Raw genomic sequence first — 72,089 nt, 5'->3', positions numbered from 1 at the left:
CTTTGAGAGTTGTGAAAAGCACTTATAAACTCATCAAGGTGAATAATTTAGATATCTTGAATACATAAGGTGAAGAATAACTTTGGAGCTCTGCAAACTGTTTAAGATGAACTAGTTTTGTTTTTCACAATTTGAAGATGTAAAATTCAAGGACAGCACATTTGAAGTGTATAACAAGTTAGACTACCCATTTGACTAAAACAAAAAAAAAAAATCAGTAAATGTGCACATATTTACAGTCAAAGTATATTGACACAAACGTTGCACAGCCAGATGGATGCTCAGAATATCTGTAAGTTCATAAACGCACAAGAATCCATCTTGGCGCCCGCTGGTGGGATACGGCCGGACAGGTGGTGGGAGGTTTATGAGGAAGCCAAAGCACGAAGCGCGCAAATCAATCAAAACAAACATGTGTACATACTTCAGGCTATTTTAGCATCAATACAGACTGTTTTGTTAGTGAAAAATGTGGAGAAGTTAAGAGCTTTGTTAATTTGTGAAGGAAGATGTCTGTGCTTTACTCTCAACTGGATCTAACTAAAGTTTGATTTTGCGCCTTTTTCCGCCATTGTGCCTCTTTGACCAATTGGATTCTAATAGTCGTCATGGGTTTCTGTGTTTTCTGATCGTTCAGTGAGAGCCATCCCAATTCAGAGTGACACCCAGATCATTACAAGGATAGGGTGACCAGGTTTTCAAAATAAAAAACTGAGACACGTCTGATTTGTGGTGACTGGTAATAATAAAATGGTGAAACTAGTGCGTAATTAAGGAAAATCTATGAATCATTTGTTCCTTCATTTTTCAAAATAAAGCCAAAAATAAGAAACAAAAAAAAAACTATTTTCTTCATTATTTGTCTCCAAAATCAAAATAAAAAATAAAAAAAAAAAACAGATAACGATTCATTTTTTCAGTTCTCCATTTTGTGTTTAAATGAATAATGGAAAAAACAGATAACGGCAGTTTCCCGTTTTCGTGACTTGGAAGTGAGACGTTTACCTAAGTAAAGCAGAAAGTGCCATAGACATATATGTATATGCCTATGGAAAGCACAAGATGGAAACCCACATGGAAACTTTGTGTCCTTTTTCGTGGAAATAAGAGAGTAACCCTAAGACATGACAACAGAAAAAATCTGTGTCATATTCCAGGTATGTTCTTTTTATTTAAAACAAAGTGATAAGACAGACTATAGACTATAGATAGAATAGACTGGATGCAAATATATATATTTTTGCCTTCTACCTGATCTGTGGTCGCACATCTCAACTTTAAACATAATAATGTTAATGCACTCAACCAAAACAGAAATTATTGCTAACATTATTCTTATGAATGGATGAATGAATGAATTAGGTGCTCCGTTGAGCACATGTTACAAAAATCATGGAGGTATTATATATTACTGGAGAGAGGTCCATGTCCCGCCCTCCATACATGTCAATGGCTGCGGTTCGGCGAGTAAATTCAGCCAATTCGTCATAAACAGGCCTTTATCCATTTTTTCCATTATTCATTTAAACCCAAAATCAAAAACTGAAAAAATGAATCATTATCCATTTTTTCATTTTGGTGACAAATAATGAAGATTTTTTTAAAAAAAAAATTATTATTATGTTTGGTTTTATTTGTGAAAAACCAATGAACAAATGATATACAGTTTTAACTTCTTGGGTTCTTTTTAAAGACAATAAAAGATAGTATATTGTCCTCCTATAGTATACACCTGCGACACGCTCCTCCAGAGGACACCAGGCAACAGGAGGCGGGGTCAGTCTGAGTGACCTGCCAGGTCCATCAGGCTGACCACGCCTACAGGAAGTAAGAAGAGCCGATGTACGACATGTCACCACCAACACCGGTGACAGTTCTGACGGCTTGCAGCAGCAGCCGAAACATGTCAACAAGGTAAACACTGTAATTACTGTATTGTCTGTAAAAAGAACCTAAGAAGTTCAAGTACATAAGAAGACAAAATGAACATCTTTGGCTGAATGATACACGGATTGAGGAAAATAGTAATGCAATCAGCCCATAACATGGTCACATATATATAGTCACATTTTGTTGGTGCTTTGGTCATTTTAAGCAGCTTTTCTTTATTTTGCCTTAACAAGTGACAATTTATGCCTCTCTTCACTGTTGGCAGGGATCAAATTGGTCAAAAATACAGACATCTGGGACATTTTGTATAAATCTGCTGGGACAGGGGACACAGGGCTCAAAACTGGGACTCCATCCATCCATCCATTTTCTTTCGCTTGTCCGGGTCACGGGGGCAGCAGTCTAAGCAGGGACTCCCAGACTTCCTTCACCCCAGACACTCCAGCTTCCTTCGGGGGGACCCCAAAGGCGTTCACAGGCCAGCCGAGAGACATAGTCCCTCCAGCGTGTCCTGGGTCTTCCCCGTGGCCTCTTTCCTGTAGGACATGCCCGGAACACCTCCCGAGGGAGGCGCCCAGGAATCATCCAGAACAGATGCCTGAGCCACCTCAGTTGGCTCCTTTCGATGTGGAGGATCAGTGGCTCTACTCTGAGCTCCTCCCATGTGACTGAGCTCCTCACCCTACTATCTCTAAGGGAGCGCCCAGCCACCCTGCGGAGGAAACTCATTTCAACCGCTTGTATCCGCGATCTCGTCCTTTCGGTCATTGCCCAGAGCTCATGACCATAGGTGAGAGTAGGAACATAGACTGTGAATCGAGAGCTTTGCCTTTTGGCTCAGCTCTTTTCATCCTCTTCACCACAACCGTCCGGTACAGTGACCGCATCACTGCCGACAGTGCACCGATCCGCCTGTTAATCTCACGCTGGTCCTGTCCCGGGTAAATAGGAACGTCTGGTCACCCTAATATAGGTTGAGGCAGGTTAACAAGCCACAGCCTCTATCCATAAAGCACTGTGATCCCAATCTGTGGGCTCGGAAAATTCTCTATAGGGGGAATAGTCTTAATCAATTAGCTCTTTTTAAGCCCCTGTAATGCTCATGTTTATGAATGGACTTTAATAATCCTAACTCATCTGTCACTCCACGGTTTAGCTAATGCCTTATATATCTCTTGGCACCATCCCAAAGCCTGACATTCATCATTACTCCCACAACCCTTTCACAAAAACATGAATGGAACAGAAGGCGTTTCCTAACATCATGAGGACGCTAATCCAGACTTAAGACAGCAGCCTACACGTGACATGTGAGGGGGAAAAACATGAATGTGAGGCGAGCTGGTTGCTGCGGTTGCTGTGAGCGCAGTATGGTTGGGATAGCTCGCTCAAATGCTTATCCCTGGACCAGAACGGCACATGTGTGGGTAGCTGGGAGGCACGCGTGTACAGAAACAGGATGTAGGGGAGATTACACAAGACAGAAATTGTGAATGGCTTTTATTTAGCGCCAATTTTCGTCAGGGGGCGGGTAATTTTTAATGGTGGTGCATATTGAGGAGAACGATAAAAAATATATTGGCTGGGAGGGATGTGCTCTCTCAGAAGTACAGAATAGAAAAGATTAGCCTGCTTCTATTTTTATACTAATCAATGGTTCCTTATTGTTAAAGGGCCTGTTACACTATTTTATAATCTATGTTATAATATTGTTTTCTTATTAAAACCATATCTGGAGTTGTGTTTTGTTTCATTTACACACATTTAACACACAAATCCAGCAAATTTAAGCTGAGTTCATCCCTCCAACAGAAAACACTCTGTTCAGCCTTGTGATGTTATGCGGTAATACAGGAAGTGCTCCACTGTGTTTTAAAACTCCATACACCTTCACTAGAATCATTTGTGTAATTTCAGACCAGGAATTGCCAATCTCTACTGAACAAAAGGTGAACTTGAAAACTGCCACTTGATTACATCACAAGATGTAACAGATGTAGACATCTCCAGTGTACCTCGGAGATGTAGACAGATTTGTTTTTTGTTTCGAGTTTGTGCCAAGAGAGAAACAATAATCATACACATACTACATATGCATTATAAACGACAGACAGGCACATTTCTCGAAAAGCCGTATAGTATTAAATGGACCACTGAGCACACCTGAATATTAGTCGCATCAACTGAATTTTAACAAAACTTAAAAATTGTACATATATAGATCGCACCTGAATATAAGCTGCAGGTGTCCACGTCTTCAAGAACGTCATTAAGTTCGGGCCATTTGCTTTTATTGTCTCTGAAAGCATTTGTCGTCTTTTTGCATTGAGTCAGTTCGTCACACTGCCATCGCCAAAATCTCACCATCGACTCATTGATGTCGAGCTCATGTGCAGCAGCTCTGTTTCCTTCTTCCACAGCCACATCAGTCACCGTTAACTTTAAAGTTGCATCATCTACATTTCTTTGTGTGTTTTTCATGAGTAGGGTGTATGTATTAAGTATAAAATAACTGTTCAAAACACAATCAAACAAGCATCTTCCTCGGCACATCATCCCCGTCTCTCCCCCCGTGCTCTACTGCGCATGTCTCCTGCAGAAAGAGCCTCTGTCCTGTCTGTATCATGTCAGTGTCTTGGAGGATTTCAGCAGATTTCAGACTCTCTCAGAGGCGGGGCTAGTTCTATCAATCAAGTATGAGTGGAAGTTTGAGACGTTTCTTCTCGTTATTTACACATACGGGTAAGACATATCCCCCTCACTAAAGTTCATTAGCATCATAACTTATTTTATCACACGGCGATAAACTATTAGAGTGCACTGACAGTATCGTGAGCTAGTGTAGCAACTTCATGTTAATCCTAGATCCAGGTGTTACCGCACAGACAGTGGTGTTTTCTGCACTCAGGCTGCATTGCCAAACCATAGACCATATATATGAATGGACAATGTGCCAAACAAAAAATCCGTCCATATATTTGCCGCATTGTTTTATTAGCCGCAGGGTTCAAAGTGTGAGATAAAAGTAGCAACTTATAGTCCGGAAATTAGAGCATATTAACCCAGCCCTGTTCACATAGTTTAGCATGACATAATTTCAAAAACGATGTAGTTTCTTATGCATTGATCACATAACATTACAAATATTTACATATAGTAAAAGAAATTTCATACTATGGTCATACAAACTCACAATAATGATAAAGAAGGCACAGAAGTGTATTTGTTTATATACTGAATATGTCTGAATGAAACAAAACACAACTCTCAAAGCTCACAGGAGTCCATTTTGCATAATATAGCACCTGTAAAGATTGTCCATACATGTTTTGGTCAGTTCTCCATTGTTGTCAGTAGAGGGTGACAAACCTCAAATCTAAGTATTCTGTTTGCGCTTACTTATAAATAACAATTTTCCTTATATTTCCACTTTTAGAATTTGTACTATAACCTGATATAGCCTAAACATGACATGGACTTGTTCTTCCATCATGTTTACAACAGAAAATCTATGGGTTTATAAGGGATTAAACATATGCATCATAGGATTACTTTATCTTTCCTTTTTTTCTCAGCCCATCATCACAAAAGGTCAGTGCAGTTTGGCAGAGATTTAAAGGTCCTATATGGCACAAAATTGCTTCCCGTGAGCTTTAGGTCGTGTTAGAATGCTGTTACCTCATCAAGAACATACCAGGAGTTGTGTTTTCTTTTGCTCACACATGCACTATCAAGCTGTCTGCATACCCAAAGCTCTGAAACTCCAACTTGTGATGTCACGAAGCAGCAGTTTTTAAGTTAACAGCTATATTTTACCTTTAGTTCAGTTTAGATTGGCAATTCCAGGGCTGAAATCATCCAAATGATTCTCGTGAAGGTGTATGGAGTTTAAAAACGCAGTGGATAACTTCTTGTATTACCATATGATATCACAAGGTGGAAAAGAATGTTTTTTTCTGTTGAGAGAAAAACTCAGCCTAATTATTCAGGGTTTGCGTGTTCATGTGTAAATGAAACAAAAGGCATGAATAGTAGTAAAATGTTCAATCATGCATTAGGTGTTTTATTGGTAAAATGAACATCTCCACAGGCACAAGCAGTTGCCGGGTCCTTCACCAAAAAGGTTACACAGAGCACTTTTAAAGGTCATTCAAAAAACACTGGTCTCTTTTTGATTAGAAATGAGGCCCTGTTTTACATGAGAACACTTGCAGGAAAAAATGACAAAATATTTGATCGGAAGTGCTGTTTATTTAGACCAGGGGTGCTCAAACTTTTTCAGCATGTGAGCTACTTACAAAATGACCAAGTCAAAATGATCTACCTAATACAAAGCCAAACAAACTGCACTGAAACACTCTGTGCCCCTTTTTTGGACCCTCAACCACAGATTGAGAACCCCTTCTTTAAGAGAACTTCCTCTGGCACTTTACACAAAACTGTGAAAAAAGTGAAGGAAGATTTTTAAACCTGTTTTTTAAAGTTCCAAAATGGAGTTGCATTCTTTTCTGGTTTTGCAGTGATATTTACCAGCCTCTGCACGTTTACCAAACCAAACGCACATTGTGACAAACACAGATGCATTTGTGCACTTTTGTTAGACAAACTTCAGCCAAATGTGGCAGTAGGTCTGTTCTGTAGATCTGCTCTATGCTGTAGACCTGCTTTGTGCCAACACTGGTAACACTAATTTAGACTCGTTTTTGCTTCACGTTTGGTCTTGCTCTTCTAATCAGCCGCACTGTGGAAGGGGCTTGTTTTCGCTGTACGCAGGAAGGAGCGAGAGCGTGAAAAGGCGAGGGGCGGCGTGCTGACGTGAGGCAGATGGACAGGTAGGATGTTTAGGAAGTTGAACCTGCCCTGTGATGCACGCTGGTACACGAGGGCACACGCTGTTGCAGACGAGCCGTGCATAGGGAGCGTGTGTGTTTGTGATGTGCCGTAGAGTCTCTGCGGGTTTCAAATGAGCGCACAGGCTGCACTGAGACTGCCCCACACGCTCCTGCACCCCGCTACAAGTTTATTGCCAACAGCAGCGGCCGTAATGAAATATGATCGCACTTGTCGAGTGTCAGTTGAGTGACAGACAAGACAGAGTCCAAACGCGAGTCCGAGAGGAGACACGGCGATCTACCCACACGACCTTGGCGATCGACTGGTAGATCGTGATCGACGTATTGAGCACTCCTGATTTAGACGGTGACAGCGTTTGTGGGGCTTAAAAATGCAAAAATCTGAAACCATCCTTCAGAGTGGAAAAGTTGAATATGTTCCGCTGTAACGTTTCAGTCTACACTGCCCAAGACGCAAAACTCTAGTCAGAACTGCTCACGTCGTGTACGTGTTTACATCACATACATCACCACCTAGCGTAGGGTGACCATATTTCCGTTTGTGAAAACCCGGACACCTTACCGGGGGTGGCGGGTGAGGCCTCGACAATGAGCTACTCTCACCTCCCAGCCTGTGCACATGGCCTCTCACTTGGAAAATGGAGAATTTCTTGTACAAGTCATCGTTAAATGTGCATTTGCGCTTCGGCATGTTGCAGATTGACCGACTGTTTGTGTCTGCTTGCTCCTTCTGAGTGCACAGAGAGCTACGAGAGATGCTCAATTTAATGGCCCCAATGAACAGTATTGAAAGCCCATACATTTACATCACTTAAAAAAAAAAAAAAACTCGGACGCCCAGGACAGGACCCAAAAAACAGACATGTCCGGGGAAAAACGGACGTTTGGTCACCCTAACCTAGCGTCACCACCTGGTCGCCTAGCATACATACCCAATTGAATCCCACACACTTTTGCTTCACCATATGCACGCAGATTTCCTCCCGAAAACGCTCATCTAAACGTGAAAGTCAGACCGTCATCATATAAACGTAGCCTAAGTAAACCCAATCACAATGACTTTTGTTTTTCCTCGTCCTGTCTTCTCTTGTTTATAAAAATACTCTGTTCCAGGCTTCTCCTTAAACTACTTAAACCTCAGCAGCAGAACCATCCGCCACCTCAGCCACGCCGTCTCTTCCTCTTCACCACCATCACCACCGCCGCCGACCAAAGTTAGTCTATTCAATAATGAAAGTCCCCTGATTTAATTATACCTGCTGTCCACTGGGTGTATATGGCACACTTAGAAGAAAAGGAAGGTCTATAAATAGGACTTATAATGGGGTATGGAGGACAATGATTTTTAAAACGCTGGATCGTGTCTAGACAGTGGCAGAAGAGTACAAAAGGTCAGTGAGGATCAAAAGTCCTAAATAATCTGTTTGGGACAAAAGAAGAGAGCAGCGTCGTTCAGAGGATTTGAGGGAGTGGACAGAGAAAAGAACCAAAGCTCAAGTTAATCTGTTTCTCTTCATATCAGTGCCACGTGATCCATCCTCTCTAAGCGCTCTGTACGGTTAGAGTAAAGGCCTGAGATACCATGTAACATATTGAGGACTTTTCCCCCATTCTAACGGTGTAGTATTTCTTTTTAAATTGTTAATCGCTGGAGCAATGATCATTTTTCATCATGCTGAAGCCCATGGATAGGAGGCTTCCAAGCAATCATGTTCTATCCCATCTGTCCAAAACATGAACAATAGGTTAAAATCCAGCCAAGGTAATAATAACCAAGCTCAGGATCTGAAGATGGGTTCTCACTGCTCCTGATGAATGGAGCAAATACAGAAGACAAATGAAACATGATTCTGTGGATATAAGGTAAACTACGATTGCAGCCACAGTTCCTCTGGGGCAGTGCTTACCAAACTTTTTTCTGGGGACCCGTATTTTAAAAGTCACAAACCTTCTCGACCCAAGTCAACAGACATAATTTGTAAATCACAAAATAAAGGTGGATTTGACCATTGTTGAACATTAATGAGGATATTTTATTGTTGACTGAGTGATCGTGTCTCTCTGAACATTTTAAGTATTACTCAAGTTTTAAACAATGAAAAACAGAAAACGAACTAGCAGTAAAAGGATCCATAAATCACCTATTTGAACATTAAATGTAGCCCATTTCTTTTTCTTTTCAACATTCAATTGAACCAGCAATATTTGAACAAAATAGTCAATGACATAATTACAAAAAGATTAGAAATTATACTAAACATGTCTTAACATTTCAACATGTGTCAGAACTATATATTGCAGATCTACATGCAAGACAACCCCCCAAAAAACCCAAAGAATCTCTGGCGACCCACCTGAGGATCACGACCCAGTCTTTGGGAACCAATGCTTTGGGGTATGGACTCATAGCCACATTTCCTGATCCCATCAGATCTCAGAAGCTAAACAGGGCTGGGCAGGGTCAGTACTTGGATGGGAGGACACTGGGAATTCCAGGTGCCACAGTGGGGCACCAGTGACAAACACTGTTGTTGTGTCTTGCCTTGTATGAATGCAGTGTGTGAGTGAGTGGTTTATCATCATAAAGTATGGAATGAATGAATAATGTTCTGTAAGTATTTGAGAGTCCAAAAACCACTATATAAACCCAATTTTTACGATTACTACAAGTTTATACTAAATGCCGGGTGTAGTTCAGGGACGTGTAGTGTTCAGGACTGTAGATTAAAATCATTGCCGCCTAGTGCCTCCACTCAATTTCATTTTCTATCCAGCGACTAGGTCAGGAATCGGAATACACTAGACAGTTTGCAAAAACCCCATAAGTTATAGACCGCGCACCTGCCAATCAGTGAAAAGCTGTGAAGCCATGACGTCAAACTCAAGCACCTGTCTGTGTCCCTTTTGTGGTACAGCACAACAGTAAACAAAGCTCTCGACATGGATGTAGACAGAGCCATACATTCTGTGTTGGCAATGATTCCCGAGATTGAGGATTTAAAGCCGGAATAAAGAGAATGTTTGGTGAATTTTATCAAGGGGAAAGACGTCATTGCCCTTCTTCCTACTGGATTTGGTGCATTACATACATCATGACCAAATAGCAGAGATTGGTTAAATAAAAAAGTACCCACCTACTGTCAAGCGAACAAATCCTAATGTTATGAGGTCAGACGGTTTCCATGAAGTTAAACCGGCTGATGTATCAGGCTAATTGCATGAAGCATGTGAACTATAATCTGAACTCATTCTGAGTGTATTCACCACAGCAAAACAGGGCTTCCAGTCAGCACCACTGGTCTCTCCAGCAGCCACCATGTGCTCATGACAGATGTACAATGAATGCAAGTGTGATGTGATGCAGTGAGACACAACCAAGGTGCATAGTGTCTTGCCTAAGGACACAAGAGTATGCACAGGTCCAAGCTGATTGCATTCCATTTGCATTTCTCACTTTCTTGTGTTTTTTTTTTTTTTTTTTTTAATATCTCAAATCATTTTGTCTGGATTTTGAAATTTGTTCAACAATATTTTCTATATGGTGCTTCATAATTCCAGAATGCTTCACACAGCTCAGCTCATAGCCACGTTTTATTCCCACGGACCAAGTTTTCAAACTGAACTGACCAAGACACCAACACAGCCTAAATAAATAATCTGCCGGAATCCTAACAGGCCTTAAAGCTCTCCTAATCTCATGAGCGCTCAACATGTAGAGCCCAGATTATGCCGAGTGCTTCATCCATAGAATCAAAAACATGTTATTTTGATTTAAACCCCACCAGCTTTACACTGTTACGTAACGCGTCCTCGGGGGGAGTGAGCCGCCTGGGACACATATAGAAAATGGGATGGTTCACCTCGATGATGTAAGATTGCGATGGTGCTATTAACAGCAGCAGAAGCAAGCCCACAATTCAGTAATGGCACCAGGGACCGTCCCGTGGTGGCTGAGTCAGCAGAATGGAAGGGGAGGGGGAAGGGTCATGTGATAGCAGCCGAGCATCATGGGAGCTGAGCTGGTCCCAGTTCGACGAGGTTTGATCCTAAATGGGAAACAGATGCGTGAGAGACAACAAAAGGGGAAGGAAACTGCGGTGAGGTGATGCATAAAGGCGTGAGCTTTTGAAATCAGGTCAGGAAAAAAATAGATACAGAAACAACAAAAAAAACTCCACCATATGTTGTAAATTAATGTATTACAATCATGAAAAGAGTGCATATGAAATTCTTTTTGGTTTGAAGTTAAAAAGTTGCTTCCCTCTCAACTCATTTGGTTCCACTGCATGACATGATCAGGCTGTGATTCAAAAAGTGCTCCTCCGTGTTTTTAAAGGTCATACCTCTTCACAGGATTTTTATTGGTCATAGCATCTGATTTTCTATACTACTACTGAACTTTGAAATGAGCAAGTACTACAAGTGTTACGACCCAGCTCTGCAAGGGATAGGGAAGTAACAAAAATATTTAATTTATATTTAATTTAATTAAGAGGGGTGTAAAAGGTAAATTAACAAAAGACTAAAATTTACAGAAAATAACTTAAACTAAGAAACAGAACAACAGAATAAACTGAGTTTTGTCCCACAAAAGGGGTCACGCAGGCTTACACAAAACGAGTGGTTAACAAAGGGACACACACTAAACTAAAACACAAATTCCCCAAATTAAACCACATAAGCCCACAAACAGTATTGAGTGACCAAATCAAAAAAGGCACAAAACAGAACGAAACACACAAACACAAAATGGCAGACTGGTCCCCAAGGCCAGCAGCCCTGAACAGGTGCTGGTCATCTTCTTAAGTAGGGGGCGGTGGCTGCAGGTGAGGTGGGCGTAGACATGCCCCACCAATCACGGACCAGGGCTCCTGCAGCAGGAATCAGGAGAGCTCAGCAAAATCACACAAAACAAATTAGAACTAAAGGCCTGGGGCCGTAACAACAAGTATGTCGGTAAATGTTCATATTTACTATGTTTTTCTGAGAGTGGGAGAGAAAGGTTAAGTGTCTTGCCCAAGGACACAACAACAGTATTTTATGTCTGGAGCAGGATTCAAATTGCCGTTCTCTGGATCAGCGGATGAACACCAACTGAGCTGCTGCTTATGACTCTCATTAATCAAAATGTATTTGAGGTAATATCTGAAGTTCATCAATGTCAGTTTCATTTCTGCTTTTACAGTACACTGGGTCACAGTATTTCTCCGAACTTGAAGCAATAAGGTTCAAGCTCTTAAGTCTGTTAAACTGTGTAGTTACACTTTCAGTTTTGTGACTTTTTCTATGTGAGTTTTAAATCTTTGAAAAATTACTGCAAATATTGTAAAGCCTCTACAGTTTCATAATAAGCAGTGGTGGAATGTAACAAAGTAAAAGTAGTTAAGTACTCTATTTAAGTATGCATTTTAGATATCTGTACTTTTTGTACTTGGATACTTTTTATTTTTACTTTACTACATTTGAGAGCAGGTATTTGTATTTTCTACTCCACTAAATCTTTGAACAGGACTGAAACGTATTATAGTGTGAGACCCAGTGGTGGAGACTTGCACGTTGTGACTTGGACTTGAGTCAGATTTGAGTCACTATTTTTTGGACTTGAGACTTGACTTGATAAAATGGACTAAGACTTGGGACACGACTTTGACTTGAAGGTCAATGAGCCTTGTGACTTGAGAAGACTTGATGCTTAAACTAGTTGACAAATGAACTGTTATTAAGCACTCTTAAGTCTGAACTCTTTCTGTTCTGAGAGTAATAATTTGCACTTTTGTCAAAACATTTAAAATGGAAATTCAGGCCTTTCTAAAACTCTTATATAAATACTCATATACCATGACATTTTAACTACAATTTAGTTTAAAATTCATATAAATTGCAAAAATCATAGCTATATTTAGTACTTTGGTTTAAAGACTTGAAATGACTTGAAGCTCAAAACAGACGACTTGGACTTGACTTGGATTTATGGGCCAGTGACTCGAGACTCGACTTGGATTTGCATGTATTTGACTTGGGACTTGACTCGGACATGAGGTCAAAGACTTAAGCCAACAAAAATGTACACATAAAACAACTAGGACACTAAACTTGAATAAACTAGAAAAAATATTGATTCAACTGTTTCTACTGAATAAAATTTAACAAAAATCTTTATCAAAATCAGTACATTTGAAGCTTTTTTACATCTCAAAATCTACACAAAATTCTCTTTAAGATGGATACTTTAAGACTTTTTGATTTTTTTTCATGTGACACTTTTATTTAAGGATTTTGTTTTTATTATTATTTTGCTCTGATATCTGTACTTTTACTTCAGTAACAAAATTGAGTACTTCTTCACGTATTTGTTCGTAGTGAGAGAAATTGCACATTTGCAGGCGGGCCAGTGCGATAACCAGTTTTGAGGCAAGTTCTGGGAGGTGATAAGTGATGAACATGGCATTGACCCGGTGACAGCGACCTGCAACTGGAGCAAATCAACATCTACTACAACGAAGTATTTCCCTGAACTTGAAGAAATAAGGTGCAGGCCCTTAAATCTGCCTTAGCTATAGTTATACTTTAAGTTTTGTGACTTTTTCTATGTGCGTCATATATCCTTGAAAAGTAACTGCAAATATTGTAAAGCCTCTGCACATTCGTAACAACTATCCAATAACCGAATGAAAAATACGATAAAATCCAAAGTACCTATTTCCTTTAACTACCGTGTCCTTGAATCCAGCGCTAACTTGGTGACTCTTTATTGAATCCATAAATCAGACCAGCTAAGTGCTAGTAAATCCGGGCCTAAGGAAAAAAACATTATACAAGCTATAAAGAAAACGGCCGCCACTCTCTGCCATCAGCATTAAGCTCTTTCATTACCGAGAAGCACGCGCCACTTGGGCCTCTAGATGGATATTAATAGATTTCTCAGGTATAGGTAGGAGCCCGCTAGCTACTGCCCATTTACAGGAGGGGTCGTGACCTTTCGGGCGGTTGGGACGCCCTCTGTGGGATTGGAGAGGAGAATCAATGGCGGAGTCCTCATTATATAAAGTGGTCAGCGAGAGGTCGGCGTAGGGAAAGACTCGGAGAGGGGTTTCGGTTGGGCTTTTCGGACATCGGCGAATTGATCGGAGCAGAAGAGACGGAGAGGGTCACCGGCTCTCAATGCATGGATCCAAAGAAGGTTTAAGTAGAGCAGAAAGAAGTACTTTTTCAAATACTCATTAGTCTTGTTAAGAGCGTAAAAGGGTCACGGCGTCAACAGTTGAGAAAGTAGAATTGGAGACAGAAAATGGAGAGAGAAAATGAGTATAATGAATAAAATGAATAGATTTTGGTGCACAGGTGGTTTATCATATTACGCTATTGCTGGGTGCGAAATTCAGGAAGTGTTTTGTTCCGCTTCAAAACACAGCACAATAGGTGACAGCGAGTACTCTAAAAGTTTGAATGGGCCGGCACAGACCTAGCCAGGCCTCTGCTCAGTTTCATTTCTCTCCAGCGGCTAGGACAGGAATCGGAATACACTAGACGGTTTGCAAGAACCCCGGACGTGCGTGTCCAGGCACCAGCCAATCAGCGAAGGGCCATACATTCTGTGTAGGCAACGATTCCCGAGATCGAGGATTTAAAGCTGGAACAAAGAGAATGTTTGTGAATTTTATCAAAGGGAAAGATGTTATTGCCCTTCTTCCTACGGGATTTGGGAAAAACTTAATATACCAGTTAGCCCCGTTAGTGGTGCATTACATACGTCACGACCAAATAGCAGCGACTGGTTAAATTTTTAAAAGTAGGAACGAATTCTAATGGTCCGAGGTCAAACGGTTTCCACGAAGTGAAACTGGCTGATGAAGGCTAATCAGACCTGCTATTGCGAAAAAATAAGACTAAAGATGGAGAAGTCAGATTTTGGAGAAGTTTGTCTTTCTCTGGATTAGGGCGCTTGCAGCAACCACAGACTGCACAGAATTTTTGCATTTTGGTGCAGAGTCAACGGAGATAAGCGGGGCTCTGTGCATGTTCATGTCATCTGAAACCCAGCGGCTTTCTGATCCATGTTATAATGTTGTTTCCTCATCACAAACATACCTGGAGTTTTATTTTGTTTCATTCACACTTGTTTAACACAAAAACCCTGCTTATTTAGGCTGAGTTCTTCTCTCAAACAGAAAACACACTGTTCCACCTTGTGATGTCATGTGGTAATACAGGAAGTTCTCCATTGTGTTTTTAAACTTCATACACTTCCACTAGAATCATCGGTGACTGTTTTTTTTCGACTAAAACTGTAATTAAAAGCACTGACATTTTTATATATATATAGCCGAGATATATTCATTCCATTGCTATATTTTATTTTTTATTGTAATGTTCATGTTACGACTACATCTTAGTGTTTATATTTTTCTTGCCTTGCCTCCACCCACTCAGATCCACCCACCAGCTGATCGGCCCCACATGGTCAACGGGCAATCAGCTGTGGTGGCAAAAAGCCTGGAGCCTCTACCAGACCAGAGACCAGCACAGCGATGTTAGTTGTTCATTTTTATCAGATTTTGTAAGGCAAAATGAGAAATTCAATTTGTCAACTGGACAAAAGTTTATTTGGTCAAATACATTTCGCAGCTCATTTGATCTTGTACACATTTTTCAGTAGTTTTTGTAAAATAAATATTGTTTCTTTTTGGACCTCTCACCATGCTCCCATTTTTGTTCCATGCCCGGCCTTTTTAGTTACCGTCCCATTCCCCTAGAACGTGAGAAATAGAAAATATTGTGGAGGACCAGGCTAAAATTATTGTGTAAGCTTTATGGCCAGGCCAATATGCTTGTCCGTAAGTTCTCTATGTGCTCCAGTGATGTCAAAATTGCACTTTTTAAATGTTTTTGCTCACCTTTGTATACTGCGCATCTTTGGCGTAACTATAAGAAAAAGAGTTTGCAGAGTTTGACAGTGGCGTATAACGACTCTTTGAGAATATTACTGAAAGTGCCGAGGTTCTGTAGCACCAGTGAATTGTTTGTAAATTGTGATGTGAGACCCTGTGCTGTCATAATCAGGTGTTGTATTTATTCATTTATATGTAGAGCTGTGAATCTGAGTAATCAAATCATTGAAGCTCTAGTGTGTCCTGTGAGGAGCTCTGTCAGATTCACCTCTAAGCTGTGGAGACACTGGAGCTGTTGTCTGTATACGTTATAACATGCACTGTATTTAACTTTTTTTATTCTTACTATTGTTTTTTTTTGTGTTTTTTTTATACTATGAACCAGATATCATGTGTTCTTAATAAAGATTGAATTGAATTGAATTGATTAAATTCTGCATTATATTAACTGTATTTCTTTATAAAGAAAAAGCAGTAAATAACATTGTTTTAACGAGCTGGTCAGACTGATAAGAGTTTATGTTATAACTAAGCAATGAAAAAGTGAGGCAGCCTTACAGAAATGTCATTAAAAAACACCCCTAAAATAAAAGCAATGCAGCTTTAGTTTATGCATGAGGTAAAATTATCAAATATGTTTATTTTGTAATTCCAAATGATCTTGAACAGACTGATCAGAGTCAACCAAAGGACCGTATGTGTCCTAGAAGCTGAACAATGTCCAGGTCTGCCCTTGACCCTGTGGCACGTAACAGTTCATATTAAGCCGCTCTACATGATCCTGAGATCTTTATTTCACTATTTTGTTTGTAAATGAATTGCTCATATGGAAAGTTCCAAATTTGCTCCTTTAACTGCAGCCTGATGAGCTTCATTTGACTGGAGTCACTGTAGGTGACATCACACTCCCTCAGGGCCTGTTTCCACGAGAACGCTTGTGAGTAAAAACAACTAAATATTTTATCAGAAGTGCCTTTAGTTTAGACCAGGGGTGTCAAACTCAAATTCACAGAGGCTGAAATTAAAAACTGGGAATAAGTCGTGGGCCAAACAAAATATTTATTCAAAAATTTCAACAACATCTGCATGTTTTCTGATGATATGTAATGTTAAACCTTTTTTTTTTTTTTAAATAAAAAATTAATGTTTAATAATAGTTTTGCTTAAACACTGAATCCAGAACAAGCAAAATATAAAATAATAACAACATTTTAAATAAATAATGTCTCTATAGTCTGTCTGTAGCCGGCGGGCAGCTCTAATACATATTTGATATGATCTCACAGGAAAAATATAACTATATTGCGGGTTAAATTTGGCCCCCGGGCCTGAGTTTGACATGTCTGGTTTAGACAGTGATGGCGTTTTCGGGGCTTAAAAACACAAAACTCTGAAACCACCCTCCAGAGTGGAAAAGTTAAATAAAATCTGCTCACGTCGCGTACGTGTGTACGTTACATACATCACCATCTAGCGTTACCACCTAGCCGCCAGGCTCAATCGAATTCCACACACTTTTGCATCATCGTATGCATGCATATTTCCTCCCGAAAACGCTCTTCTAAACGTCCACTTCTTTAAACAGTCTGTGAATCGGATGCACCACAAATTATGAGCACAAGCTTTTATTGCCTTGAAAATGTGTCGTATTTGGTTTTTTTATTATTATTTTGTCATGAATTGTCACATTTTAGCTCTGGGAATACTACATCACACCAGTCCAGTCTACATGAAAGGAAAATTTACAATGCACTAGAATGTTCAGTGAGTTACAGTCACAGATACAGCTCAGAATGCTGCTGGAATACTAATGAGAACCAGCGCCATGTCCTTGCCCGGTAATATAATTTAGCATAATCATTTAGTATGCATAACTAGCCTCCTTTAGCAGTTCATTATAGGCTAATAAAGAGCCCCAGGTTATGTCCAATGTTTGCAAGGTCGACATTGAGCTTTGGAATACAATGTACAGAAGAACAGGAGAACAGACACACAGACGCTGACGATGCAAATCTGTAGAATTTTTGAAACCTGGAAAAGTATTTGAGCAAAGTTGTCTTCCTCCAGCGCGGGAATACTGTGTAAACAGCTCAAAATAAGTCAAAGTCAAAATAGGTCTCCGTGTGCTGTCTGCAGTTAAATAAGAGTTTTATTGTCTGAGTTGAGAATCAGGAAGAGAGCTGTTAACATGTTAGTTGTTATGAACTCATCACTGTGAATAATTAGGATGATTCCAAGCATAAGATAAGTGAGGACTTTATTGGACCACTGCAAACCATTTAAACCAGTATTTCCCAAACTTTTTTTTTTTCTGTCACAAACCTTCTCGACCCAAGTCAACAGACATTATTCATCAATCACAAAATAAAGGTGGATTTGACCATTATGGAACTAAATAAAAAAATGAAATAAAACATGAAATTATGCTAAATGGATATGTGTAATACCAGAAAAGTTACATACACATTCAATTTTAAAACTTGAAACACGAGAGCAGAGTCCAAAAGTATTGAATCAAACCTGAATAAAGATTTATAGTTTACACTGCTTGGTACTAGGGTCATTGAATCTAGTGGTACATTTGATTCTTCCATCTTTCTTATTTCTTTGTTTACTGTTGGAGAATGGAACTCGGCAAACAATTGTAGAGTTTTATCATTTCTCTGTGGTTGCATAGAGCGGGGCCTTATCAGCGGCAGGGAGGGCAACCGGGTCAACTCCGCTGTAGAGAGAACGCTCTGTACGTCTGAATACCAACTCTCCTGAGGCCTGAGAGCTGACTAAAATACAGATCTGTAAAGTGGAATACAATTTTGAGAGAACTTCATAAGGAGTAACTGAAAATAGAAAAGTTGGAGTCACTGGGGGATTTTTTGAGGATACTTCAAAACTCAAATCCATGCATCTATAAATTAAAGAGGGGGTATTATGCAAAATATATATATAATGTTTCTTCATCAAAATATGCCTGAAGTGGCACTCAAAGCACTTTACATCAAGAAAACAAGGACATTTGGCATGACGTGGGTTAAGTATTTTGCCCAAGGACACAATTTAAATGACATTTCCAATAATTAAAGTTGCTGTATCTAAATTTTACCGTCTTAAAAAGAGCTATACAAATAACTTTTGATTAATAGGGCTGGGTATCATTCAGCAGTTGTCGATACGATACATACCTTGATACATAGACCATGATACAGTACATATCTCAATACAGTGAGCTTTCAATTCAATACGATATATTTCAAAATGATTCGATACAGTTTAAGAAAAAATAAAGGCTAAATCGTGGCTGTGATACTAAAAGTCTTTGTTAAACCACTTCTTGTGCAATGTTCATATGAAACACAAACATTTTAATCATCAAGTCACGAGTTTCCTTCCTCTGAACAAGCAATAAAACTGTAGCGCTGGAACAAAATAATTTAGTATACCAAAGAATACTCTTGGTGGGGAAAAAAAAAGAAGAAAAAGGAGGGCGAGGTGGGTTAAGTGTCTTGCCCAAGGACACAACAACAGCATTCATCTGTGGGAGCTGGAATCACACCAGCCAGTGGATCTGACTGCTCAAACCCATGACGTTTATGTCGAGAGCGGGATTCAAACCACCAATCTTCAGATTAGTGGACGAACGCTCAAACAACTGATGAATATGAACTACTGCTACTCAGTTAGTGTAACAGAGAATATGATGCTCTGTCTTAACAATATGAAGTGTAAAAGAGATGTAGTGAAATATATGTGTATGGATATTATGCATGTATGTATATATGTGCATGGGTTTGTATGTGTATATATGTATATATGTGTATGTGCATATATGTATGTGTGTGTTTGTGTGTGTGTGTACACATGCATGTGTGTATATGGGTGGGTGCATGCATGCAAGTATCCACACATGTATGTACATGGGGGGTACTGTTATGAACATATAACCTAAATGAATGTAGAGGATGGATGTGCATGTATGTATGTACTTATGTGTAAAAGGCTAAATGGACATCGAACATCTTTAATGAAATGAATAAATATATATTAAGAAAAAAATACTCTTGGTGATATATCAATACTGCAGCCCATGATATCAATACTGTATCAACACATTAAATCAGTGCTTCTCAATTATTTTCTGTCATGCCCCCCCCAGGACGAATAAAACATCTCGCGCCCCCCCCCCCCCCCGCGTGACTATAGATAGTATCATTTGTCTATAAAATTGTTATAGTTCACCTCTGCGTAACACTGCCACCTTATATGATGCCAACAACACTCGCTGGTTTACTGAAGTAGCAGTCACAAAGCGGGATGATTGTCGGCAATATTCGGCACATCAGAGTGATTGGGGTGTAATGTATTTAAGTGACGCCTTAATTTATTGGGCTTCATGCTGTCGGCTGCCAACATTTTTAGACACAGTAAGCACACCGGTCTTTCCTCGTCTCCCACCGTAGTCACAGTGAAGCCAAGCGCTACATACGCTTGTCATATTTCCTCGTCTTAGCTTTCGGGAGATTTTCGTTTGTCTCTTTATCTCCGTCTCTCTCCGTCTGTCTTCTCATCCCTGTTAAATATTTTTTCATGGTGTCACTTGAGGGTCTGCTACACTTCGTGTCTACACTTCATACTCAAACTCTGTGCTGTGTGCAAAGCGCGCATGCTCAGTGCAAACAAAACTCCTACACCACCGAGCGAATGCTCCCTGCGCACACTCTGCCAATGAGAGCGCCACTGCCCCCTAATGTAGTGGAAGTGCAATTGCACTTTATTCTAAAGGCCCGTTCAGACCAAAGCGTCAAAGCGTCCACTTTCAATGTAAAGTCGATGTGGACGCGCGACTAGAGCGTCCTGCGTTTTTGCGGCGCGTTTTCGGCGTCAGCGCGGCGCGTCTTCAGCGTTTTGGCGTCAGCGGCCAAGACGCGCGTCCGAGGCGTCAGCGTCAAGAAGTTGAAAATGCTGAACTTTTCGCGTCAGACGCGCCGCGTCAACCAATCAGGGACGAGTATCCAGAGACGCAGCGACGTTATTATCAGGAAGAAAAACCCGAGAACCAGAACGAGAACCACAAACATGAACGGAGAATAAATATATACGCCACAATCACCGAGACGATCACGAAGACTACACCAGGACCAGACCAGGACTAAACCAGGACTAGACCGAGACTAAACAAGGACTAGACCGGTATTAGACCAGGACTAGACCGGGACTAGACCGTGATTAGACCAGGACCAGACCGGTATTAGACCAGGACTAGACCGGGACTGATTCAGTATAAATATATATACGCCCCAGTCGTCGACCCGATCTCCTCCTTTGATGTTTTATGTCATAAAAACACTCTCTCAGTCTGGTCTGACATTGTTTCGGGAAAAGAGCGGGACCGGGCTCTTGTTTCCAGGGCAACGGACGCGCGTCAAGTATTTTTGTCCCGTTCGTCCACGGCGTCAAAGATGCGCGTCGGGGGCGTCTGAACTCAAATGCAAAGGCTCCAAATAGAAACGTCAAGGTGTTTTTTGACGCTTTGGTGTGAACGGCCCTTAAGACAGTAAAAAAAAAATCTAAATAAAAAAATAAAAAAGCATGTTCCCCGAGGTCAAACGCGCCCCCCTTGACGGAGCCTCACGCCCCCCCAGGGGGGCGCGCCCCCACTATTTGAGAAGCACTGCATTAAATGATACGATATGTTGATATTTCAATATTTTTGCACACTCCTAATTAATTGATTGTTTAAAGATTGATTAAAGACCTGAAGCTCATTTCAAATGATTTGCAGTGGTCCACAGGTAGTACTTACTTACCTTATGCATTCTGAGCATCATAATTATTCACTCAAAGTGTTTTTCTCAACTCTCAGAGACCAGTGTGGAGTTTCATTGCAACAGTAAAGCTAATATCAACTAGTATGCTAATTAACACTTCCTGACACTACCAGACAGTAACATCCTTCATTAGATTATTAGATGCAGCACACAGTGGATTTATTTTGACAATAAGAGCTGCTTATATCTGTATTAGAACAAGACACATTTTGCTCAAATGAAGAAATCGAATACAGAGACTTTAATAACTAATATCAAACACCGACATAAAATTGACATAAATTTACTTATTACCTCCACCAAGGAGGTTATGTTTTTGCCGGCGTTTGTCTGTTTGTCTGTTTGTTTGTCTGTTTGTCTGTTTGTTTGTCTGTTTGTCTGTTTGTTTGTCTGTTTGTTGTTTGTTTGTTTGTTTGTCTGTTAGCAACATAACTCAAAAAGTTATGGACCGATTTTGATGAAATTTTCAGGATTTGTTGGAAATGTGAAAAGGAAGAACTGATTTCATTTTGGGGGTGATCCGGAAGAAATCCTGGATTCTGGATCACTTTGAAATTTTAGTTAACATTGTGGTAAATGGGGCCAAAAATTTTGTTTCTCAATATCTTGGTTAATTATTGACCAAACCCCATGAAATTTGACTCAGGGATGGACAATGGGATCCTCTTTCATATTCCAAAGGCTGATCCGGATCTGATCCAGAAGACTGATTTTATCGCAATTTATATAAAAAATGGGGGTAGTCCTTGGCGGAGGTCTGCGCTCTCTGAGTGCTTTTCTAGTTGTTTAGAGCAAACAAACTTTAGAGTAGTTTGTAGTTCATCTCAAAAAGTACAAATTATGTTAACTAAATTAACCAGTGCAGTATTTGACCGTATAATATTTTGAGTATAATATTTTTGACAGTATAATATTTTTGACAGTATAATATTTTGAGAGTATAATATTTTGAGAGTATAATATTTTTGACAGTATAATATTTTGAGAGTATAATATTTTTGACAGTATAATATTTTGAGAGTATAATATTTTTGACAGTATAATATTTTTGACAGTATAATATTTTGAGAGTATAATATTTTGAGAGTATAATATTTGGACAGTATAACATCATAGCGGTTGTGAGTAAGGGACATGTCTCATTCCCGCGGGGCTTTGGTTTATATTTAAACTGGACCAGAGACAGACGGCTTCATGAGTGTACGCAGTCACACGCCACTGCTGCCAATGAGGATGTACAACTCAACAGGGAAGTTCCTCCGACTCAACACATCCCAAATATAAATAAATAACACAACTGTAAGTGTAATGTGAAATAAAGGGGTTCAACTTACACAGAGGTGGATAGAGTTGCCAAAAAGTTTAGTTTCATAAAAGTAATGTTACTTAAAAATAATATTGCTCAAGTAGAAGTACAAAGTAGCATTCCAAGAAATTACTCAATTTAGAATTTAAAAAGTGTTTGGGAAAACTAGTACTCAAGTAAGAGTAACTTAAAGAGTAACTGTCGGGCTGCAGTATCTGATTTATAATTAGAAGTTCATGTAATTGGAAGGATAAGACACACATTTCGTAAGGACAGGCACAAAAATGAGCAAAACTAAAACATCTAAAAGCTTTTCTCACAGTGGGAAACGAAACTTTTTTTATTTTTTTTATTTACTGGTACTTCAGTAAGAGAGAGAGCATAAGAGTATGGTGCTTGGAAAGTACTCTGAAAGTACATTTTCTCAAGTAAATAGCTGAACCTCTGTACTTACATATATTTACAGAAAACATTTCCTAAACTGGGACATGTGTATAATCCCTCAGTCGTCCAGGTAGAATCCCTGTCAAAAGAAGAAATTCAATTTGTCAGCTGGACAAAAGTTTATTTTGGTCAAACACCTTTTGCAGCTCATGCAAACTGCTTTAGAACTGAAGAAGCAGCTTGGATGAACTGCGAAATGTATTTGACTAAATAAACTTTTGTCCAGTTGACAAATTGAAGTTCTTCTTTTGCCTAAACAGGACAATTTAGATAAATTTAGTTTATTGAAATTGCTTTATATAATAATTCAAATGCAATAAAGTAAACTACATGTGAAACGTGGCTTAGAGGCATCGTGATTTTGGTCCAACAAAACAGTCACTGAGGCTGAGCTGCCTAAATTAAATTAATCTAGTAAATTAGAGAAATGTTTTATGATTTGAGTGTCAAAATGAAAATGTGCTGATAAAACTCTAAAGTTATTTGAGCCACAGCTTCTCAAAATATTTGCAAACCTATATGAAATACCCAACAATTGTTTATGAATGTACTGTAAGACGCAGACCAACTGGACACATCTCATTAAAAACTAGAGATTGACTGATATGAGTTTTGTTCATGATTGATGCTGATACTGTTTAGAATCCAGAGAAACAGATGACCGATAAGCTCTGCCGATATTTTTGGGTTAATATGTGGGTCCGATTTGGGAAATTTTCCGCAAATGATCAAATCAGAACTTTGAACAAACTCACCCATGACCTTGTTTTAGTACAAACTACTAAGAAGTATAGTTACATTTATGCAGTAACTTCTTTGGATTAAAGTATTTAAATAAAGCTCAATGTGAATATTCGTAGGCACATTTCAGCAGCTGGTTGGAGGCAAACTAAATATTGGGCTGTGTTAGAGATTTAAGGCCGACAGCTGATACACAAAAAGGAGCAAATATCGGTCCGACAGTTGTCTGTTTCTAGTCAAAACTGTCGAAATGATAGGAATTTGCAGCTACTTTAAACTAAATTTACTGGGAGAAGACCCTATATTTAACATATTTAATATTTATTGTGATTTTAGTCAAGCGTAATGGATGAATTTAACTAATTGTTTATGGAACAAACCATTCTGCACTGGAGCACTGTAACACTTTATTTTGTAATTGTGTTTTTTGCACATAATGTGTATGAATGAAATGTGAAATGTGGAACCTGCCTCTCAAATCTGCAAAGCAAATTTACCTACGGATATGAATAAAGCAACCTAACGTAACCTAACCCTTACACCCCCATTACAATCTGTACATTTTCATAATAGACCACTGTCCTTGTTAAAAAGAAGAACTCACCCACTGAATATATCATTTAAATCCTTTGACAAAAATACAGTAAACATAAAACCACTAACTTCTAATCATTTCCCTTACAGAATGGACCTCTAATATTACAGGTTACAAACATATCCCTTGATTTATGAGTCCGTTAATTAGACAATGTGATGTTTACGGCTCTTCTTCTTGCTTCACGTTACTGTAAATAGTTAGATTCCTGGAGCTTCGCGGTCTCCAGGTCCATAACTCCCTCTGAGTGGCAGCCTCATCTGTCTAAATGACAGCGCTAATGCTCCAACAGATAAGGCTCCTGGTCTGGGCTCGTTTGTCTTTGTGTCATTGAGCCTCACACTTTCATTTATTACACAGGCACAAGAAAGCCCATGAATCTCCTGATGGGGTGGGCTCATTAGTAATCAGAGGAAGTAATAAATATTTGTGTGAGACAAGTAAGAAAAAAACATAAGTCATATTATGCTAAATGGACTTGGGTATCGTTCTGTTTTTATTATGTTATTTTAGATTGTGGTTTCAGGTGAATACAATAATAATAATCTATGTACGTGACCATTTTTCATATTGCAGATGTTTTTGTTGCTTAAACTATGGAGATGTCATTGCTCTGCCTGGAATGTTCCGCAGTGTGACATTAAGCATATCTACCTTACATTTATTCAATTACAAGTTGTTTTATAGCGTAAAAATACCCAGAAAACCAGATATTCTGACTGTGAGCGGGGTCGCCTCTCCACAGATCTGACCTGTAACTTGGTCTGGTTTGGTCTCCACGATGTTAGAAAGGTTTAATGCCGTACTGTGAAACATTCCAGACAAAGCAGTAACGTTTCCATGGAGACAAGCATTTGATGGACCTCCCAGAAAAGTTACACAGTGTGCCTTTAACAAATACCTTGAAAAAACACATGAACAGGCTCACTTCATCACAGATCTGACTGCAACACTTTATTTTAGGGTGCACTTATTAACATCTAACTACCTGCTAATTAGCGCAGTTGTAAATGGTTAATTTGTTATTAATTAGTTTTTTATTTAACCCTTATTAAAGTCTAATTCTCCATAAGCTTATTCTGCTATTAGATAGACATTTACAAACACTTTCCTATTAATACTTTGGTAACACTTTATAATAACTACACATTATTTTGCCTTAATAATGCATGAACAAAGACTTAATAAAGCATGAACAAAGACTTAATTAATAATGATTCACGCTTAGTAAATGCTTAATAAAGGATAATTAGTTTTCACTTTAGAAAAGCTCTCAAAAAGACTTAAAGGTTGTATGGAGGATTTTTTAGTTTTTGTTTCAAATTGTCATTGAAAGTTTAAAATACCATCACAGAGACACAGCAGATTTGTAATTATGATGACCAAAAAAAAAAAGAACGAAAATCTATCAAATCTGCACGTGTTGAGGCCAGATAAACATCAGCCAATAGAAAACAAGGCTGCCTCATTTTCTAGTTAGGTGATTAGGATTTCGCGGTTTATGCGGCGGTTCTTAGAGGCTTTTTTAAAACTGTAGCTTCTTCGTATTTCGCACAAAGTTTGTTGCGATGGCGGACGAGAATCCACGACCAGTTCGCCGCTAAAGAAAGTCCACTGTTGAGGTCGCTGAAAGAAGAAGAGAAGAGGAAAAGGAGTAAAGACAAACTGAGGTGATTCTTGGAGTGATGGTGCGACTGAAGCAGACGAAGGGTCTAAAAACTGACATGTCGGTTGCTAAATTACTCCTAGGCAGTAATTCTGAACACGCACGGCTGTAAACGAGCGTGATTTCTAGAGTAAAGAGGCGGGAGGAGGAGGTGTGGAGGAGGAAGGTGGTGTCATACATGCACAACATTTAAAAAAGGACTGTCACTGTGTTTCTTTTCCCTTAAAAAATCCTCTATACAACCTTTAACTAACAGATAACAGCTGCCTGAATTATCATTGCATTGCATTATTAGTAAATCATTCTCTCGTAGCTTACTAATGATTAATAAATGCTCAAATGGTTAGTCCATGAGTAATTAAGTATGAAATAATTATGAATAACTATTTACAGAACAGGCAAATTAAGTGTAAGTGCTAATTAAGGTAGTAATTAAGTAGTTTTAAAATTGTATTTATTTAGTTATTTATTTAATAGGGACAGTGCATATTAATGAACATCTACAACACTGCAGTGTAAATATGACAGATTACAGCAGGGATGTTCATTTCCATCTGTAGTTCCTCAGCAGGTAACACAACAAGTTTAACAAAGAAAAAACAATAACAACAAGTGACAGTTCTAGACTAAAAGTGTCCACAAGTTTGGTTTTCCTTTAGCCACTGTTTCGAGTGGGATTTAAAGGTGGCAAGTGTTGGAGTCTCTCTGATTGATAATGGCAGACTGTTTCAAAATGTAGTGCCTCTGACTGAGACACACATTGTCTGAATGTGATGCGTCTGTGTGGAGTTCACAGTTCCACCGGGCTGTGGCCCTAGTTCCCACTGATAGTTTTTACTTTAATAAAATTCTGTGACGGGAGGGGGGCAAGTCTATACAAAATTTTATAGATAAAACATCCATATTTAAAATCAACAAAATGATTAATATTAAGCAGGTTGTACTTATCTAAAATAGTGCAGTGGTGAAATATTTGTCCAGTATTTTTACAGCTTTTTTTTAAAAAAGTGATTCGATGAGTTTGAGTGTTGTGGCAGCAGCAAGTGATCATGTGGTTACGCAGTCCTCTATATGAGACAGAATCATGGAGTGTAAAAACATTTGTGCCGCATATAGAGTCATAAAAGATCTTTCTTGTCTAAAATTCACTAAGTTAAAATGAACAGTTTTTGTGTGGTGCTTAATGTGTTTCTTAAATACACTCCTTATTACTACGTATTAGTATGAGACTAGGCCATTTTTGTATATGAATTATGAGTCTAATAAGCTGGTGTTGTTAAGGACAAGTAGCAGAAGAAATTTAGTTTTTAGTTATTTGCGCAAAAAGCTTATTAGCATCATAATTCATGGACAAAAATTGTCTATTATCATATTAATAAGGAGTAATAAGAAGTTTATTAATAGGAAAGTGTTTGTAAATGTGTAACTAATAGCAGAATATGCTTATGGGGAATTAGACATTAAAAAGGGTTAAACAAATACTAATACATGACAAATTAACCATTTACAACGATGTTAATTAGTGGGTAGTTAGATGTTATTAAGTGTACCCTAAAATAAAGTGTTACTGATCTGACATATCACATGGCCTGGTGGTGAATGCTGCTTGTCTCCATGGAGATAGATAAAGTTTAATGCCTAAATATTGTGGGATTTTCTAGGCAAAGCAAAGTTAGTTAGTCTTAATGCTCACTGTTATGATTTTTTTTTTTATTTTATTATTATTTTACTTTTTTTTTTTTTTATTATTACTGTAACTGTTGTTGTCTTTCTCAGGTCCTCTCACTGGGAAGAGAGAAGTTCCATGGGTGTACAAATCAGGAAGTCCATCAAAAATAGTGCAACCTAAAAACAAAAAATGCCAAGTATGGACTTTTTGTATCTTGTTATAGTGAGGTAATGACCACACTGACCCCACTCACCACTGAGTTCTCATGTGCATTGCTTTATATATAGATATGATGCCAAGGAATCAAACATAAATCAATGCAAAACAACAAAAAAAATCCAGTTTACCTCCCGTTACCTTTTAACTTTTGCATATTCATTTTAACTCTCTACAGGATTTTTCAAGCAATTATTCACCTATTCATACACTCACGTCACGCACATAACAGATGCACTGGGCACAAGGTGGGTTAAGTGTTTTTCCCAGGGATGCAGCTTCAGTAGCCTCTGCACAAATAGGAGAGGAAATCGAATCTCCAACATGAAGATACCCTGATCTCCTAACAACATCAAAAGTCTAAGTTTATGAATATAACCATGATCTATTTGAACAAAAAAACAAAACTTAAAGGCGCATTACGTAACTTTTTTAATGTCTCCCAACTCTGTACTAGTATCAGTGGTAAGCGTATAGCAGGGGTCTCTAACCTTTTTCTTCCAGTGAGCTACTTGTATAAAAATAAAATGTCAAAGAGTTACTAACTTTAGCAGTTACAACAAACTGAGCATTGGAAACCCTTAGATTTGGAACAGTTAGATACCTACAAAACATGAACCTTTATCCATGGGTCCGGTCAAGAGGTAACGGAAAACAGATTTTTTACATCCAAATGTCTCTTATTCAGAAACTAGAGGGACTATTGAAATAAGTAAAGTATCAGAATGTAGGAAAGAGTTACACTCCAACACGGTAAAGTTAAACCTGTGATATTCTTTCAAGTTGTTGACAAAAAATTAAAAAACTCATGTCAATAACGGATGGAATGAAGTATGCAGCACTTTTTGGGCAATAAATACAAACAGTGATAACTAGCGGTTCTCACTTACATATCCTTAACAAACTGGTTTGAATATTTGCTTCATATAGTTTTCTACCATATGGTACAAGATTAGGTTGAAAAACCTCTTACTTTTTGAGTAATGAGATTTTTTATTAAGAAAGGTCATGGCAACGGAGGGAAAAGTAACGGAGGGAAAATTGTGCAAGCAAGTAAAAGGTGCAGGATTCTGCATAATTTGTCAGCGTTTTTTCTTCCGAATACTTTAATATTATTTCAAAATGAAAAGTAACTATTTCTATAAAATATGTCAGTCCTTCCAAGCTAATTTTTATCATTTTAAATACATTTTTTTTGAAAAATCATGTACTTTCATCAACAGTTCAAAGATCGAATAACACAAGATATGATGAAATACATCCATTTATTTACACGTTGTAACTTTAGAACCAAAAATGGTACAGAAAAAAGGTAAACAGTTTCATAAACTAGAGTACATTTACTATCTGTTGAATACATTTTTATATCAGATATATAAACTTGAATTTTTGGCCTTGCTGTATACTTCTGCTTGACTGGGCCCCCATGTATTAATGCACAAAGTTAGGCACCAAAAGATACATCTACAATGGTAGGTCATTCAGAAATCCGTTGGCGAGCTATTTGGAAGGGGGTGGAGAGCTACTGGGAGCCTCCAATCTACATGTTGGAAACCCCTGGCATACAGTAGTTAATAATAATGTGTTTGAACCATATGTCTTTCTAACTGCATCCAGCTAGAAAAGTCCTATATTTCGCAAAATTAGCCATGTTAAAATGTTGTTTCCTCATCAGAAACACACCCAGAGTTGTTTCATTTCATTCACACATTTGAGTAATTCTTTATTATTAGTCTGTCTACATCTCCAAAGCTCAAAATTCTCTGTTCCACCTTTTCATGTCATAAAGTAGTATTACAATTTAACGGTAGCTTTTGTTTGGTAGAGGCTGAAATGATCCAAATGATTCTAGTGAACGTGCATGGAGTTTAAAAACATAATGGAGCACTTCCTGTATTGCCACATGACATCACAAGGTGGAACAAAGTGTTTTTTGTTCCAGAGAAGACCTCTAAATATGCAGGGTTTGTGTGTTAAATGTGTGAATGAAACAAAACACAACTCCAGGTCTGTTTGTGACGAGGAAACAACATTATAACAGATCAGAAAATAGTAAAATAAGGTCCCTTTAAAACCATTTCACTCTGCTTAAACTAAATAACACTGATTATAAAGCCGTTCATGTTGGAATTCTGAACTGTTTGAACTAGAAATTCCACTGTGTTTTTTTCACTCTTGACTTTTTCCCTGCTTTGACCTAGAATTTTTTCCTTTTTTTTCCGTCCGGCTGTAGACTTCAGACAGTGTAACCTGATACTTGACATCATCTGCTTTTGGAGAACGCGCAGTTTGAGTCAAACCAGATGTAAATTCAGCCAGGGAAAAAAAAAAAAAAAAAGAAGAAGAAAAACTCCTCCCAAAACTTGTCAACTTCCCCAAATTCCATCCATATAAACCGGTAACGCGTTCGCTGACCGTCACCCACTAACCAAGCTCAACACTGGAAGTAAACTAAACCTTAAGGTAAGCTCATTTTGTGTTACGTACCTTTTTTTTGTGTGTGTGTGATCTTAACTGCGTGCCCTACTTTCCGTTAGCATTCAAACAAAGGAAAAGAAACGCTATGCAACTGAGTCAGAGCAAGCAGCTGGGAATTTGCATAGACCAAGGCAGTGCTGGCTAATTCTAGACACTGTTTTTCTCTGAGGCTTGCAGAAAATAAAGATATGCCATGTTAATGAATGTGTGGGAAGCATGAGCAGTCATCACGTTTGAAAATCAGATATTGTACAAAAGTGGAACATACAGGCTGTGCAAATAAGCCTATAGGAATTCAGAAGCAAAGTTGTCTCCTCTCATTGCGATTCATGCATTGAAGTTAAGTAAGAAGGTGCACTATGTAACTTTTCTGATGAACTTTTGCCTGAAGTGTTACACAGTATGACAATAGTAGTAGTAGTTTATTCTGTCATTTTGCAACACTACAAAACGAAACAAAACAAAACATAGACTACGGCCTCATAAATCATGACTGAAAGAGTTTAGGTTGAAGTAAAAAGTACTTCTAATGCCAAACCCTATAAAACAATGATAGAATTTCAAGAAAGAAAGCAAAGTATAAACAGCAAATTTGCTTTTACAATTTCATTTACAACTTACTGTACATAAGAGACAAAAAATGTCAATTAAAACTAACAATATTTAATGCATTTTTCATTAGGGATGTAACAATAACCAAAATATCATGATATTGTATCGTCAAAAGTCTCGCAATAATATTGTTTACCTTCACTATATATCAAATTACAAGTTTCTAAAGTTCTAGTGCAACAATATTAGCCTGATTCATCAGCCGGTTTCACTTCATGGAAACCGTCTGACCTCGCAGCATTAAGATTTGTTTGCTCGACGGTAAGCAGGTACTTTTTATTTAACCAATCACTGCTATTTGTTTTTTCTAGGTATTTTAGAGCGATAAAACCATCTGTAATTTAATAAATGTAAGGTTTAATATCATATTGTGGAACATTGCCGGCACAGCAATCACATGTCCCTAAAAAGAAGCAGGTGACGGATCGTAAACCAAAAAGTGTACTTTTAAACTTATCTATCCAGCATTTATTCAGTTCAGTCAGTTTTTAGGGATAAAACAGATAAGAAACAAGCAGTTTTCTTGTGAGCAGTGCTGCCGTGCCACAGATCTGACTTGTAATGTGGGCTGTTGGTGTTACTGTCTTGTCTTTGTGAATAAGACTCTTTAATGCACAGTTATTTGAGTTAATGAGATAATACTTTTTGCTTTTAATATGGACAAATGAATGTTGTTTTTGCTGTAAATTGTAAATGAGCTCCTGCAACAAAATAATTACCTAAAAATGATTAATAAAGTATATCTAATCTAATGGCAAGGCAAGTACACAAAGTACTTATGCTTGTCTAATTGTGGTAACAAACCACAAAACAAATCAATAACAGTTCTTTGTAAGTTTCAAAAGTATATATATTTGCTCAAGCTTAATCTAAAGTGCTTTTATGCAGCAACAGCTCAAGTGAAAAGAATGCAGTTCCATATGTAGACCAGAGGATGTTTGCCATAAAACGGTGGGGGCCTGAGGTCACACTGCAGATTCTGTTTCCACTTTCCCCAAAACACTAACATAGTTTTGCGTTTGGTCTCTGGACTTTGATGTCAAGTTGCTGACAAAGCTTTTACACTCAGTTTATTTGAAAGCCCTGAATCCTTTGTTGCAGCTGGAATAGAAATCGAGGGAACAACACAGAATATGATCCTTTGCTCCATTTCACCACAGACAGCACACAAGCTTAGTCCTAATAGTTTGAAATATAATCATCATTTCTACAATTTTACATACAATGGTAATGAACATCCTACCCATTTTTATTGCAAAAAAAACCAAAACAAACAAAACATAGATGGTAGGGGTGTAACGGTACAAAAATCACAGTTCGGTACATACCTCGGTTTTGAGGTCACGGTTCAGTTCATTTTCAGTACAGTATGGGAATAAAATCCAAAACCATTTGCTTATACCATTTGTTTATTTGTGTGTTTATTAAACCAACAATTTGTTTTAACATTATACAAACAGGAAAATAAAATAAATGCAAAGTGCTGCTTGGTAATACTAATAACTTAAATAAAATATTCTCAAATAAGTAACAAATGTATGAACTATTATAAAAAATAAATTCCTTGTAAACAGTAAACAAAACTTCCATGCCAACGAAAGGCGAAAGTGTGGACCAGGGCATGATGACCGTAGTTTTGTTAGGATTCATGTAGTTCGGAGTGTTGTAGTCAAGGAAGGGGGCAATTGTTGTCAAGGCAGCCGCCCTAACTATAAAGCGCCGCGGGAAACACTGCCCCAGTCACGGATGAGTTTCCTCATGAATATTAAAGACATGTAGTGGCAGAATGTAAACACACACAAATTGCACAAACTTACTCGGTACATGTTCACCGAACTAAACATCCTGTATCAAAATAGTTCAGCATGAAGTACATGTACTGTTACAACTGTAATAGATGGAGATCAAGGGCAATATTGTGAGACTGTGATACAATTCGATAAATAAAATAAAACATTTACAAAAGCTGAAATGTTTTTTGGGCCACAAACTAAAATATTGCATTACTGTGAAATCATGCTAATTAAAATATTATTACCACTATATAATAATTAATATACTTTATATATAATAACTTAATACAAAATGTAACAACAGAAAACATTTTAAGCTTTGTGGCAGTTTTTGTTTCATGTGTATTGGTCCTGTATATTGACCAATAAACCAGTACTAAGCACATTGTCATAACTCTTATCTTTCACCATGATGTACAGTGTGACTCAGATGCCCTCCCATACAGTCTGACAGTAACAGTATTTGTGTGTTCCAGAGTAGAAGATGTTGGGGTCTCTGTGCGCTCTGCTGCTGTTGGGGTCCAGCCTCAGTCTGCCTCTTGATCTGGGCGCTCGATGGGAGCAGTGGAAGATCACACACAACCGACGCTACGGTGGACAGGTATGTGGAGTTTTACGTTTACTTTTAACTGGGTTTGATATGAAGGAAATACGAAACGTATTGGCCTTCTTCATTAAACAACACACATTATGTAAAACTGACTTCTCCTCATCCAACACATACCTGGAGTTGTGCTTAGAGTGGCTTGTTTCATTAATCCACTAAATGCAGTCGTCTTCTCTGAGCTCTCAAAAAGTGCTCTCTTTGCATTTTGCTCAGATTGTTGCATTATAGGTAAAAATGCAGCTGTATAACAAAATTGTATGACCCTGACGATGCAGATTATATTCTTTGAAAAACCGCCACACTTTCTTTAAATATCAGACAAACTGCACGGTCCTTACACTGAACAAAAAAATAATCGGTCATCCACTGTTCTTTGAAAACTCAGCCATTTTGCTGTTGTTAACTGCACTACAGTACTCTGCTCGTGCGTTGACTGTCACTGTTTTGATCTCGAGCTTGTCAGGTGACGAAAATTCAGCGGCAAATGTAAATACGTCATAATTATTTAAATATAAGTACTTCATATAAATACAATTTCTTTATTGAAAAAAATCAACAAAATACAAGATGCAGGCATGTTATTATTTACCAAAAATGTATTTTAAAAAGTAGGCCATGACAGCTTTTGAGGATTTCCTCATGTGGCCAGTTCAAGTGGAGCGTGGAGAGCCGGAGTTGGCCCTCGGGCCTTAGTTTGATGACCACTGCCATAAACCATCACTGGACTCATTGTGCTGTCAGACTGTGTTCACGACAAAAGCGTTGCTCTATCAGCATAACATTCACAGAGAAAAGGGACTTTGATTGTTTACTTTCTAAAGGTTAATTCCCATTAGAGACAACAGAGGGAGCTCTCGAGTGCGTAAATCATACTTTTGTATTGACATAAGTAAGAAGAGTAAGTAGTTAGCCGATATATTGGGCCAATATTTACCGTTAGCATATTGTCTATTGGCCTTAAATCTCCAGCACGGGCTGATTTGTTGTTGAAGAAGAATATACGTAAAGCTTTACTTGAACTCTTAAGTGCGAAGAGATAACTCAGCAAAACATAACCATATAGCTGTCTTAAAACAAGGCTGTGGGTGAGTTTGTAATAAAGAATTGAATTTGGGGAAAACAGAACAGAATTTGCAGAAAGTAATCCAAATCATCTGGATATGTTGGCGGTATCTGTACCAACATCGGCTCTGAAAAAAAAACATCACTCGATCTCTAGGTACAAGAAGTCATTGACTATTTGAACAAACCATAATACAGTTTGTCTCTTTTACTGGTGAATGTGTGAAACAGAAATATACTTGACATACAACTAGCCTCCAGTAGTAATCTCAATCTTTACTAGTTTGTCCCTCTTTTTCATTTTCATTGTTCAGCGTAACCAGCTTGGGATCATTGATGTGCTTTCGGAGTTGCACAGGCAGATTTGTAAATGGTCTTCTCTAACAAAACAGACTAGAGCATATGCATGAGATGATGAGTGGTGCTTATGTTGTGGTTTTGGCCTGGAGTGAGGTACGCAGATGGAGCAGAGAACAGTGAAATTACAGCAGGACAAGTACAAAGAGATTTCCCCGTCTCTCCCTCTCACATCCTCTGCCAGTCACTCAATCCTCCATTCACAAACACGAAGACCCACTTTGAACAAACGCAAGCCTGACATCACTCCATCTCACAATAATGCAACAGAAAACAGCTACACTTTCCAACATAAAAAGAGATGCTATGTTGAACTGGGTAATTTCACTTAAAGGACTAGATTTTTTCATGTAATAAATTGAAATCTTTCAGGACAGATCATAGACGGACTTCAGCTCCAGTCAAATAAAGCTCATCGAGACAAGAAATAGGAATTTATTTAATTACAAAATAGTGAAATAAAAACACCAGGATCATGTAGAGCGGGTTAATACGAACATTACAAGAGCAAAAGGACAAAGCTTACAGCAGCAGTTACAGGGAGAAGAGGGGTGATGGGTTTTTTTTTTTTTTGTTTTTTGTTGTTTATTTTTCATGATTAAATTTTTATTCAGGTGTTATCATTTGCAGTTATACAGGTTCCAGTTAGCATAGCAGTTTTCTCCCTTTTAAACCCCACACCTCCCACCCTGAAACTCTCTACTGATGGACATATACAGACATGTACACACACATACATACATATAGAAAACAGACGTATCTACACACACACATACAAACGCACAAATAAATATATATTCACGCACACACACACGCACACACACACGCGCACACATACATACATACAAAACCCCTATAATTCTATGCAAAACAATTGCAAATTTCTTCAATCAAAAAAAATCAGCAGAAATTGCATTATACATACTTATTATGTATCATACATAAAAAATATACTCAGAGTATACATATTGTGTACATTCTCTGATACATATAATATATTAAAGGTCTCCAAGTAACAACTATACATTCAGATCTCAATTTGACAGTCAGTAGTTGCTGTGGTCATACCGGCTTGTCAAAGCCTAATCTGGTCAGATCTCAGAAGCTCAGCAGGGCCGGGTCTGGGTGGTACTTGGAATGGAGACCACTGGGAAAATCAGGTGCCACAGTGGGGCGCTAGTCACAAAAAACTGTGTGTGCTTGAGTGTTGGTGGTGGTTGGAGGGGCCAGCGTGTAAACATTTGAAAACAATTAATAAGATGTTATTGTTCTCGTCAGCAGATGAGTTGCAGCATTCTAGACATGTTGTAAGTGCTGCAGGAGCCCTGGTCCATCCCTACATACAAAGAATTACAATAGTCCAGGTGCAATGTTACAAATGCATGGATTGCTTTTTCGAAAATCTGCCTGTGGGAGGTACGGCTTTATTTTCACGAGGAGCCTTAACTGAAAGAAGCTGCACTTTATCACAGAGCTAATGTGCTTGTCCAGTTTGAAAAGTCCACAATCACCCCTCACTGCAGGGAGACCATTGGAGAACAGAGGACCACACTGTCATGTCCAAGCAATGGGTTAGTTTGCCCAAACACCACAATCTCAGTTTTATTTTGATTTAAGTTCAGGAAGTTTGCGCTCAGCCAAGTCTGTACATCCCTGAGACAGTCCTGCAGAGCTTTGATTGTGCTCTGGTTATCGTCTGCAGTCACTGGCAGATATATTTGAATGTAAAAAAAAACAGCAACAAAAAAAACCTTGATAGTCACTTACATGTAAAATTGTTAAGAAAGCTTGTAGTTTATATAGTCATGAGATGTAAATGTTTTTTCTCTGATTCATTTTTCAACTTTTCTCATCTCTTCTCTCATTGCTGTAAAACTGTTCTGTTAAAACAATAGTCCAAAGCCCGTTGCTCAGTGCTAGCATCTGTCTCCTTGACCCGTCCCCCGGGGCTGGAGGTCAGTGCTGCACAGCTGTTCTATAGGTGCCGCTGCAGTGGACTTTAACTCTGGTGCCCTCCCCTGAGCCCTGCGTACTTTTACATGTTGTACTTGTGCACACGCTCAGTCTGTCTTTATAGCTCTATGCGCGCCCTGGTTAGTGCTGTGAAGTAACGGAATACATATAACATAATACACAGGACAATCTAGGAAAGTTAAGATGACTTGAATTAAGGAAGTTTGATCATGATTTGAGTCAATTTCACTTGGCAAGTCAAACAATCTAGACTTTTTGTACTTAAAATATGAAAGTACATCTTGCTGCATTTATGACGAGAAAAACAACAACTCTTTGTAATTACAATAAGAAGCAAAAATGTAATGTTGTTGTCAAGTTCAATCTACTCAAATAAAGTGGAGTTTCTGCTACCTACTTGTCTTCATAGAGATGTTATTGCTTGGCCTGGAATGTTCCATGGTATAACTTTAAAAATATCCATCTTGTGTTTTTTTCCTTGATTCCTTTTGTGAATAGGTGTGACTCTCCACAGATCTGAACTGTAATGTAGCATTGTGCTGTAACCTGCTTGTTACTCGTGATAAATAGGTTTAATTTATACTGTGGAACATTCTAGACAAAGCAATAACATTTAACAATAACAACAACACCCGTTACCCGCCCTTGTCCTTGATAAATCGGGGTCAGCCCAGTAGTCCCACAGCCCAATAGTCCAGGACCACACCAGGACTACACAAGGACTAAACCAGGACTAAACCAGGACTAAACCAGGACTAAACCAGGACTACACCAGGACTAAACCAGGACTAAACCAGGACTAAACCAGGACTAACACCAGGACTAACCAGGACTACACCAGGACTAAACCAGGACTACACCAGGACTAAACCAGGACTAAACCAGGACTACACCAGGACTGAACCAGGACTAAACCAGGACTAAACCAGGACTAAACCAGGACTAAACCAGGACTAAACCAGGACTACACCAGGACTAAACCAGGACTAAACCAGGACTACACCAGGACTGAACCAGGACTAAACCAGGACTAAACCAGGACTGAACCAGGACTAAACCAGGACTAAACCAGGACTACACCAGGACTACACCAGGACTACACCAGGACTACACCAGGACTGAACCAGGACTACACAAGGACTAAACCAGGACTAAACCAGGACTGAACCAGGACTACACCAGGACTACACCAGGACTACACCAGGACTGAACCAGGACTAAACCAGGACTAATCCAGGACTGATCCCGGACTGAACCAGGACTTACTAGGACTAAACCAGGACTTAACCAGTACTAAACCAGGACTAAACCAGAACTGAACCAGGACTAAAACAGGACTAAAACAGGACTTAACAAGGACTTAACCAGGACTAAACCAGGACTGAACCCAGACTGAACCCGGACTAAACCAGGATTGAACCAGAACTAAACGAGGACTAAACCAGGACTGAACCAGGACTAAACCAGGACTAAACCAGGACTAAACCAGGACCCGACCCTGTGCAGGACTCTGGTGCACCTTGAATTTAAGCCATTTAACTGTTTTTTGCAGTATGTACTATAAAACTATATTCTGGTACAGTTACTTTTTTAATTTAGTTGTATTCAAAATAGTTGCTTTTCTAAAATCAAAGGAATACATGGCAGTACTTGATCCCACATTAAAAAAAACCTGCACAGAATCAGTGAGAAAATAAACTAAACATTCTTCTTATAGCATATGCATGTGTATTTTTACTTCTGCTATTAGTGATATGAAAAAACAAAAATGGGTTCATTCCTATGTTGCGTTTTTACACTATAATTTAAAGGTGCAGTGCGTAACTTTTCTGGTGAAGGGTCCATCAAACACTTTTCTCGATGGAGATGTTATAGTTTAGTTTGGAATGTTTCACAGTATGGCATTAAACCTAAACTAGACCCAGTTACAGGTCAGATCTGTGGAGAGGCGACCCGGCTCACAGTCAGAATGCCTGTTTTTCTAGGTTTTTCCGAGCTATAAAACCACCTGTAATTGAATAAATGTAAAGTAGAGCTGTTTTAATGTCATACTGTGGAACATTCTAGGCAGAGCAACGACATCCATAGAAACACACAGACGATGGATCTTCCACGAGAAAAGTTACACAACGCAGCTTTAAATGCATCTGAAAGCATTACAAAATACACTTGAATGCAGGTATTCAGTATTCTGTAACTAAATATTTACGTATTCTTCCCATCAGTGGCCCCAGCACCAACACTGTTTTTGCTTTTAACTCTGTATTCTGCTTCAACAGGCACACAGTTAAGTGGGTAGTGTAAAATAACATTAGCATCTTCTGGCCATTTGGAAAGAAGGCACATTATGATAATAGGTACATTACATGGCCTCCTTTATATCTGTGGGTTTCTGAGTGATGTCAAATTTGCACTGTTGCCATGGAAATTAAAAGGCCCTTATTACACTGTTCTGATCTATGTGCATTGTAGTTTTCTCATCACGAACAGTCCTGGAGTTTTTTTTAATTTAATTTAATTTTATTATTTATTTATTTTTATTAAGGACAGGATATAACATAAAAAATACAACAATCAATATTTAACAAATTACAATTACAAACAAAACACACCCACAACAAATTCAAAACAACAAAAAAGGCCTGAGATCGGGACCAGAACTGGACTGACACCGGGATCTGGTTTAGTTCTGGTTCAGTCCTGGTTTAGACCTGGTTTAGACCTGGTTCAGTCCTGGTTTAGTCCTGGAATCAGTCCTGGTTCAATCCTAGTCCTGGTTCAGGTCTCAGTCCCGGTCTCAGTCCCGGTCTCAGTCCCGGTCTCAGTCCCGGTCTCAGTCCCGGTCTCAGTCCCGGTCTGGTCTGGTTTGGTCTGGTCACAGAAATGGGAAATGCCCTTTATCCGTTTTTTCCATTATTCATTTAAAACTGAAAAAACAAATCGTTATCTGTTTTTTCCATTTTGGCTTTGGAGACAAATAATGAAGAAAATAGTTGTTTTTCATTTTCTTATTTTTGCTGTTATTTTGAAAAACAAATGAATGAATGATACACTTTTTTTTTTTTTGTTTGGTAGAGATCTGAAATTCCATGGCTGAAATTACCCAAATGATTCTAGCAAAAGTGGAGTATAAAAACAGAGTAGAGCAATTTCTATATTACCAGAAAACTCTAAAATAAACTCTTAATATGTAGGGTTTGTATATATTAAACATATGAATAAAACAAAACACAACTCCAGGTCTGTTCGAGGAAACAACATTAAAGCATAGATCAAATAATAGTGTAATATAGCCCCTTTAATATGGGACCTACCAATTCATAGGTCAGGATAGCATGGATTTGAATAAAGGAGAAATATATTACAATTTGTTTCTTCACTAATTACTTTTTTAAATACCCGACAGTTAAGATTATTAATGTGGGTAAATAGGACACCATTCCATTTTAATTAGCAAAGAAACACAGCCATATTTGTCCCAGTCCTATTTCACTAATGAGGCCATTGAAACCAGTTCACATTTACACATAATACTTGGTTTTATATCTCTGTCATACCAGTATATTGTAGTGTAATGTGAAATCCTTCTGTAGTCCTGGTTCAGTCCCCCTGTAGTCCCTCTGTAGTCCTCGTTCAGTCCCCCTGTAGTCCCTCTGTAGTCCTGGTATAGTCCCTCTGTAGTCCTCGTTTAGTCCTTCTGTAGTCCTGGTTTTAGTCCCTCTGTAGTCCTGATTTAGTCCCTCTGTAGTCCTGGTTTAGTCCCTCTGTAGTCCTGGTTTAGTCCCTCTGTAGTCCTGGTTTAGTCCCTCTGTAGTCCCTCTGTAGTCCTGGTTTAGTCCCTCTGTAGTCCTCCTGTAGTCCTGGTTTAGTCCCTCTGTAGTCCTCCTGTAGTCCTGGTTTAGTCCCTCTGTAGTCCTGGTTTAGTCCTTCTGTAGTCCTGGTTTAGTCCCTCTGTAGTCCTCCTGTAGTCCTTGTTTAGTCCCTCTGTAGTCCTGGTTTAGTCCCTCTGTAGTCCTGGTTTAGTCCCTCTGTAGTCCTGGTTTAGTCCCTCTGTAGTCCTGTAGTCCCTTGTTTATTTAGTCCCTCTGTAGTCCTGTAGTCCTGTTTAGTCCCCTGTAGTCCTGTTTAGTCCCTCCTGTAGTCTGTAGTCCCCCTGTAGTCCTGGTTTAGTCCCTCTGTAGTCCTTTAGTCCCTCTGTAGTCCTGGTTTAGTCCTCTTAGTCCTGGTTTAGTCCCTCTGTAGTCCTCTGTAGTCCTTTTAGTCCCTGTAGTCCTGGTTTAGTCCTGTTTAGTCCTGGTTTAGTCCCTCTGTAGTCCTGGTTTAGTCCATCTGTAGTCCTGGTTTAGTCCCTCTGTAGTCCTGGTTTAGTCCCTCTGTAGTCCTGGTTTAGTCCCTCTGTAGTCCTGGTTTAGTCCCTCTGTAGTCCTGGTTTAGTCCCTCTGTAGTCCTGGTTTAGTCCCTCTGTAGTCCTGGTTTAGTCCATCTGTAGTCCTGGTTTAGTCTGTAGTCCTGTTTAGTCCCTCTGTAGTCCTGGTTTAGTCCCTCTGTAGTCCTGTAGTCCTGTTTAGTCCTTGTTTAGTCCCCTCTGTAGTCCTGGTTTAGTCCCTCTGTAGTCCTGTAGTCCTTAGTCCCTGTAGTCTGTTTAGTCCCTCTGTAGTCCTGGTTTAGTCCCTCTGTAGTCCTGGTTTAGTCCCTCTGTAGTCCTGGTTTAGTCCCTCTGTAGTCCTGGTTTAGTCCCTCTGTAGTCCTGGTTTAGTCCCTCTGTAGTCCTGGTTTAGTCCTCTGTAGTCCTGGTTTAGTCCTCTGTAGTCCTGGTTTAGTTCCTCTGTAGTCCTGGTTTAGTCCCTCTGTAGTCCTGGTTTAGTCCCTCTGTAGTCCTGGTTTAGTCCCTCTGTAGTCCTGGTTTAGTCCCTCTGTAGTCCTGGTTTAGTCCATCTGTAGTCCTGGTTTAGTCCCTCTGTAGTCCTGGTTCCTGACATAACTCTTGTATCGTGACGTTGTTTCCCAGGAGGAGAATTTTAAATCCCAATATGTCATTTTAAAGAGAAATCCTTCACAAAAGAAAAACAAATACCTGAAAAATATTTACATTGGATGATTTTATGTCAGTTTAAAAACCAAAATACACAATTTGTACAAAACACTCCCAGTGTACCGATTTTTGCAACAAGGCACAGGAGTTAAGATGAGTTTAAAGCCCTTTCCACAACTTTCAGCGGCGAGAGTTTTGCAGTCAACAACAACTAGCATGGTACCAGCACACTTCCTGTTTCTTAGACAGTTATATCTACTGTTCTGTTCGGGGGAGATAGCAATAATGCAGACAGATGCTTTTTTTTTTTTTTTTAGAGAATAGAGATGTAAGCACTGAGATATAGGACTTCCTGACATGATTTGTGTATTGCCGTGTTGTTTCCAGGAGGAGGAGTCGTGGCGCAGGACCGTGTGGGAGAAGAACTACAGACAGGTGGAGGCTCACAACAGAGAGGCTGACCTGGGCCTGCACACGTACTGGCAGGGCATGAATCAGTTCAGCGACTGGGTGAGTTTACGGTTACACGGAAGTTTGAAATGAAGCACTGAATGAACAGAGTGAAAATCAGGTACCGCAAAACTCAAAACTGCATCGTTCATTCGCTCCGTGAGGCTGCCAATCTGCGTCAGCCGCCTCCAACCACCGCCATCACTCACTGTGTGTTGTAAAATCAGCTGTGAAGTGACGTTTGTGAATGAGTCGGCTCTTTTGAATGTTTCCTTAAAGGTGCAATGGTGCATGGTAGGGCTGGGTATCATTAAGAAGTTGCCAATACGATACATACCTCGATACATAGGCCACGATACAATATACACCTCGATACATAGACCACGATACAATATACACCTCGATACATAGACCACGATACAATATATACCTCGATACATAGACCACGATACAATATACACCTCGATACATAGACCACGATACAATATACACCTCGATACATAGACCACGATACAATATACACCTCGATACATAGGCCACGATACAATATACACCTCGATACATAGACCACGATACAATATACACCTCGATACATAGGCCACGATACAATATATACCTCGATACACAGGCCACGATACGATACATACCTCGATACATAGGTCACGATATAATATATACCTCGATACATAGGCCACAATACGATACATACCTCGATACATAAGCCACGATACAATATATACCTCGATACATAGGCCATGATACGATACGTACCTCGATACATAGGCCACGATACAATATATACCTTGATACATAGGACACGATACGATACGTACCTCGATACATAGGCGACGATACAATACATACCTCGATACATAGGCGACGATACAATACATACCTCGATACATAGGCAACGATACAATACATACCTCGATACATAGGCGACGATACAATACATACCTCGATACATAGGCCACGATACGATACATACCTCGATACATAGGCGACGATACAATACATACCTCGATACATAGGCGACGATACAATACATACCTCGATACATAGGCGACGATATAATACATACCTCGATACATAGGCCACGATACAATATATACCTCGATACATAGGCCACGGTATAATATACACCTCGATACATAGGTCACGATACGATACGTACCTCGATACATAGGACACGATACGATACGTACCTCGATACATAGGCCACGATACAATATATACCTCGAAACATAGGCCACGATACGATACACATATCGACATATATCGACAATATATTTCAAACTGATTCGATATGATTCAATAAAAAACAAAGTCTGTATTGATGCCTGTGATACTAAAAGTCTTTGTTAAACCACTTCTTGCACAAAGTGAATATGAAAAACACCACTTTTAATCCTCAAAACAGTGAAAATGTCAAATGCGTCGCATGAATGAGTTTTCTTCCTCTAAAGAAGCAGCAAAACTGTAGCACTTTAACAAAATAACTGAGTAAGATATACCAAACAATACTCTTGGTGATATATATCGATACAGCAGTCTGTGATATCGATACTGTATCATCACATTAGATGATACGATATAACGATATTTATAAGCACTTTGTTGCATTTTTTTTGTATGAAAAGCACACTATAAATAAAGTTTGACTGATGGATTGATTGATATTTCAGTATTTTTGCACACCCCTAGTGCATGATGTAATTTTTCTAGTGGAAGGTCTGTCAAATGCTTTTCTTCATGGACATGTTATTGCTTTGCCTGGAATGTTCCACGGTATGACTTTAAACACATCATACAGCATTTATTCATTATGGATGTTTTTATTGCTCAAAAATACAATAATTCTTTCTGTGAATAGGGGCGACTCTCCACAGATCTGAATTGTAATATAGTGTAGTGTAGTGCTGTTACCTGCTTGTCTCCTTTGTGATAAATTGGTTTAATTTATAATGTGGGACATTCTAGACCAGGGGCATCAAACAGAGGGCCAAAATTAAGAAGTGGGACTAAGCCGTGGGCCAAACTCAATATTTGTTGAAACATTTCAACATCTGCATGTTTTCTCTTCTTTTGAGATATGTAATGTTAAACCTTGTCTTATTAAAATAAATGTTTAATAATAGTTCTGCTTAAATGCTGAATCCAGAACAAGCAGAATATAAAATAATAACAAAATTTTAAATAAATAATGTCTCTGTAGTCTATCTGTAGCCGGAGGGCCAGCTCTAATACATATTTGATATGATCTCATGGGCCAAGTATAATTATATTAGGGGCCTGAGTCTGACATGTCTGTTCTAAACAAAGCAATAATATTTCCATGGAGATAAGCAAGTGGTCGACCCGCCACCAAAAAAGTTACACAGTGTAGCTTTAATTTGAACTGGTTGAACACCTCCAAAAGATCTGGATCTCATAAAGTCAAAGTCGCCAAAAGTCCCATCACTAAAAATCTAATTGTGAATCATGTTGAGACAGGAGGACACTGAAAAAGCATTTTGATGGATAAGAACCTTATGGAATAAAGTGCCAGACAGTAGTATGTCTGTCATGGTTCAACTACTCTGCCACGTTAACACATTTTGAAGAAAAGTGATATGTTCCAGAAGTAAATTTAGACAACAAAAAGCAGAATTATCCCCTAAAAACTATTAAATGTGCAGTATTATTAAAAAGTATGAACTGCAAAAAATATATAACAGAACATAACACCTAAGAAGTCAGTTTTGGTATATACTAAGTTCATAATTCAACACTCTACAGCTCAAATCTGATCGTAGGACAGAAACATAACCAAAAATGTCCCTCTAATACAAAGAAAAAGTCCCCACGATAAATGTTCACAAGCAAAAAGTATTGTTACATCATGTACTGAAGTCGATATAGTATTTATCGTAAGGCCTAGGTTCGACATTTAAATGAAAGACGGGGCTATGGAGGTGGGGCCAACAGTTAAAATTAATGCGTTTCTCAGTCATGGTTCAAAATTGGGTGCAGGCTTGTTCAAATTTAGCCTATGTTATTTCCATTTTGATACTAGACAAATCAGAGACTGGGTGAATTTACACTAAGCAATTCTAAACTTGCTATTTAGTTAGAAAGATGCAAATCCTAAAGAAGATAATAGTCTGTCCAGTTATGCAAATGCTTTTATCTAACTAATATAAAACAAAAGCGCAAAAAAAAAAAAAAAAAACGATCCTGCTTCCTTTAAAAAGCTTTGCATAATTCACTATCTTTACAAGGTTCAAATAGTGAAGTGGTTGTTGGGAGTGGGTGGATTTTTACATTTTTTCACCAGCAATAGTCCTTTCTGCATTGGTAACTATTTTCATTTCGCAGAATTTTAAAAAGTAAGTTTTAATTAGTATCAAAACCTGTGAAATTATCCATCCTATTAGTAATTTTTTTATTCCTTTGTATTAGTTTCTTAAATGTTAATGCAGGATTCAGGATTTGTTCAAAATTAAAGGAACAGTTCGGAATTTTGGACATAGGACCTCATTTCCTACTGAGCCAGAGTGTTGGAGACGTGTGGAGACACTTTGTAAAATATTCCATCCAGTCCTTGTATTTGCAGAGGTCGCTGGTGCTAGGCTAGTGCATGTCAATGGCCATAGTTAGCCTGCCACTAAAAACAGTCTTACCCACTCCACAAAACACCAGACTGTTGATGTAAATGTCTGTGCTTATAGAAGAATTGTAGAAGTAAAACCAACCTTGAATTTGAAGGATTTATGTCTGAGCAGCAGCAGCAGCGAGTTGTTCTTCCTAATAGAAAGCTTGGCGGCCGCGGACTGATATATGAGAAAATCGTCCCTCAACATACGACAATTCATGGGATGCAAGGTTAGTTTTATTTCAAACATTATTCTATCAAGTTTGGTGTAATAATAGATTTGCCTTGGGTGTTTTGTGGAGTGGGTAAGACTGTTTTTAGTGGCAGGATAACTATGGCCATTGACATGCACTAGCCTAGCACCAGCGACCTCTGCAAATACAAGGACTGGATGGAATATTTTAAAAAGTGTCTCTACACGTCTCCAACACTCTGGCTCACTAGAAAATGAGGTCCTATGTCCAAATTCTGAACCATCCCTTTAAAACAGAAAAATACTAATTCAACAGTGAACTAATGAAATGCAATGCTTTTCTGGTTGCTGGTTGATACTTTTACTAAATTCTTCATCCCTATATTCCTATTTTTATAGATTATAAGATGCCCTGTCATGATAAAAAACTTTGAAATGTGATATATTGCTGAAGAAAATAGACAATAAACAAAAAAACATATTCTAAATGTATGATAAATGGTCATGGTGACATTTTTATACAGCACTTTTCCACCTTCAAGGCACTCAAAGGAGTTTACAACAAGGAACCACGAATCCATTCTTCCACCAGTGTATGCAGACTCGAGGGGCAAAGTGGGTTAAGTGTCTTGCCCAAGGACACAATGACAACATTCATGTGTGGGAGCTGGAATCAGACCGCCACCCTGTGGGACAGTGATATTATATGTTAAGAACGGGATTCGAACTGCCAAACTTTTGAACTGGGGGCGACAAACGTTCTTACTAACGGAGCTACTGTCGCCCACATTTACAATATTGTTAAAAAGTATTTGCTAGTGGGTTTTTATAATGAGTCATAGTAGTTATATTTATTCAACCCACTACAGTTCAAAGTTTATACAAAAAAATTAAAATAAAAAACTTCTCCACTAGTACAAAGAACATAACCAGGAGACATATTGACCTTCAAAAAGTCTAGTTCCATGTGTCATTTCTTATACGACACGGTGATAGAGTAATTCTAGTGACAGGCCTGCCTCGTGGCATTAGCATATTGTGTGTAAATTCCCTGATTAATTTTACTGTGTCCCGTTCCTCTTCGGCACACGGGAGGAGAGGGAAAGCGCTGGGGTGTAACTAAGCGGCGCGGTGGTCTTTAAATCAGCCACAGACACTCAGGGGTGACAGGGGGTGACAGGGGCGACAGGGGGTGGCGGGGCGTGTGCATTAAGACGCCTGCCGTAACAAGCTCCGTCGAAACAGGAGGAAGAGGAAGTGTGAAATACTCCGTGACAGGCCTCTTTCATTACAGACATGTAAATAATATGCACTCAGGAGTCAAGGGCAACTGACAGCTGGGTTACAGGAGAAGACAAAACATCGCAAAGGTCTGTGGTGGTAAATGGAGATGTGGCAGGTTAAACTGCTGTCACAGAGATGACAGATGATGACAGGCATTGGGAAGATTCTACTAATAAGAATGAAGCAATATCATGTAATTTTTACTGTATCTCCAGTTCAGAAAAAAAAAAGGCTGGATCAGGTATAAAGTGTGTTTTTGTGCGTAGAAGTTACGTGCGTAGTTAAGTTATGTGACCAAAAGTATGTTTAAAATGGAATTAAAGCTACAAGAATGCATAAAGAGTGTGTAATTTAATGTAAAGTTTAAATATTTGGTAGTTAAAATACAAAATTTGACCTGGTTATATATGGTAAATACTAGTGTCGTAGACCGTTTTTTTTGCGGTCTTGGTCTTGAGCGCATTTGGACTCGGTCTTGTCTCAGTCTTTATGTTGCTTGGTCTCGTTCTTGTCTTGGACTTGAGGTCTGACACTTGACAAGTGCGATTATATTTCATTATGGCCGGTAAATATACAGAAGCTGCTAAATATCACTACAAACCAGTAAGAGAATATAACTGTAAATGTTATGAACTTGTAAAACCTCACTTTATTTTGATTTTATTTGTTTTTATTTGTATTTATTTTCACTTTGAAGGAGGGGTTCTCAAACTGTCGGTGAGGGTCCAAAAATGGGGCATAGAGTGTTTAAGTGCAGTACAGTTTGCTTGGCCTGTTTTAAATGAACTTTAACCTTCCTTTTGGCTTTGGCTTCTTTTGGCTTAGGTTCAAATAGTAAAGTGGTAGTTGGGAGTAGGTGGGTTTTTACATTTTTCACCAGAAACAGTTCTTTCTGCGTTGGTAAATACTTTCGTTTCCTAGAAATTAAAAAAGTACATTTGTTTCAAGACCTGTGATATTATTCATCTTATTAGTCATTTTTGTATTCATTTGTATTAGTCTCTGAAATGTGAATGCTCCAGTATTTGTTCAAAATGTGAACATAAACAACATTAACCAAATCAAATGGAAGAAGATTTATAAAAAGCATTGATATATATGTGCTAAAATAACAGTAAAATAAAATAAATGTAAAAAATGACAATGATGGTCTTGATTTGATCTCGATGGTCCATGGTCTCGGTCTTGTCTTGGTCTCGACCTTTAAAAGTCTTAGTCTTGTCTCGGTCTCTACTCTGAGAGGTCTTGGTCTTGTCCTGGTCTTAGGAACATGTGGTCTCAGACTAGTCTTGGTCTTGATAAGTGCAGCCTTGACTACAACACTAGTAAAAACTGTATCTCTATTGACACTTTGTGGCTGACGTCATCCACATTCCTCGTGCGACTACTCAAGTTAGACTTTAATCTGACATTTAATTGAATACAATGTGACCAGAAAGAGGAACAGGAGAGCTGTAGTTTTTTAGTTAGTCAAACTCCTAAACAGGACCAGGAACCCTCGTAACAAGGCTCCTGAAAATGTGCTGTTTAATTTGATTTTCCTCCGACAATCTTAAAACTTTTTTGCCAGTGTTTGCTGTGTGCATTGTGTCACCATGGTAACTGATGAACATTCCATCATAGGCATACATGTAGAACACCCCCGGCGTGATGTCACTGAAAAGTATTAATATGATACTGGGCAAAAATAATTGAGATACACATTTAAGCAGCACCAATGGTCAAAAATACCGTCAACAACTTTTGCTGTGTGGTTGGATAAATATAGCGCGAGAATGCACCTTTTCAGACATTTGTTAATTTCCTTTTGAATACTTTTTATGAAAATACAATACAATCCCCGTCTGAGTGTGTGGCGTCATTGAAAAACAGGTGGTTTGCAAAAAGAAGTTAAATGTGATGTTCAACACATTCAGTACAAGAAATGCACTCGTCAATGTATAGACAAGCTTTCCTCAAGGTGAAATAATAACTAATCATGATCTTTATGTTATTTTTTCACTCGGATAAGCCACTAATTAAGAAATATGAGAAGTCTTTATCTATATCTTCCTTCCTGATTCTCTTTCCCTGGAGTTTATCAAGTGAATAAGGCTTAGCTGTGATTAGAGTCTCAGTATATCTTGTTCTTTTCTTGTCTCTTGATTGTTAGCATATCACAAAAGCTGACTGAAGCTGGCATTCTTCAGTTCAAATCCTTTTTTTCTTCTCTATAGATTCAATTTCTAAAAATACGTTTCCATATTTGCTGGTGACGATGACAGTTTCACCTCGAATGACTTGGAACAGAAAGAAAAGTATCTCAGCAAGTAGGCAATTATGACTAAAGCGAGAACGAGAGCGAGAGAGAGATGAGAGAGACTTTATTGATCCTGAGGGAAATTCACGTTTTGCTGAAGTTTGAGGAGAGGAAGGGCCAAAAGTGTCCCTCCTCTGTGTCCTGCAGCATCACTGCAGTGTCCAGAGGAACACAACAGGAAAAGCCTCATTCTTATTCCACTCTGGAGTTTCAATTAGTGATGAAATTATTCATTCCTACAAAGTATTTCCTCTGGAAGGTTTTCTGCCACATTTGGTGTAAAAAGCTTATAGCATCTCTAATGTCTTCTTAGGTAACCTCTTGCACGATCTCCATGGATACAGGAAAAATAAACAGCTCTTTTCACAAAAACAAACAGTCACTTACTTGTGTGCTTTAAACTACACATGTTGTGCTGTTTAGTTGGTAAAAATCTCATTTTATGATGTTGAAAACTGAAATTTTAAAAAACCCTAAAAGTTTCAAAAACTGCTCAGCATGTGAGCCAGGCAGCCACTAACGCAGCCAACCACTCTGTTGCCATGGGGCTGTAAGCTCACTTGGCCCTGTTGTCCGAAAATCAGCAGGTCAGCTATTAGCTGTTGTTGCTAGTTGTTGTTAGCATTAACATGATGGTACAACACTGGTCTGACCTCTCACTGATGGGAAATGCAGCCATAAACTCATCAGGGTGAATAATCAGATGCTCTGGATGCATGATGTAAAGTGAGGAATAACTTTGGACGACTGTAAATTCTTTAAAATTAACTTGTTTCTCTGACACTGATAATCAGATACATTCCCCTTTATAACCAGACTTTATTTGCCAATGAGGAAAATGCTTTCACTAGAATCATTTGGATAATTTCAGCCCTAGAATGTCTATTCTACTAAACAAAAGGTAAAAGGAGTCATTAAAACTATCACTTTGTGACATCACAATGTGGAACAGAGCATTTTGAGTTTTGAAGATGTAGACCGACTGATAATGAAGAATATCTCAAACATGTGTGAATGAAACAAAACACAACTTTGTGGATGTTTGTGTGCAGACATCTGAGGAGTGGGCGATGTTCGTCACTGGGATCCCCCGTCAGGTGAAGAGAAACTCCAGTAACCTCATGTCTTTTCGATGAGGCCGATGTGCAGCGGCTGCCCAAGATGGTGGACTATCGCAAGAAGGGCATGGTCACCCCCATCAAGAACCAGGTCAGCTCACAACACTGCTAGGTTCACTTAGACCATAGACTGTATATAGAAATGGACATAGTTAACCTGGTTGCTGCTGCGTTCCAAATAGGAAGTGAGCATGGGGGCGCTTCTGGCTCCACTGACTCTGACTTCAACTGACTTTACATTCAAAAACTGTCACCCCTTTCTTAACTGCCGATGTGAGCCTTGTCATTTTGGTCTTAAAATGTTCGTATTAACCCGTTCTACATTATCCTGGTGTTTTGATTTCGCTATTTTGTCCTTAAACAAATTCCTATTCCTATTATGGAACTCCAAAAACTCCAGATTTGCCCCTGAAACCTCTAGCCTCATGAGTGATGGGTGATGTCACTCTCACATACTGTACACACCACATTAATCCTAGGCAATGTGGGTGAGGTGTCTTGCCTAAGGACACAATGACAGCCACTGACACCCCACTGTGTCACCTGATATTCCCAGCGGTCTCTCTCCAAGCACTAACCAGGCCCAGCGAGTCTCAGCTTCTGAAATCTGAAGCTTTGACAAGGACGTTTGATCAGCCCGTGTTCCTTGATTAAATTTTCCTTGGATTCAAACGTTCAAATTGTTTTTACTTTTCAATAAATTGTCACGGCGTAATAATCCAGAAAATGGTCCCAGTTAGAATTTCACTTAAAATGTTCCTTGTTTGTGCCTAGTCCAGAGTCTCAAAGTGTCATTTAGTGTTGAAATACAAAAGACGTACACAGCAAAAAGTGGAGTGTTTAAAATTGACTCTCACAGAATCACTTTTAACATTTTCTCCAAGTTTATCTGAGTCCAGTCTGTTCTAGAGTTAATTTAACACTTTTGGAAATGTTAATTAAGTAACACTGGACCAAAGTTCCTGTTTAACCCGAAATCAAGAGCGATATTAATATTTTGAGAGTAACACTTTGTAGAGTTATCCCGATTTAGTGAAATAACACAGAGTTGTTTTATTTTTACACTTTATTTTAGTTAATTTAAGATGAATTTATGAACAAAACTGGTTGAAACTGGTCTTCTCTCGTGGGAGTTTGAAGTGGTGGGTGGGAGGAGTCAAATGAACACTAAGGGAAGTTGAATTAACACTACGGGAAGTTGAATTAACTTAAAACCATCAACTCTGACAAATAACTCCAACTCAAAGTAAGTAAGTAAGTCTTTATTTATATAACGCTTTTCACAGACATTTTTTGTCCCCAAAGACGCTTTACAGAGCATTATTCATTCACTCTATACCTGGTGTTGGTAAGCTACTATTGTAGCCACAGCTGCCCTGGGCAGACTGACAGAAGCGTGGCTGCCATGCCAATCGGCGCCATCGGTCCCTCCGACCACCACCATCACTCGCACACACACCACTTTCATACTAGGCAATGTGGGTGAAGTGTCTTGCCTAAGGACACACAATGATTGAATTGATTGTATTTAACTGACCTTGACTATCAACTGTTCTGGAGACCTATGGAGCAAACCCCCATTTAACTTTCAAAGAGTTAAAATAACACTTTTTGTGTGAAAAACAACTTGTTGAGTATAAAGAGATAAAGAGAATTAATGGATCTTGTATAAGTCACGTCCAGTTTATGTTTTATAGAGAAGTGGTTGTCAAACTTGTTTCATGCAGTACAACATAAAAATAAAAATAAAAAATCTGGCTTTCACAGTACCACCAGATCTAAAACAAGACTAGGACTAAACCAGCTCTAAAATATTCAGTTGTTTTACATAAAAAACTAGACCAAACTGTAAATCAAACTGACCAGAAATGCACATATGACAGTTTGAGAAACACTGTTATAGAGCATTCTGATCCTAAATACTCTAAAAGCCAAATCTAGACTGTCAGCTATGTGAATATTCATAGTGCAAGACTGGGGTGCCCTCTAGTGGACTGTTTTATACTAATATATGAACCCTGTGTTGTCTTGTTATGAATTATGCAACGCTCATCTAAATTCTAAACCAAGTCTCTGTCCCTGGGCTATCCAGACGTCTCAAAAACAGCTACCTTCTTAAATATTAAAGTTGAAAATGTAAATAAACTGCACCCAAAACCACAGACTGTGTAAAGATTCAATACAATCTTTGCTCAAGGCTGATATTAGTTTATATCATGATACTTAGGCTATATTCATATCAGCCCTCATGAATTTTTTGGATGAAATTTCTTCCTTTCTTTTTGCCATAAAGTTTAATATTTAATTTTTATGTACCAAAGTGCAGTCTTTCTTTTATCAAACCCGATGAGGTAATGCCAAAGGTGAACAAAGTTGGACAAGGCTGCCCTCAAGTGGACAGAAAATATAATGCAGAAAAAAACAAAATACACTTCAACAGAAAAATGCACTGCTGACCTGAAGCAAGAGGAGACATTTATATAAAAATGTTAAACTCGATTTCAGTATTAAGGAATACACAATACTCAAAAGTTATTCCGATACCATAATAAAAACTCTTCAGACCAGGGGTGTCCAAACTTTTTTCATCAAGGGCCACATCTCTAAACACAGACGAAGCAGAGGGCCGATCGAGGGCCATAGACTGGTGTTCAGTACAGGGAATAATTGAAATGTGTGCATTTTACGTTAGAATGAGCCATCAGTCTTTATTCATGCTAAGATCCTTAAAACTGCACACTAAATATTAAATATTAGCTTTATCAAGGTAGATTTTCAAAAATCTTGCAGTAAAAAAATATTTTTTAATTGATGCAAAGTAATTTGGGACAATTCACCTGGAAGTCTGAGGGCCAAGAAAAATTTGTCATAGGGCCATAGTTTGGACATGCCTGCTTTAGACCATAGTGATTTTCAACTTTTTTTTTTTTTTTTTCACCCAAGTGGCTTCGTCTGTACTGACAGGGATCAACTACCACATTTTCTGGGCTATTCGGCGCGCTCTTAAGCCTCTCACCATCAAAAAACGATTGCGCGCTCTGCAATCCAGAGCGCCCTATACATGAATCCACTCGGGTGAACCCTAACCCAGCACGACTTCAGTAAACTACAAAGCCGCACCACCCGCAGCGTACGCAAACCGCACAGCGAAAAACACCCACAGTCACACTCATCACTCCACGCGGACGAGGAATGGAATGGAGGAACGAACCAAAAAAGCGAGTCCAATGTGCCACTTCTAACCACAACTGAACAACTGAGTCACTGCGAACACGCCAACAATCCAGCGGAAAGCCCTGAGTCACCGTGAACGCCACAAACAAAGTCTGACTGAGCCATTGAACTGTTGTGTTTCGTTTAAGTCCGGTGCGGTTTATTTGTGAAAAAAGTTCGCAAATAGACCATTTAATGACAATGCGTTTTATGATCCAGAGCGCCTAATAGCCCGGAAAATACGGTACTTGAAAAAAGTACTTGGATAATTGGCAGAAATTATTTACTCACAAACAACTTTTGTCCGGTTGACAGTTTTAAACAAAAATAATAAATAAATAGGTGAATAGATAAATAAATAAAATAGTTTATTGACAAATCTAAACCTTCTTTTACTGGGTGACTGAGGGATTCCACAGATGGTTTCTTCTCGCAGTGACACTCAAACTGGACATTGCCACAGACCTCCTCCTAACGCTCTGGTCCCATGTTTAGGGCTCGTGTGGCTCCTGCTGGGCCTTCAGCTCGGCCGGGGCTCTGGAGGGGCAGTTGGCCAAACAGACGGGTCAGCTGATGGACCTGAGCCCTCAGAACCTGGTGGACTGTGTGACGGAGAACAGCGGCTGTGGAGGGGGATACATGACCAACGCCTTCAGATACGTGGAGCAGAACGGAGGTATCGACTCCGAGCAGGCCTACCCCTACGTCGGAGAGGTACACACACATGCACGCGCACACACACACACACACACACACACACAGAAAAGAAAAAAAAGAGAACAATGTCTACTATGTATACTGTCAGTAAAAGCCCAGTGTACGTTTTTGACCAAAAATAGACAAAAGTATAGGCATGTTTGCTTCTATTGCACTGAAAAGCTTAAGAGTGGGCTTGCATCTCCACAAACCTGACACTTATGTGGCCTGGAGATGAGCCTCCTCCTTCTTGTTTGCATCTCAGTGTTATACCTTTGGCTATAACCTGGCAACAAAACATATCTTTATCTATTTCCATCAAATTAAGAAAGTGACGTACCACCTCCAGAAATGTACAAAATGCATAAAGTCACAACTGATATAAAGTTAGTGTCTACTCGTTCATAGGTGATATTACAATCATTTGGCTAAACTTTTTAAGACACAAATGTCCAAAAATCCATTTAGCCTGACTCCTTATCATTAGCATTAACCACATGTCCTCTGTGTGCAGGATCAGCCGTGTCGCTATAACTCCAGCGGTATGGCAGCCCAATGCAAAGGCTTCAGAGAGATCCCTGTGGGCAACGAGCACGCACTCGCTGTGGCCCTGTGGAAAGTGGGGCCAGTGTCAGTGGGCATCGACGCCACTCTCAACTCCTTCCAGATGTACCAGAAAGGTCTGCAGTTACTCCAGTAGATCTAATTACACTCAAGGTGTCATTCAGAGAAGGAATATCTATTTCAGTCAATCAACATTACTCTATTTGTCCCCAAAGGTAACTTAGGGCCTGTTTACACAAGAATGCTTGTGGATAAAAATAACAAAATATTTTATTGTAAGTGCCTTTTGTTTAGACTGTGATGGCGTTTTGGGGGCTTAAAAACGCAAAAACCTGAAACCAATTTACAGAGTGGAAAAGATGAATACACTCTGCCGTAGCCTTTCCGTCTACTCTGCCCAAGACGCAAAACTCTGGTCAGATCACATACAGTACACAGAAACCTGGCATGCATGCCCAATCAAATTCCACACACTTCTGCATCACCGTATGCACGCAAATTTCCTCCTAAAAACGCTCGTCTAAACACAGAATAAAAAGTGAAGATGCGACGCCACTTTTGCGTCTTCTGTTCAGACCGTCTTCATATAAACGTAGCCTTAAGCACATTGTGCAGTAAATACATTAATGATAGAAAAGCTGAAACAAAAGACTCAGTGCAACTTAACAATCAGGGTGATCAGATCCAGAGTTAGGCCAGTTTGAGGAGAGTAACAGGCGTCAGGACAAAGCCCTCCTCTGTGTCTTCTCTATCCTTTGTGTAGTCTAGAAAAGCCTCTTCGAAGCCTCTCTCTGACTTTGCTCTGTTGTTTTTGTCTGTGATGGTTTAGGACGTGAAGTGCTTTTCTTGGAACATCTGCCATATTTGGTGTAGAAAATCTGTAGTTAACTGACTAGCATAGCTATGTCCAAGCAGGGTCCCCATGAATACAGGACAAATAAACTGCTCAAATCAAACTGCTGTCCTTTAAACTGCACAAGCTGCACTTCTTAAGGCAAAATTTTAGCTCTTTGTCAACTCAGCGCACACTGCCATCATTGCCTTGCCACCGTCATTTTTGATTTATGGATCTGCATCAAGGTCTATGCACCTCGAAGTAATTCATTGTCAAAATGCTAGCAGACTAAGATTTAAAACAGGTGTTTGTGTATACAAAATGAAGCAGGAAAGCTGAGTACCAGAAATGTATGTAGAGCGATGGTGGAGAGGACCAATCATAGTCCTTATTGTCTGCGTTGCTGCCCCCTGCAGTCTGCGTCATTTTCGTTAGTTAGTTAGAAGATTTTGGAGGTGCACATCGGTCAAACCAAACATTCTGTGGAGGGGTTTCAAAGCAACACAGACTCTCTGTGTCGTGATGCAGACGATTTGATGCACAACCATAAATTGGGCTTTAGTTGGTCAAAATCCCCAAAATTTAAGTTAAAAATGTAAGATGTCAAGATATGACATGTAACATCTATGTGTTCCCAGGGCTGACAAGCTTTACAAGTTGGATTTTTGTTTTATATTTTAATAATAGGATTCTGCTGGCAGGCAAATAAAGCTGAAATATGAAATGACAAACTAAGATAAGAGTGTCAGGACATGTTTGTACAAATCTAAACTGGAGAAATGTTTGTGGAGAATAGAGAATTTCTATTTGTTGTAAGCCAGGAAAACATCCAACTGGTATTCTATTTTACATACTAGTGTTAAAATAGAGTGAACCCCAACTCAAGTAGTTATCTTAAACTTGCCATCATTGTATTTGGTTGCATGAAACATAATGTCTATGGATATATGTCGATGCTCTGCTTGGAATGTTCCACGGTATGACATTAAACAGCTCTACCTTACATTTATTCAATTACAGGCGGATTTATAGCTCAAAAATACCTAGAAAAACAAGCATTCTGACTGTGAGCGGGATCGCCTCTCTACAGATCTGACCTGTAACTTGGTCTTGTTTGGTCTCCATGATGATAAAAAGGTTAATACCATATTGTGAAACATTCCAGAGGTGAAGATAGAATTAGAAGTTAGAGAATTTAATAAAATATACAGTTCGTAAAGTCTCCTCTGAAGTGTGCAGTTCACTCAGATGTCACGTGTCTTATATACCCAGGTGTGTACTACGATCCGAGCTGTAACCAAGAAGACATCAATCACGCCGTGCTGGCAGTGGGCTTCGGAGTCACCGTCAAAGGGAAGAAGTACTGGATCGTAAAGAACAGGTGAAGCAGCAGGTGGCTCACGGGGACCACGAAATGAAACACGCCAGGGTGGACTTTGTTATATATTTCTGTCAGCCACGTTTGTGACAAGATGATGGAGGTACACTGGAGCCTATAGGCGTGCCCGTTCACCCTACATCTACAGTAGAACAATACAACATTCAGTCTCAACTGATCTCACACATTTTACCCTGAATTCCATAGATTTACCATTATAAATCTATTATAACGGGCAAACAGTCCATGATCATCTCTAAATGAACAAACTCTCCCACAAATACTACACTAGAACTTTGGACACAACGAAATCCAGGCGCTCCAAAAAAGTAAAAGTTGCACAAGTTAAATTTCCTTTATTTAAATGGCCAAAGTCAACATGTTTTGAAACGTGACTGGTCTCGATCAGGGCTTAGTTAAAAATTGAAGCATGGGTGTGGCTGTTAAGAAAATTACTATGAAATTTAACTAGACTAGAACTATTCCCACACTCATAAAAGGGTTTGGACAGATAACTGTTCTGGCACAAATGCTAATAATTGATTCACAACTTAAGCATCACACGCTATAAAGAATAATTAAATATATTTACTGCTTTACAGCTACTGTATGTGTCTTTACAATTGATTATGTTCTTGTAGTATCTGCTCTGACAGTTAAACAGATAAAGCTTTGGAGTTTGAGAAATATTTACATTAGCAATTCTAGATTCAACAAGGCCACGTGTGTCTTGACTGAGTGGTGTCGTAAGAAAAGCATAACGAGACAACAGAGGTGGAACCAAGTCTTTGTTTTGCAAGTCTCAAATAAGTCTCAAGTCTTTGAGCTCAAGTCCGAGTCAAGTCCCAAGTCAAAAACAGGCAAGTCCAAGTCGGGCCTCGAGTCACTGGCCCATAAAGTCCAAGTCAAGTCCAAGTCATCTGCTTTGAGCTTCTAGTCATTTCAAGTCTTAAACCAAAGTACCAAATATAGTTTTGATTTTTGCAATTTATATGAATTTTTAACTAAATTGTACTTAAAAAGTCATGGTATTTTATATATGAGTATTTATATAAGAATTGTAGAAATGCAACTTTTTCCTTTTTAAACATCTTGACAAAATCTTAGTGTGAATCTTTACGGTCAGAATAGAAAGAATTAAGATTTTAAAGTGCTTAATATCATTTATTTTGTCAAGTAGTTCTCTGTAGTTCCCTCTATGTTACTGTGTTGTACTGTATATTACTGTAGTACATTTCAGGATACCATATCACTGTACTCCAGTTCCATCCAAAGTACCAAATAGAAAAGTGGGAGGGACATGCTCCAGTTTGTACCGGTATAATTAAGCACTCCATGTATCAAAGAGGAAAATATTTTCTAAAAACATATATTTTTTTAGAAGAAGCATCAAGTCTTCTCAAGTTACAGGCCTCAAGTCTGAGTCAAGTCCCGAGTCACTGACCTTCAAGTCCAAGCCAAGTCCCAAGTCTTAGTCCATTTTATCAAGTCAAGTCTCAAGTCCTAAAAATAATAACTCAAGTCTGACTCAAGTCCCACCTCTGCTAGACAACATTATAAATCAGACATGCCAAACAAACTCAGGCCCGGGGGCCAAATTTGGTTCTCGATATAGTTATATTTGGCCCACGAGATTATGTAAAATATTTATTAGAGCTGCCCACTGCACACAGATAGACTATAGAGACATTATTTATTTAAAATGTTGTTACTATTTTATATTTATTCCTGTTCTGGATTCAGTGTTTAAGCAAAACATTTATTTTAATAAGAAAAGGTTTAACATTACATATCTCAAAAGTAGAGAAAACATGCAGATGTTGAAGAAAGAGTATTTAGTTTGGCCCACGACTTAGTCACAGTTTGTAATTTTGGCCCACTGTGAATTTGAGTTTGACATCCCTGTTATAAATGATAAAGTAATGTGCAAATTGCATAAAATAAAAACAAATACACAAGATACAGGCTTTTCCCCCATATTGTTAAAGGCCCTATATTACTCAAAATTGACTCTTGAGTGAGTTTTAAGCCATGTGTGAATATTTTTACCTTCTCAAAATCATACCTGGAGCTGTGTTTTGTTTCATTCACAAATGTTTGAGTAATCCTTATTATTAAACTTGTGATGTCATGAAGCGATAGTTTTCAAGTTAACAGCTACCTTTTACCTTTTGTTCAGTAGAGATTGGAAACTCCAGGGTTGTCCAAATTATTCTTATATAGTTAATGTGTATGAAGTTTAAAACACAGTGGAGCACTTCATGTATTATCACCTCACATCACAAGGTGGAACAGTGTTTTCTGGAGACCTCTACTAAATAAGCAGGGTTTGTGTGTTAAACATGTGTGAATGAAACAAAACAAAACTCAAGTATAGGAAACATTAAAACATCAATGAGAAAATAGATCGTAATATGGGCTCTTTAACACCAAACTGAATGATGATTAGTGCAGCCAATTATTTGAGCCAAGTAGTAGTGTCAAAAAATTCAATAACATTCTTCATAGACACTCCTTCTAAAAGACCTGTTTAAACTCTGCTAATGAATACTATTGTTTCTCTTTTGTGTGTTCAGCTGGGGAGAGGAGTGGGGCAACAAGGGCTACATCCTGATGGCACGTAACCGCGGCAACCTGTGCGGTATCGCCAACCTGGCCAGCTACCCCATCATGTGATCATCCACGCATAGGCTCCAGCGGGCAATGCTCCAATCAAAGAACTGTACAAGTGAAATCTGCAGTGTCCCAAAGCACCAGGAGAAACAAGTCCATAAAAGCAGATGACATGAGAATGTCAAAAATGAATGTCAAATATGTTTTTGTTGTTGTTGGTTTTTGTTTTAATCAGACATGCATTTAATATAATTACACAGAGATACACTCATCTACCTTTTAGATCAATTCAATTCAGAAATTTGTTCTTGAAAGATTAAATATTCGTATTATGTAGTGTGATGTCCCTTATTATCTGTGACAACGCAAATTTTGAGCCCCGTGTCCCATCAGACTGATCCAAAAGAAGAAAGATAAAACCAATCAATCTTGCTTTGCCTGGAATGTTCCACAGTATAACATTAAACAGCTCAACCTTACATTTATTCAGTTACAGGTGGTTTTATAGCTCAAAAACACCTAGAGATACAGGCTTCTGACTGTGAGTGGGGTCGCCTCTCCACAGACCTGACTTGTAACTTGGACTGGTTTGGTCTCCATGAAGATAGAAAAGTTTAATACCATGCTGTGAAACATTCCAGACAAAGCAATAACATCTCCATGGAGAAAAGCATTTATTGGACCCTCCACCAGAAAAGTTACTCAATGTACCTTTAATTAAAAAGAATAAAATGAATGTGGTAGTGAAGAGCGTTGCTGGGCAATGACTCGATTTGTCAGTCTGAAACTCTGCTTTGATACTTGATATTTTATGGTGACTGTGTTTTTATGAATTTTAATAAAAGTTTTGTTTGAACCAACATTTAGTACTGAGTTGTATGTTTTCCTCCTGTTACGAGAATGTCTAATAAACAAGGCATGATGAGGCCTGCTTGTTGTGTGTGAATCATCATGTGTCAGTTTAACACACTAAACAGAGCCCACGCTGAAGCAGATTAAACAGACACAAGTTCTATGGGGCACTTTGGGCATGTTGTGTAACTGTGCCACGATTCAACTCTTAAACAAGGCAAAGGCCAGTGGGCTAAGTACTATATCATGTTATCACTCAATGCATGACAGAGGGAACAACATGGCTCTGGGGGTTTAATATGAATAAATTAATATATTTTATATCAATAATGAGTTTTTCTTTGCACTTTTTGTTATTTTTCTGTACTATGATGTGATTTAAGCTGTAGAAGCAGGAGCATAGGACTGGAGAAATAATGAACTTCTTAGATTCATTATAGATGCAAACTAGCTACTTTTTTATGTACTTTATTCTCTAGCTAAATTGTCCTCTGCATTTGACCCATCCAATGCTGCTGGAGCATCTCCTCATGGTCAAGATCATGGAGCAGGATCTTGTTGCTAGGCTTGGTCAGGACTATTTTGGCTGAAGGGTTTTGCATGTTTTGGGTTGCTGAGAGAAAGCAGGATGCCCAGACACAGAAGAACATGCAAACTACACACGGAAAGGCCCCAGAGACCCAGGAATCGAACACTGAATCTTCAGTGCTTCAGTGTCAAATCTGAGTGCTAGCCACTTAAGAGTAGCATTCTAATAATCATTTATTGTTTTGATTTTACAGTATTGTAGATTTAGAATACTTTTTGGGGGATAATTCTGCTTTGGTTTTGGTATTCAAACTTTGTTATCATTATCATTTGAACTGTATGGGTCTTTCTGTGAAAGTGTGATCAGCTCAGGAGCACTGATCTTCACCGGAACATAAATCATAGAGGACTTCAGACTCTGTAATCACAAACCTGGAGTGTAAATATTGATAATCCCACGGGATTCTGATGTAATTTGCTCTCTTGGTAAGAACAGATTCTCTGGGGTCATGTGAGTTTATCTATTTACAGAGTGAGGTTTTTATGACCAGTTGTGGAGACGACAATAAAGGTATTGTCTTTTTGTAAAACTAATTTAGGCTAAAACTGTTCAGGTTAACAGTGTATGTTTCAGTGTTACAGAATGCTGCTGGTTCACCTGAGTCTCCCAGTGGAAGACCAAAACCTGGACAAAAAGTTCAAAGAATGGAAGATAAAGCATGGCAAAGTGTACAGCTCACCGGTCAGTGTCAGTTTGTAACTTGTAGCATATGTGAATATTATGTATAACACATGTATATTTGTATGTTTGTGTGTTTCTGTGTGTGTTTAGGTGTCAGGAGAAAGAGGCTATGTGGCAGGGCATCTGGGAGGAGATGCTTAAATGGGAAGAGGCCCATAACAAAGAGGCAGAGCTAGGACAGAAGTCGTACAGAGGGGCTTGAACAAGTTCAGTGATCGGGTGAGTTTCAGACAGAAGTACACACTAAACATGGTTTAAAAGAAAGTCATGTTTGACCAGACCAGTCCAAAACCCCTGCTTCCACTCTGTACTGCTTCTTGAACCCAGAAACTTTTCAAATTATAATTTGCATCTTAGAAATATTAATGACTGTTTGATACATTTTGTTCACACGTGTAAAGACTGCCTGCCTCTTGTAGACCGATGAAGAAAGAAGTAAACCCTGTGGTGCTGCTGATCTGACTCTGGACCAGCTTCTGGACTCTGCTGAGGAACGACACAAACAACTGCACCGGCCTTGTTGGGGAGGGGCAGCTGGGGGAGAGGGTTTCACTGTGAGATGCTGAATTTCTAACCTGAAAGTGCGACCCTTCATGCCAACTTAATCAAATTGAATGAAGAAAATGGTTCTACATAGAGCTTAAAATTGAACATCAACAGTTTACACTGTATCTGACAAAAACCCATTGACAAGATTTGTCAAAAATCAACATGAACGTGTGAAGAATCCCTCAGTCGTCCAGGTAGAATCCATGAGGAGAAAAATTCAGTTTGTCGACTGGACAAAAGTTAGTTTGGTTGAAGACGTTTCACAGCTCATCCAAGCTGCTTTTTCAGTTCTGGTCAGACGCTGGTGAACACTTCCTTATATCTGTCTGCAGGGAGGAGCGAACTAACTGAAACTAACACCTACTTGTTTACAGTTTCTGTTTGTTAATTAGGCCTATTGACCTGTACAGGGTGTGGGGTCTAAATAGCATAACAATTAATGTCCATAATGGAGCTTCCACACCTCTGGGCCTGACCTGGCTGCACCTATTGTTCTCTTGTTTGTTTTGAATAAGGTTTGAGGATGGAGTTGTAAATAGGAGATATCTCCTATCTCCTATTTACAACTCCACCCTGTACAGGTCAATAGGCCTAATTAACAAACAGAAACTGTAAACAAGTAGGTGTTAGTTTCAGTTAGTTCGCTCCTCCCTGCAGACAGATATAAGGAAGTGTCCACCAGCGTCTGACCAAAACTGAAGAAGCAGCTTGGATGAGCTGTGAAACGTCTTCAACCAAACTAACTTTTGTCCAGTCGATAAACTGAATTTTTCTCCTCAACAACATGAACACTTCATTTAGTCTTTAGCATCTTCTTTGGGCCAATGTTAGGTTTACTTAATATTCTGATGCATACAGTAACAAGAGAGCAACTTTTTCTCATATTTTATAGATACTGTGTTTTTATGAGTTTGAATAAAAGTTTGATTTTGCACCAAACTACTGTAAGTCTGTGTGTCTCTTCTGTTAACAGTTTGTGACACAAAATGAATGAAGGACTCCTGAGAGACAACAGATGAACAAAACAGGTCCTCATCTCTTCCAACCACCAAACTATAGTTGGAAGATAAATAAATATCATTGATGTGGATCTAAACTATGGAGTCCCCCAGGGTTCAATTCTCATTCCCTTTCTTTTTTGCTCTGTCCCTTCTCCCACTGAGAGAAATCTAATAAAAAACACAGCATTTAATATCATCTTCATGCAGACTACTGCCAAATTTACCTTCCACTCAAAAAAACTAGCTTCTGCCCCCAGTGCCACTCCTTCAATGTCTTAGTGAGTCAAGGCTTTTTTGGCCCACGACTTTTTAAGTGTGAAGTCTGAAAAGTTATTGAGTTTGGCAACACTAACCCCCTCACTGACCTGAGCCCAAACAAAACACCGACCCCCTCACTGACCTGAGCCCACACAAAACACTGACCCCCTCATTGACCTGGGCCCACACAAACTACAAATAAAACCCTGTTTCATCAATCTTGCATCATCTAAACAATGATTTAAAATTTTAAGTGAATGCGGTTGTCAAATCTGGCTTTAATCGTTTGCATTTTTTTATCCGAAGTTCAATCTTTTTTATCCTTTAAATCATTTAAACAGTTTATGCACTTTTCTCTGGCATCAGCAATAACCCTGAGTTGATTTTAAGATTTAATTGTTATTTTTTTCTATTTTTGCTACTTATTTTTTACTTATATTTATGATTATTGTATTACCTTTTAAATACTTTGTTATTATATTATAATATGATGTGTGAGCTACTGTGCCCAAATCATTTCCCTTGTGGATCAGTAAAGTTTCTCTAAGTCTAAATCTAAGTCTAAAGCTTTGAATGGACACAACACATCTCGGAGCTCATCCAAATGTATATCCCACATGTGCTTTGAGGTCTGTGGGCCAGCTCCAGCTCATGGTGCCCAAGACCAGAGTTAAGACCAGGGGGGATATGCCCCCCTCTCCCCCACATCTGAATGTGATCTTTATATGTGCAGCACTTTAAACTGTTATGTTTATAAAATGTACTTTATAAATAAAGTGGATTTGGATGGTCAGTGTAACATTTTATTTTATCCAGATGATAATCCAGAAACAGATGTTGTATTTGCTAAATTTTCAGCAACTTCCTTAGGTATTTATTAAAAAAATAAATAAATAAATAAACATCCATGAAATTGATGGATGTTTATTTATTATTTTTTTTTTAATAAACTTAATTTCAACTGTAGTGTTTTTCACTACAGCCTACATTGTTTAATGTTTGTGGACTTCAAACCATATGCAATCAAAAATCCTTAGTCCAAATATTTACTATGACAGAGGGATGTATTTTGTTGGTAAATTAAGAGGCTCCTCCTCTATATCTCTTCATATAAATAAGAGCGTTACTTTGTGACCAGTCACAGAGGACCTACAGAGGTGTACGATAAAGGTAACTACAACCTTTTCTGTTACTTCTCTCTATTTACTGTAACCTAAATGTGTGTTCATTTCGTTTTTTCATAGCATACAAGAACAGAAATTTGTCCTGTACTTCTTTAATACCCAAACTCCAAACCCTTTATTTAAGTAGTTACAAGTATTCCTTGAACTACTCATTTGTTCATGCTTTATTAGGACTGTAAATAGTGTGTTTGTTATACAGTATTTTCATTGTGTGGTGCCTCTCATTATGTTTCACTGAAAAGTAAAGGCAGAATTAATGCAGAAACCCAGTGCAGTTCAACTGATCAGGAGTCATTCTGGAGGTTAAGTCTGTGTTCACACACACTTTGAGTCCTAATGTAGACTAGACCAGGTCCTGTTCCAGTCCTAGTCTAGTTCCAGTTTAGTCCCAGTTTTGAAGTCTAACAGTGTATGTTTCAGTGTTACAGAATGCTGCTGGTTCACCTGTGCACACTGCTGCTCATCAGCTCAGCGCTGAGTGTCTCAGCGGAAGATCGAGACCTGGACAAAGAGTTTGAAGAATGGAAGACAAAGTACAACAAAGTGTACAGCTCACCGGTCAGTGTCAAACTATCAAGGCCATTTCTCTTCTTTATCCAGATTCATTCTTTTAGATACTTCAAATCCATGTATGATTTGTTCTTTGATTGTTCCATTTTGAATGAAAGGCCAAAACAAAATCAGATTTTCAATTATAAACAAAATTACAGAAAAACTTACATTTCTGTGTTTCTGTCCTTTGCTTAATCTTTTGATTTCTATGTAACTTTATTGGGAGATGGAGTTTTGGCCTCAGATCCACATGTGCCCCGGGTACCAGCATAACACAGAATCAGCCTCTTGTCTTCTAGCACCTTTCAGACACTATAAACCAGGGGTCTCCAACCTTTTTCTTCAGTGAGCTACCTTGACAAAATAAACATTCCAGAGAGCTACTTGTTTTAGAGCCATGGCAAGATGGGGTACAGTTGGATAAAATATAGAACATAAAACATTATTTATTTATGAGTGCACAAAGTCAGGCTTCAAAATGATAGATTTACAATAATAATAGGTATAATTAATCAAATTTGAGTTATACGGGACAGTATGTGGCATTCAGAAATCCCTTGGCGAGGGGTGGAGAGCTACTGGTAGCTCCTGAGCTACAGGTTGGAGACCTTTGCTATAGTCCACAGTTAGTCCTGTACTGGTGTGTTAAACAACACACAGGTTTTCATTTGTGCGAGCTCAAGTGAAGACAGCATTTTTGCATTTATGCAAAAGTCCTGACAAGGCGCTCATCACACCACCTTGCTGAAAAGTAAAGACTGAACGCCAGCTCTGTGAGAACAGGAGCAGAGGTCACTTCCACTGTCCACACACTGTCCACACACTGTCCACACACTGTCCACCCACTGGACACACACTGTCCACACACTGGACACACAGTGGCCCACATGTCAGTGTTGCACCTTTTGTCACCTGCTCACGTTACACAAGAAACACTATTGACCTGCCTCCCTCAGATGTGTAATGCTCCACACTGCCCAAGTGCTTGGGTGTGACTGTGGAGAGGCTTCCTGAGGCTGTGTGTTTTTAAGTACACATGATGCAGTAGACTTGTAAACTGTAGGTGCACGTCTGTTTCTCCCTGAGACCCTGTCTCTATGTGTGCCAATGTCCCACTTTCACTAAAGCAGCAACTATAATTCCAAAGACTTTTCTGGCAAATCCAGGCCAAACGGTTCAAGGTCCAAGCAGTTAAACTGAAACGTCGTATATCTGTGAGCCAGAGTAAATCATGAAATTAGCCATACACAAACCATTGTTATTTTTATTGACAGCAAAACAGGACAAAAATGTGACATTGAATAAATATAATTTCTCTGATGAGAAGCTGTAGTTATTGTTTATTATGTATTCATGGGGCCTGGTAATACTTGTTTATGTGTCTTGTTTATATGTTTCTCTCTGTGTGTGTCAGGAGGAAGAGGTGAAGCGCAGAGCCATCTGGGAGGAGACACTTAAAGGAGTGGAGGCCCACAACAAGGCGGCTGACGAGGGTGTGCACTCGTATCGGCTGAGCATGAACCAATTCAGTGATCTGGTGAGTTACAGAAACCTGACTCTTTGACTGTAATCTTCAACCATATGGCATAAAACAAATCTATCTCCATGGATTATATATGGTTTTAGCTTTCTATTTCCATGGAATCATGCAGGAGACTTTCCAAACTCTGCACCACCCACATTTTCAAATATTGTTGTCTCTTGTAGACATTACAAGAGATACCCACAGGCTTAGTGTCAAGCCCTGATGACAGCACCAGCCTGAACACCACCAGCCTGAACACCACCAGTACCAGCCTGAACGACACCAGCCTGAACAGTACCAGCCTGAACGACACCAGCCTGAACAGTACCAGTACCAGCCTGAAGCGACCCCAGCCCGAGCGACCCCAGCCCGAGCGACCCCAGCATTCTGTTAGTGGAAGAGAAGGTAGACACCGACGAAGAAGATTTCTCTGTAATAAACAATAAAATACATTTCAAACAGTAAATGTTTTCCTTATACTAATCCATTGAGTAATTTTCTGTAATTTATGTTTTTAAAACTGTCTTTACTGAATACATTTGATTTGAAACAAATGTGATTTCCATCTGGTCAAATATTCACAGGAGGGTTATAGGTCTTTAGTCAATTCATCTTCTTAGTTAGTTTTAATTGACATATCATTTGATGTAGTCAGCTGGGCTGTCCTTAAACCATTGTTGTGGCATGGTCCATGCTAGTGAATTACATTATAAGGATTTATACGTAACAACAGCAAAAAGGAGAAGTCAGTGAGTTAGCAGACGAGTTATTTTTTGGTATTTACAGATGTGAACAAAATTGTTGGTACCCCTCTGGCAATGAAAGAAAGAAGAAAAACATTGCTTTTCACCTGTGGTTAAACAGAATTATTAGGAAAAACAAAATAATGAAACTGGCCTGGACAAAAATGATGGTACCCTGAACTTAATATTTTGTCACACAACCTTTAGAGGCAAACTCTGCAAACAAATTATTTCTGTGACTTTCAGTGAGACTTCTGCACTGGTCAACAGGTATTTTGACCCACTCCACATGAGCAAACTGCACTAGTTGTTTCTGGTTTGAAGGGTGCCTTCTCCAGACAGCATGTTTCAGCTCCTTTCACAGATGTTTAGTAGAAATGAGATCTGGGCTCACAAGAAGATCACTCCAGAACAGTCCGATGTTCTGTTTTTAGCCATTCTTGGGTGTTTTTAGGTGTGCGTTTTGGGTCATTATCCTGTTGGAAGACGCATGACCTACGACTGAGACCAAGCTTACTGACACTAAGCAACACATTTTGTTCCAAAATACCTTGATAGTTTTGAGATTCCATCGTACCTTGCACAGATTCAAAACACCCTCAGGCAGATGCAGCAAAACAGCTTCAGAACAAAACCAAGGATCCTCCATGCTTCACAGTAGGGACAGTGTTCTTTTCTTGGTCTGATTCACAAGTTCACATTTCATTTCTTTGGAGGTTGGTCTGGGCTCTTTGGTTCCATTCGTATGATCCATCTCTTCTATTTGTCATCAATTTTCCTCTTGCAGCTGCATCCAGGGAGGTTGGCGACAGTCCTGTGGACCATAAACTTCTGAAGAACATGTGTAACTGTAATCACAGGAACATCAAACTGCTTGGTCTTATTGTCTTTACCTTTAACCTGCTTCTCTATCATTTTCTTTCTAGTCTCCTGACACAGTTCTCTTTCTCTGGTCCATGTTCAGTGTTGTATCCATCATGTCTCCAAACAGCACAATGACACATGACCCCCTGTGATGCAGATTAGAGGACACACTGAAGTTTAACATGTTGCTATTGTCCATTTACTTAGAAACTTTTCTAGGGGTACCATCATTTTTGTCCAGGCCAGTTTCATTAGTTTTTTTTTTTTTTTTTTTTTTCAAGTTAGCTCAGTGTCCATTGTTGATTTTTCTTTCATTACCAGAGGGGTACCAACAATTTTGTCCATGTCTGTATATATAAACAGGCAGATTAAACCCTTGTTGCACAAGTTTAATCTGTATTTATATAAATACATTGTTTCCTAGTACTTTTTCAGCATAAATAGTTGTTTTTCCATGAACCCTTGTGCAAGTGTTGTCTTGTGAGTTTGGCAGAACAGATGTGAGAAGCAAGTTTTGTTTCATGTGCCATTGATTTAAATATCTTTATGCAGTGTTTCATATAAAACACACACACTTACGAACACACATACATTGCATTTTTGTTGAAGAATTAATTAGATGATTATATTTGTGAGCACAGTTTCAGTGTGGACCTACAGGCACTGGTGCAGAGAAGTGCACTGAGTGTAATGAACTTTTATGTTGGTCTAAAGTAAAAAAGAGCAATCTTTTATTAGCTGTATTCTGGATTAGTGCTCTCTCTCTTAATATACAGTATACCTGGACATAGATAACCCAGTTGCTGCTGTGTTTTAAACAGAAAGTGAGCATGGGGGCGCTACCAGCTCCACTGATTCTGACTCCACTTGACTTTACATAGAAAAATTGTCACCCCTCTTTCTGTAACTACTGCAGTGAGCCTCGTGATTTTGGTCTTAAAATGTCGGCATTAGCCCACACTACATGATCCTGGTATTTCTATTTAGCTATTTTGTCAGTAAATAAATTCCTAATATGGGACTCAACTCCAAAGTCACCCCTGTAACTGCTAGACTCGTGAGCCTCATTTGACTGGAGCTGAACACTATGGGTGACATCAGGTTCCCGTAGTCCACTTTTCTATACAGACTATGGTCGACCTCAAAGATATTATCTCACAAGCAAAAAAGTAATATGTGAAAGTCAATAGAAATCATAACACACACAGGACGTCTGTAAGATTGTAAATAAAGGAATGTCTTTTAAAGAAAGGGATGTCAGAAGGGGACTCCATCACCTGGGTTTTGGGTTTAAGAGTGCAGTTTAGACAAGGGCCAGGGTGAGAGTAGGTTTTATGGATTTACTTTCAAAAATTCAAATTTGATTTTTTCCCCCTTTATTTCCATGACTATTTTTATTTACACTACATATTCGGAGAGTAGCAAGCATAAAATAAACTCAAAATAACTCAAAACTGGTTTCAGATTTAAGATTTTTTATTTTATTTTTATTTTTTTAAGCCACCCTTTGCTTTGATCACTGCACTTTTTCTGACTCTGACAAGGCAGAGCTGTGAAGTGAAAACCATTTCAGGAGACTTCATCATGAGAGAAGGGCAAGCGTTTGGTTATAACTTCCTTCTGTATTTGTCTGTATGAATAGAAAATGTTGAAAATGATAAATAAAAAAAAAAAAAACACACACACATTGAAAAGGTGTGTCCAAACTTTTGACTGGCAGTGGCAAACAAGATGGTTTAGAGTTATCAGCCAAAACATGTTAAAAAGGTAAAAACATGTTCTAACTTTGGTTCTAAAACGAACCAAAGTTTGTGAATATAAATAAACTAAATGAATGTTTTTGGACTGATAAGGAGCCCAAATGTTTGATTCACTTCAGCTCGATTTGCAGTAGGTCAAACCTATTGGGAGCCCTCAGGGATGCCCTTTGTCCCCGATTCTGTTCATCATCTTTGCCTATTGCCCTGTCACCTGACATCAAAGTGAATGAAACAGTGACCTTCAAACATGATCAGCTTTTTTGTAAATATTTGCCAGACAATCGTGATGATGCAATTGGTAGGTTCACATATCCAACTATATAAACTAGGGTTTCTGAGGACAGGATCAGAGACTGGACACCACAAACATCAGTAAAGCAAAGCAAAAGTTATTTTAAATAAATACAATCACTCTGATCAAATTAAACAATTAATTTTTTTTAAAATGCTGTTATATATGTGTGAAATGGACACTGAGATGCCCTGTTTGAAGAATGGAAGCAGGAATTTCAGAAAGTGTGTTTTTGGGAGACTGTGTTTGATAAGAATTGACTCCATAAGTTCAGTGTTACAGAATGCTGCTGAGGGGCACAAAACAGAGTAGGATCGCCACTGTGAATAATGCTCTCTGTAAAACGTCTTTGTGACATGTGACATATGTCTGTGAAAAGCGCTATATAAATAAAAAACTTACTTACTTAAACAAAACACAACTCCAAATATGTTCGTGATGAGAAAACAATATTATAACATAAATCAGACTGGGGTGTGGGCCTGCACACCCTGCTATACGCAGGTGTCTCCTTGTATTTCATTTGTCTGATACATGGTCAATACTATATTTTCTCCTCTGTTATGGCTAGTATTATTTTTTGAATCTCATGGATAGCACGTAGCATTAAAGTACCTCAAAAAAGAATAAGTACATGAGATCTTTTACAGAGAAACAAAACAGATATTGCAATACTGCAGGAAACTCATTTGTTGGAGGGGGATGTTTATAAAATGCAGTAAATCTTACACTGTTATTACTTCCTGATCTTTCTCAAAGTAAGCTAGAGGTGAACTAATTCTCACCAAGCACACTTCAAATATCAAATATAGACTGTCAAGGAAGAATAGCTTATATTATCAGCAATAGATGGAGCAACAATTGCATTTATTGCTGTATATGCACCAAATGATTTTGACGTTGTTTTCTATAATAACCTAACTGATACCACACTTGAATTATCAGATAGGTGATTAT

At 38.8% G+C, this 72,089-nt stretch overlaps 2 protein-coding genes across 2 annotated transcripts; both read left to right on the top strand.

The window, feature by feature from the left end:
• Positions 1-30,425: 30,425 nt before the first annotated feature.
• Positions 30,426-61,142, top strand: LOC110170731 (cathepsin K-like). The gene is given in 9 exon segments (XM_020936427.2): positions 30,426-30,553; positions 33,450-33,574; positions 42,393-42,515; positions 50,918-50,992; positions 50,994-51,074; positions 54,692-54,910; positions 55,407-55,572; positions 57,564-57,672; positions 60,246-61,142. Coding segments are annotated over 8 exon segments (990 nt in total). The 5' UTR covers positions 30,426-30,553; positions 33,450-33,457; the 3' UTR covers positions 60,346-61,142.
• A 4,224-nt stretch (positions 61,143-65,366) lies between these two features.
• On the top strand, positions 65,367-68,721 carry LOC129411738 (cystein proteinase inhibitor protein salarin-like). Its single transcript, XM_055163434.1, has 5 exons — positions 65,367-65,382; positions 65,817-65,954; positions 67,363-67,485; positions 67,656-67,862; positions 68,671-68,721. The coding sequence occupies exons 2-5, from the start codon at positions 65,826-65,828 to the stop codon at positions 68,719-68,721; spliced, it is 510 nt and encodes a 169-aa protein (XP_055019409.1). The 5' UTR covers positions 65,367-65,382; positions 65,817-65,825.
• The last annotated feature ends 3,368 nt before the right edge of the window (positions 68,722-72,089 follow it).

Source organism: Boleophthalmus pectinirostris, unplaced genomic scaffold (genome assembly GCF_026225935.1).
Source record: "Boleophthalmus pectinirostris isolate CB_2022bp ecotype Guang Dong unplaced genomic scaffold, ASM2622593v1 HiC_scaffold_6, whole genome shotgun sequence".
Classification (NCBI taxonomy): Eukaryota; Metazoa; Chordata; class Actinopteri; order Gobiiformes; family Gobiidae; genus Boleophthalmus; species Boleophthalmus pectinirostris.
Note: the sequence above shows the minus strand (reverse complement) of the source record. Positions and strands in the feature narration are given on the sequence as shown.

Excerpts from the sequence above, each read along its gene's own strand:
- LOC129411738 (XM_055163434.1), top strand. The coding sequence starts at position 65,826 with ATGCTGCTGGTTCACCTGTGCACACTGCTGCTCATCAGCTCAGCGCTG. Across the intron at positions 65,955-67,362 it reads ACAAAGTGTACAGCTCACCG|GAGGAAGAGGTGAAGCGCAG; the intron begins GTCAGTGTCAAA and ends TGTGTGTGTCAG. Across the intron at positions 67,486-67,655 it reads TGAACCAATTCAGTGATCTG|ACATTACAAGAGATACCCAC; the intron begins GTGAGTTACAGA and ends TGTCTCTTGTAG.